Source organism: Camponotus vicinus, unplaced genomic scaffold (assembly GCF_025532165.1).
Source record: "Camponotus vicinus isolate PSW18456_S1 unplaced genomic scaffold, iyCamVici1.0 SCAF_6, whole genome shotgun sequence".
Taxonomy (NCBI): domain Eukaryota; kingdom Metazoa; phylum Arthropoda; class Insecta; order Hymenoptera; family Formicidae; genus Camponotus; species Camponotus vicinus.
In genome coordinates, this window is record NW_028141978.1 from 12,375,967 (window position 1) to 12,434,778 (window position 58,812).

Sequence of the window (58,812 nt, forward strand, 5' to 3'; positions counted from 1 at the left end):
AAACATGGTAATATATTTACGTAAATAGCTTTACATAGCTTCGAGGAAAATGAGCTTGACGTTTAAAATTTAAACAATTCAAGAGAGAAAGAAAAAAGAGAGACAGAAAGAGCGAGAGGAGCGAGCAAAACGTGCATTTTATTTATGATCGTACGTAATATTTTTAAAATATTTTTTTCAGTTTATCACGTCATAAACATAAAGAGGGAAATTCATTTAGGGGAAAATAATACGGTTTACGCGATAAGAGTCGTCGATTTACACATCAGGTGAAATGAAATAATAAACGCGCAAAATGGCAAATGCGGGTTTGCGAGCGTCCCCCTTATCATCCCCCAGAGATTTCTCGTTAAAAGATTCAACCGATCGGGGGAGAGGGAGAAAGCTAAAACGTTCGACCTGTCGGTCTACCTACCCTTCGTGTCCACCTGTCAAGACACGGCTCATCGCTCCAGCGCGGTGATAAACGGACCACCGTCGCTCTCACCCTCGACCGGCACGGAGCGAAAACAACCCCCGCTTCGCTATCCACCTGGCTCTCTTCATCCCTTCCCCATCCGGAGAGCCAATCCTCGCGGAGGGAAGCACACGGTTCTGCCGCGCGCGCGGCCGGATCGCAGTCGCAGTTCAAAATCCGAGGAGAACCGAGCTCCCATCGCCGCCGAGAGAGTCTAATTCGTAATCCTGGACCAAATAAACGGACGCCTCGGAGGATCGTGCCGGGATCTTCTGGCATGTGATCAGAAGCATGCAGGTAGGATCGATCGCGTCGCGCTCGTTTATTCCTTCATTTTTCTCCTTTTCTTTCCGAACGACGCGGTTATTACTTTAGGGGAGCTTTAGCTCCTTTCCTTGCGATTCGATCATGATTTATGGGGGATCGTGATTTATGAGAGTGCACGATGGGCGCAGATGGGCTCGATGGTTGTAAGCGCGACCGAGGGGAGTGATTTCTGACTTCTTATGTGTGATGATTTGCAATATATGTGGTGAAATTATTCCGTGATCATCTCGTTATTACGTTATAATGTTTTAAGAACGAGTGCGTAGATTGCTCTCAGTGTTATACGTAAATGAAAAGAAAAGACATTGATTATTTCTCGTATGCTTGAGAATTTATCGCGTCCATCGAAAGTCAACGAGTGCGGGAAGCATACAGGTGGGTCGGAATCCCGTTCTATGCAATCTGTACTTCATCGCGGCTGCATCGCAAATAGTTGATGTTGCTTAAAAGATATACGAACAATTTAGTTATTATTAAAGTAAATTGAATATTCTAGATACACACGTTTTATCTAGATAGCACGTTTCTCGATGAATCGCTCAACTATATATTTCATCTATCGCTCACTTTTTCGCATCTGAATGGCACGTATCTCTCAAATAAATTTGCTTCGTTATATTTTTCGTCTTTCCACTTTTACCACGCTTTTATTATATTTTCCGAAATATATTTTACGATACTCCCTTGTAGATTGAATTACATAGGGATGGTCGCTATAAAAACTTGTTGGATTCAGTTTACGAGCGACCTGCCGATCTACCGAGAAATTCGAAAAATTGACAGCGGTTAGGGGTTTATTTCGCGCAAGAAACCCTCTTTGTATTATGTCTCTATATTTTATTTATTACTTTTTATCTATTGATTTTTCTTATAATTTAACTATCTTTATAAAGTCTCTATAATTAATAAGAAAAAACAGCTACATGTAAAATTATAAAAATATTACAAAATTATGATCGAGCGGGAAAATATTAATTATATTGCTTGTTAATATTTTATAAAATATATCTGCGTTGAAGTCGGAATTAACTCTAACGCAATAAATGAGGCTTCATCTATCAAATACTATTTGCAACATGGCCGCGAGCCTCCATTGTTTGGGAGAAACATTTCCATATAATGTGTACGCATGTATAAAGTGTCGGAAACTATAATATGCAAAATATAATATGCGAAACTATAATATGCGATTCTAAGCACAAGGGTCTTTTCATTTAGTTGACGCAGGCATTGTGCCAGGAAAACGATCTCCCCGCTTTTTTTTCCTTGCCTTCATCGACCGTCTCGTGCCAAGGCTAAACAGGAAGACGAGATCTTAGTCATGGTCACGAACAAACATGTCTCTTTACGCCATCATGCGAGTCAGTGCTCTATTCCAATAATTATCGGCTGCCTTTCTAGTTGATAGTTTTATCATAATTCATTTTTAATAATCCTTTAAATTTTCTAAAAAAAAAATTTTCTTAAATTTCCTTTAATTTAAAGAAAAAAATCACATCAAGACTCATATTAAAATCTTACAGATCTCTCTTGTGTGTAAAACATTTAATCGAATAGACATCACAAAGTGAAGTATTAATAATTTATAAAATTGAAATAAATACGTTGAGATAAATGCACGCGATATCTTTCAATGAAATAAACGCTTACTTGCGAGCATATGAATTCTGTGAGGGTGTCGCAAATTATTAGTAAGGTCGGAGCGAAGATTTTAATCGCCTCGGGAATAGCGTGATGGAATAATATTTTTTTTTACTGTCGTGCGTTTCACGACTCGTAGATTAAATCATGAAAAATGCATTGCGAGATTCGCGAGACGCAGCTTCCGGATCAGACACGCGATACAATTTGCATTAACTTCGCTGGCAAGATTGTTCGACTCGAAGCGCACAGCAGTGAGTGACTTTTCACGCTTTTAGGACCGACCGTGCGAAAATATTATCTAAATGTCAAAATATTATCTAAACGTCAAAATTCACAAACTCTTCGCTACCTCGCAGGATATTCCGAGGGGATTTGCGGAACGTTCTCTCCTCTGCAGACTTCTCGACTCCCCGTCCAAATTGATCAAAGCAGAGCTGAAAGGAAGCTTTCCGAGAGTCTATATCCCGGATAGATATTACGCATTATTATTTCTCGACCATTTTTAAATTTTATTGCGGGATTTTCCGCTGATCAATTTGGAGCGCAGCCAGGCTCGCGTTTCGAGAGCTTTTATGACATATCCGAAGCTTGAACGCGATGATACGTAAAATAACTCGTTTTATTCGCATCGCGTTTCTTGTATTTGTATATCGGTCCGTTTGAGCGACGGATTGTGACGGTCCTCAGAAAAAGCCAGTGACATGCAAGTGTGGCGGAAGATTTCCAAAGAGAGAAACGAATCCCTTTTCAATTCGCTTCGATGCATTTTCCCTCGCGGTGACTTCGATGACTGTTTTCACTATCGATGGAGAGGACGTGTCTGTGAATTTTTGTCATTGCAGAAACAAATTTGTACTCTCCAAAAAAAGGGTCTTTATATTATCGATCTGATTCCGTATCGCGACATCGTATATTCCCCTCATCGTGTCCCTTAGCTTCGAAATTATTCAGCCAAGGAGAAAAAAAATGTTAAATTTTGCCGCAGATGTTGAAAGATGGAATAAGAATCAGGGAGGGAAATCTTCCCTCTCGAGCGTTTTTAATATATTTATTTAATCAGCAGCTGTTGCTTCTTTCCTTTATATCTTTGCTAATTATCGTTTCGATTTCTCGATATTTCAACTACGACCTTCCAGGTATATCGCCGACACACATCCTGCTCACGCACTATCGATTTCTGTTTCGTGTTCTTTTTGGGCCAAACCCTTCGTGCTACCTTCATTCTCTATCGAATCATTTTTTTTTATTCGACGAAAAAGCCATTCAAAAAGTGAATTATATATAGCGTTACTCGTATGATCGTTTTGCAATAAATGAATATTTTAAAATGTCCGTCCATTAGTTTCTTAGGCTCTTTCGGTCCATTTGACAAGTCTGCTTTATCGAAAAACTGGAAATAATTTGTGTCGTGAGCGAGATATTTTAAATTCTATCGTTACGCGTTGACGAATATAAATACAAAAATATGTAATATATTATAAATATTTATCAATTTCAGATAGATTTAAATTATGCATATATTTAAAAAAATCCTTTGATATAAAATTCTGTTGCTAAAAGCGCAGAAATTGTTTATATCGACATTTCCGTTCAAGTAGCGCCCATTACGGACGTTTAGAAAATTGATACGCAGGCAAAAAGTTTGCTGACATATAAAATTAGAAAGAAAGAAAAAGAGACACAAATCCGGAACGAATTCGTGACGAGTTATGCGGTTTTTTCTCTAACAACGCGCTTCCTCTCGCTCGCGCTTTATCGATCAGTTTCGCGTTGCTTCTGCGGCTTGTCGTCTTTTCCCGACACTTTTTTGTACAGCGGAGCGACCTTTGCAAGCTCGCCGCACCGGAAACCAGCGAGCCATTTATCCCCCTCCGGTTATGTCTCGTCGATGGACGCGCGGCTTCCTGCGCGATTGCGATTCTCGCACGACAACAACGACGATGACGACGACGACATTTTGAACTTTAAACCACGTATTATTATTATCCACGCTTGTCCACCATCGCAGGTTTAATAAAATCAGATCGCTCGATCGACGGATAGGGAGCCCTTGACGAATAAGCTCCGGCGCGAAAAGGCCGAAGGTGAGATACGATCAAGGGCAAAGAATAATAATCCATTGAGAAATTATGAACCAAGAAATGGATGACAGGTTACATTTTATTTTGCCAAACTCTTTTTGATGGCTTAATAATTTTTAATGTAGGAAATTGTTGAGGGATGAAACAGTGAGATAGTATCTTTAATTCTATAAGATAAAAAAAAGTTTAGTGGCTTATTAAGTTTTTATAAGTAAAATAATTATCAGATAAAAATTGTTCTATAATTTATGTAATAATTATTTATATTTTTAAAACAGATTATTCGTTATATTCTTATATTTTCATGAGATGCGAATATTTATAAGAAAAAATGACTTTTTGGATATTTAAAAGATTATATAATTTCATTGTTAATTTATATATACTCGACATAAAATATAATATAGAATTAAATGATGATATATAGATGATATATAGATTGACATCACATTATATATTAAAAGTGACTGGAATATTATTTGTGATTTAAGCGAGTGTGTGACATTTTCTCTCTTCTGAAGGCAAATCGCGCGCGCATTAGTGTGACACATTAGTTATTCTAGTCCCAAGATTCATGCACCATAATATCAATAAAAAATTAGTGCTTTATTTATGAATAGTTCATGGCCGTGCGATACATTACAAAGTTTTTATTTAGTAACTCAACAACCTAATCCATTAATCACGATCTCTCAATTTTCTAAGCAATTACGAGATTCTTCCAAGTTTACTGAGATCTCAGCTGTAATTATATATTAGTTATGTACAGTTACCGATATGACGTCAAAAGTACATTTTATGGTATTGCAAATGTGTTCGATAAGTAGACGCGAGCACGATATTTCGTGACAAACTTGTTAACAATAACGCGGAAATTCCGATTTATCACTGCTTCACAGGAGCAATTATAAAATCTGTGCTCCGTTTACGTAAGATCCGATGTGTTATTGCCAAAAATCCGTGGGAAAAAATATTTATGTGTCCATTTTAACCTTTAAATTAAAAAAGTTTTACAGGGGACCTCCTCTTATTATCTTTCTTCAACGTCATCGAAATTGAAAATAAAGTTTCCCTCAATGAAACAGCCGCGAGTATCTCATCGATTAATCTACGTATGAAACGTGACCGTGACTAAAAATATTTTATTTTTAATATTTCATATGTTAATATCCGACCGTGAAGGATCTTTTACATGTCGCTACCGCAGAAAATGTTTGTCTCGTGCCGCAGGGATATTATCAAGTTTCTAGCGGCAACATTATTTGTTATCGAAAGTCAACGAGTAACTAAAAGTTGCAAGGAGTTTTTTTACTCGTATCGCACGATACGAGTTTCGTAAAAATTCAATGAAAATACAGTTTCAAGTGCATGTGCTAGCAGGAGAAAATTTAAATCTCCTTTTATCTAGATTTGTATTCAACCTTATTCTCCAGAAATAATTAAATTACATTTCGATATAAAACTTTCGAACAAATCTGAATTTATACGAAGAGCGAGCAGAAAAGATTAAATTTCCATCGTAAGAGAGAGAGAGATTAATCATGAACTTAATATATCTCAGGGGATTAAGAATTAAACGTCGTTTAGCAGAAGCCACTGAGAGAGCTGGGTTTGTGCCTCAATACCGGGGGATCGTCAAGCAACGTCGTCGTTGCCGAAATCTGCAACGAGACGCGCGGTGGGCTTCCCCTTCTTCAAATATGGCCCAGCGACTCGCCCAAAGCCGAGGCCGATGGACAGGCCCCAGTTTTTGTGTTCCCAGACGTGCAGGAAAACGTCAACGACAGTGGCATCGAATCTATTCAGGTGCAACTTTTATATGCAAGAAGAGAAGAGAACAAGAGAGAGATATAAATAAGATAAATTTTCTCTGAATAATTTTTAATTGATCAGACGAACAATGCTGGTGTCTTTTAACGTCATGTAAGAGTCAATGAATTTTTATCGAAGAATGCAAGAGTATTTAAGGGGATGCCAGAGTCCTGTTTTACCGATAAAATGTTATATTTCATTTTTGTCCGAAATCTTTTTATTAGTTGCACAAAATAATAAATGCTCCTCCATGATTAAAGTACATACAGAAACAAAGCGGGAACCTCCTGATTTTATATTAAAAATTAAAAAAAAATTGAAAAATTGTAAAAAGGTCATCACAATATTTGTTTAATATAAAAGTTTTGCAGTTTGTATGCACAAAATAAGATAGGTTCCCGCCAGAGATTGTATGAAGGAATATAAATGAACTTTCAGAAATGAGCTTAGAAGCCTAATGAAAAAGATTTCGGTTTATTTACCGAAATTTCATTAGGCTTCTAACTTTTTTATTAGGCTTCTAAACTCATTTCTGAAAGTTCATTTATATTCCTTCGTACAATCTCTAGCGGGAACCTATCTTATTTTGTGCATACAACGCAAATATTGTTATGATTTGACCCCAGAAGCCGATAAAAAACTGTAATTTTTCAATTTTTTCTTAATTTTTAACATAAAACCAGGAGGTTTCCGCTTTATTTCTGTATGTACTTTAATCGTGGAGGAGCATTTATTATTCTGTGCAATTAATAAAATGATTTAAGACAAAAATGAAATATGACATTTTATCGGTAAAACAGAACTCCGGCATCCCCTTAAGATCCTTTCTAAAATTGATTACGCTTTTACTGAAATGAGTTTCTCTAAAAAACATTAACAAGTTAATTAGCACATTAATATTTATTAATATTTGTTAATTAAAGGCATCGCCATCACCATGCGGTGTCACCTGCAACAGCCCGGCGATGACGCCGCAGCAGTCGCGTCGCGCCAGTTTGCTACATCCGGACCACGCTCGGCTGCAGCTGCCCTATCTTCATCACAATCACCATAACGCGGGAGGATTGAAGAGTCCACCGTCGCCGGACAGGATGTCCGTGGACGAGGATCACGAAGATCGACCTGCGCCACCCAGTCCCTCCAGCTCGACCACCAGCAGTCTGCGATCAATGCCGAGCTCGGCGATCGTGTCAATGCACTCGCAGGACAGGAGACGCAGCAGCAGGTGATTCATTTTCCTTCTCATTAATTGAAAAAAATTGTTTTTTTTTTATAATATATTTGCTCTTGAAAGAATACGTAAAATTGATTTATCCAAAATGTCGGATTCATTGCCTTTTTCTTTTATTGTACCGATTGATTGTCTCGATGTAGGTTGTGCATTATTTCGCATCAATGAAGATCATGTAATTATAATTTGACTATTCGAAGGTGTTAATAATGTGCGTTTGATGAATCGAACAAAAATTTTATTCAAATAGAAGTATTTAAAAAATAATATCCTTCAAAAATTAAATTGTCATTTGAATGATTAATATTATGGAAAGCTTAAAAACAAAAACTTGAAGAGAATTTTTAGTAAAGAATGATTTCTTTGGTTCTTATATATATTTTAATAAAATATTTAAAAAATGTTATTTTAAATTTGTTGTAATAAATTTCTAACGTTTATATATATGTGTAAACAATAATAATAACAACTTCTTTAACTAAAATAATAAAATAACCGAGTGATACGAGTGAATGGCACACGCGTAGGTTGTTAATAAAATAAGAAGTAGATCAATATCGTAAAATTTTTTTGCTCTTGTAGAAAATGAGGGACACATGATATCTCTGCCGACATCCGAACTACGGCAAATGGGCAGAGTTATAGTAATATCGAGAGACACGCAATAGACATTGCCATCGTAGATAAAATTTCGAAATAGTCGCGACAAGTTTGACGTGAAAGCATCAGCGTAAAAAAAACTCGTCTTATCTTTTTTTATCTCTTGTGCTCAAAGGATCGACGCAAATATTTACTCGCGTAGAAACGACCTTATCCTTGGCCGCATGTGCGCGGCTCTAGCAAGGACCTAGAGATCTGAACGTCACAAATAATCTATCGCGCGCCAAGCCTTGGACTCGGTCTTGGCTCGTATCAAGGAACGACCTTGACATGATGTATGTACATTAATACGTACACGGGGACGTACATACGTCATTGACGTGTATCAGCGCCGGCGTTTCACATGTATTGAATTGTATTCGCATTCGTACGGATTCTTTTGACACAAATATCGAGTGCTTCTTTCTACAAGAGCCTCAAGAGAGAATCGCTTTTTTCCTTTTTTTTTTTGCACTCGAGGTCGATCGCGTTCCAATTTCGTTTTTTTTTTTGTTCGACACGATCTCTGGCAATCTCGCGAGCAACACGCAGAATTTCGCGCGAGGCCGAGACATTGGATCGCCTTGATAGAGATCCGTGTTTTGATCGAAGCGAGAATTTATATCAAAATTATTGCGCTCACTTCTAAAGTCGCGAAAGCATTTTAAAAAAACCTATTGTCTTATGTAATATAAAAATCGATTAGACTTGAGTGAATTAATGGGAACAGATAATGGAAATCAATTATAGTAATAATTACAAAGACGCGTGTAAAATACTTTCTCGGACAGAAAAAGAAAGCGATATCGAATAAAAATACTGTGTCAACGAAATATATAAACTAGCTTACGTCATATAATAATTAAATAATTAATATTATAATATAAAATATTAAAAAAATAATATATTAATTATATTAATTATATTCATAATATTCATTATATTAATAATATTAATTACCTACAAACACTTTTGCAGATACAGCATGTTCGATGCTCTGGACCTGGAATACGCCTTGTTAAGGGCCGCGGCCCGCGGATCCGTAGGTCCGTACTCCCTATCAGAGTCTCTCCACAAGCTGACCTTCACCCAGAGCTTGGCTTTTCCCGCTCTGGCGCGCGGCCTCGCCGCCAAGCAAAGCATGCCAAGTGGAAGATCGCAACAACCCACCGAGAGTGGACTGAACGCCTTCGCCAAGGTGGTGACCGCGATGGTGCTGATGCTGGTGAGCGTGCTGGTGTTCGGTGTCGTCTACAAGTTCGCCAAGACGTGAGGATGGTTGCTGGCGCCTGGTCGTTATCCTGGATCGGTGCAGGATAATAATCGTCTGGGTGTCAGCGACGCTTTTAGCGGTAACGTTTGATGAAGCCTGAGGGGAGATTTGAATCGCGACTCGTATGAGCGCGAGAGAAAAGGATTATGAAGCGTCGGAGGCTCTACATGAGACGATCCACGTTTGGGATAAACGTTCGCCAATTCTCCGATGACGAGATTGACAAATGGAACAGATGATACGACTGCGTGGCAGTCGATATCACTCTCACCCCGCGACTAGTCAGGGTGTAAAAAGATTTTATACAACGTCTTACTTTTTCTTTATATAACCAATGTGTGTATTACATATATCTAATACGAGGTTTCAGCAATGAAGACGACGCTGCCATGTGGAGGAAACGCGAGAATGGTAATGAAAATAGCGTTATTGGGAAGATAATAATAACGAGGGTCCATTGGATCGACAAAAAGTATGTTAATAAAATGGTATATGGTGTACGTGTAAGTAATTACGTTTCGTAAAGAATGTGAATAAATAACATCGGCGTCAAGAAGATTTCGATGAACGGAATGTACGTCTGTTTGCTACCAATCTAGTCTATTTCTTGAAAGAATAATATTGATTAAGAGTAATATTGTATGGGAAAATTGAAGAAAGATATACTCGTTAAAATCCCGAGTGCGCTCTTTCAATCTAAAGTATCTCGATATAACGAACTTGTGCTTTGGTCTCTATCGAACGAGAACAGCGTTGCATTCTCGCGCTGCATTGCTTTCCATCGATACTTCAAGTTACGGTAACTCGTTAAAGTATTATTCAACGAGTCGTGTCAATATCCTTCGACAAATTTCGCTGCATCATATTGATAAGCGATAACTGGGAGGGGTCTCATTGTCAATCAATAATTCCGGATCGCGACTCTGCGACGATTGTGAGGACGATTGAGCCATTCAACTGTCTGTTCTGCGCGGTATGATTCGAGGGGTGCGCTTTGTGCAATCTGGCAAGCTGGATGTTTCAACTGTGCGATTATATCGCATTTCAAGCACAGATTCATAAGCAAAATGAAACGCTATTAAACGATCGTATTTTTGAAATTAATGTAAAATTAAAATATAATAATAATTTCGCGAATTTTAATGAAATAACGGAATTTTCTCCGGTTAATTTTCCATGTAAATTTATTTTGGATAAAAACTCACCTATAATTTTTAAAAATTTTCAATTAAAAAAATATATGCATGTGTAACAAAATTTGTTCAACGTAAAGAAAAATTTTTTGACTATCGTGCCATATCTTTATAATATTATATCTTTTAATAATTTAATTGACTATTTAATTTAACACGATAAACCATCCATCGATTTTCGAACAATGTAATTACGTTGCTTTGCAGTGCCTTGTACGTGCGCAGAGTCGCCATCTCAATACGAAAGCCGCATGCGAGCGTATAATCTCGTGACTTCTTCGCGAACTTTGTGACTGTCCAAGTGCTTTATATAACTTCTCTTCGTGACAATCGGTCGGGAAGCGCTCCTTCCCGGCGAAATTAAATTATAATATGTATTAAGCGCGACTCGAGACCGTCGAGGCTTCCGATCGGAAACGAATCGCACCTTCCAATAGTGAGAAATTAATCTGCGAAAGTCGCAGCGCTTATCGTCTATGCTTTGTCTAAAACACACGTCGCGGTTTGAAACTAAATCGAAACCTAATATTGCGCGCGACATTGAATAATTTTTATAGCATAATCCGGCTGTTGATCAACGTTGAGGCTTATCGTGTATTTTTATAAAATCTCATATCGATCGTTACGTCAGTAAATAAAAATAAACTCGACTCGCTTGTTATATGCTCATTAAGTTTCCTCATTAAAAATGTTCTAAAAGGTATGACTTTTTATTTTTGCTGGATCCTCGTGTCGGTTTCGATTTCGTTTTAATCCTGCATTTTACTCGAAGTACGCTCAAAAGAAAGCATCTTTGAGTTTGTTTCCTATAACCTAGTGTTGTTCGTTTTATATACAGGGTGTATCTGAAATGATGCACTAAACTTTAGGAGCGTATTCTAGAGGTCAAAATAAGACTTTTTTTTCCTATGAACATGGGTCCGCAAATGAACCCCCTTCCGAGCTAGAGACCCCTAAAGTTTGGGGAAAAAATTAAAAATTGGCTGTATTTCAGAAAAAAAAGGTTTTGACGTTACCTATCACCCTCTCTTGAGAGATAAATAAATTTGCGTTGTGGGTGTTTGGTCAATTTCACACATTTTCGAATTTTAGCTCGGAGGGGGGTTCATTTGCGAACCTATATTCATAAGAAAAAAAGTCTTATTTTGACCTCTAGAATACGCTCCTAAAGTTTAGTGCATCATTTCAGATACACCCTGTATAATACTTTATTATACAGGGTGTCATAAAAGTGAGCATGACTTTAAAAAATTAAGGTAGATTGGCTCAAAATTAGAAGAAAAGTCTTGTACAGTTATGCAATATTCGCAATAATTAACGAGAAATAAATTAAAGAAAATCGGCCAATGCGCGTGGCTAGAAGTGCGTGGCGGTAAAGGCGGTCTCATTGTAACATAAAGGCGGCGCGCGGCGAAGCAGTGATTGGAGAGGGGAAGAGCCTTCGCCGCGCGCCTACACACTCATCGCTCCTCCCCTCCCCAATCACCGTTGGCAATCAACGCGCATTGGCCGATTTTCTTTAATTTATTTCTCGTTAATTATTGCGAATATTGCATAACTGTACAAGACTTTTCTTTTAATTTTGTGCCAATCTACCTTAATTTTTTAAAGTCATGCTCACTTTCATGACACCCTGTATATACATGCATACAACAACTATACATATACATTGTACATATTTATGATCGTTACTTAGAGATTCGGAGGCGTACCTCTTTGTTATTTCGATGTTGTGCTCCGTACGAAAAAGCAACGAAATTTCTAAAGTTAATCCGAGACGCGTCATCGCATAGAGCGAAAGTGCCGCGTTCTATCTTTTTTTAATTATCGTACGGTACAATATATACATATATATATATATATATATATATATATATATATATAACACTAATGTTGTTGCACTACGATGCATGAAGAAAAAAATTTCTTTCTTTATCTTTGTGTGATTATGCGCGATTATGAACGATTCAGAACGAATGACGATGATATTTTGTCGCGATTCAAAGTTAAAACTTGACCTTTCACCTCATACTTCACAATTGTACGAAATGTATATTGCCGCAAATCTTGCGATCAAAATGAAATCATGGAAGGAATGGTATTTCTTCAACGATGGAATTTATATCGATGAGAAATTTAATTTTCACTTTCTCTACATTTTTAATCCGCAGTTTCTTGGACCTTTGAGCGGCGCGAAAAAGTATAATGCAACAAAAGTAAAATCCTACAACATTTTTAAATATTACCGAAAGCTGAAAATTAATAAAACTGTTCCTTTCACCTGCAGTATTTTACGCGTTTCGTAGCAGCTCGAAACAAGCGTAGAATTTTTCGAGAGTGAAAAAAAGAGAGACGGAAATGTGAAAAGGGCAGCTGAAAAGACCTGACCTAAATTACACTGCAGTCTCCATTGTTATCACGTCGTCGACCCGCAAAACGATAATAAAGCTAAATAGAAATGAGAATCAAATTTTTTATGTTTCTCAAGGTTTATCTTCTCTTTCTCGCTGTATTTGAACAAAGACTGTATAGTTGATAAGAAAAAAAAAATTAAACATATGTGAAGTGTGTAAATTAAATTGATTACACTAGAAGGGTATTCGCGAATTTTCGGCGGTATACGTTTTTATTATGGTACTTACAGTATTCTGTTGGGAGACTCTCTCAGACTAGCCTGTCGAGAGTATCAGCTGGTGCGCCGTGGAAAATAAGTCGATGCAATGTAAAATTGTTGCGCGTTGAATTTTAGTCGTGCCAATACACGAATTCGTGATCTCTCGTATCAGAGCGTTTCCCCGATTCTCTCTGTATAATTCCCCCTCTCGCCCCCGTCTATGCTAAATATAATGCTTGTAAACGTTGTAATTACCACCACTTGATTGTTCCATTTCGCGATAAATTACTTTTCTTTCTTCCCAGCAGAACGCAAAAGAAGAAACAATAAAAGGACTGGAAAATTACTAGTTTGCATTCTTCTCAATCTTACTCATAATTTAATCTTACCTTCTCTTTGTTCTTGGAATTTAATCTCTAGTGGCATAGTGTATTAATAACATTGTAATTATAAACAATTGGAAATTACAAAGGGGTTCGATTTAGGCGACGTAACCGCAGATAGTCAACGAGGCTTCTTCTTCCATCAATCTCATTTTACTTTCACAAATTTCACAGAATTTCTAATTTGAAAATTATTTACAAAGATGTTTAATGTTTAACACTAACACTCGCTATTCCTGTCTTTGATTGATATAATCTTAGACGCGTTTAAGAGATGGACTTGATTCTCTGTCGCGAAACAGCCGAATGTTAAAGGTTGTTTCAAAGTCCTGTTTCAAAATGCCGATAGAAAATTCTTCAGGTTTATTCATAGCCAGAATCTAAAAAGATTCGAGTTCGCAGGAAGATTATCTTGATTGTTATTTCATTTTTTTTCTCATGCTAAATTACTTGCGACTTCCACAACCAGCGCTTATTAGGCCAAACCTTTTGATGCTTAAGCTCATTTTATTTTTATACTATTTTCTGACAAAATGCCATTATCATGTCGATGATTTTAGTCTAAAATAAACTAGTTCCAAATTTCCAAGCCTATCTAAAGCCTCTCAGTAGTAACAATCGAGAGCTCTCCTTAAATGTCCCGCGCAAATGTAATTTGCAAAGGACAAATAATAATGATCCTTTGGATCTCTGTGAATAAATTTTGAAAGCGTGACGTGAGCGCTTCTTTGAAAAAAAAAATACAATTATCTTATAGATGCCATTTATTATCTCGAGTGGAGTTTCTCGCGTAATTTTACATACTACCTGTCTGTTGTTCTAGAAAGTTAACAGTCTTTATGACAGGTGTTTTTATTTCCCTCAAATTTTTCGAGCTCATCACATTTAAAGTGTGCTAACATATCAACAGTGATATATTCTCCTTATACGATTATACACGATTATATGCGAATTGTTTTGCACATTTCACATTTTCTGTTTCGCCATCCGCTCATTCGATAATCTCGCAAAAGAGAGATAAGTCAAAAAAAATTAATAGAAACTTAAATCTGTAAGATAGAATCTACTTTTTCTTGATGTCAGAGATGTCAATTTAAAAACGTTTAGATATATTTTTCTCTCTTTTTCTATTTACAATGCAATTATTATTTCTGCATTTCTTTCAATTTGAATTAAGAAAAATAAAAAAATGTTTTTGAAACGTGATCTTCAATCTCGAAAATTAGGTATTCAAAATGAGTTTCTATCAATTTCTCCTGATCTACTTTTTACAAGTGGCACATGTCGATCGTATTTTTTCCGATTCCTCGCGTATCGATCGATCCTTCGGAGACATAGTACATGCAATACACAGGGTGTCCCATTTTAAATAATACGCTCAAATATCTCCGAAACGGTGCGTTAAATAAAAAAATGTTTCAAACAAAAGTTGTATGGTTTGAAGGGGGCCATCAAAAGGTGGCAATGATTTGACCTTGAAGAGTCGTTTGAAGGTCACGTGAAGGTCACCGTCAATTTCTTAAATGGAACCCCCTATTTTTTATTATATATTCTTGTAGCTTATCTCGAGGGCTTTCCAAAACACTATAATAAAGTATTTCTTCATTGAGCACTTTTCGAGTTACGAGGCTTGAAATAATTTCTTAATTTTACATAAACTATAAAATATCTAGTAAAATATTCATTTTTCGATTATCTTATCTTAATAATTTTATGTACAAAATAATGAGAGGAATCAATTGATATAAAGAAAAAACATAGTTGTTTTTTAGAAAAAATATGTAATTTGCAATTAACAATTACATATTTTTTCTTCGAAACAACTATGTGTTTTCTTTACACCAATTGATTCCTCTCATTATTTTGTACATAAAAGTATTAAGGTAAGATAATCGAAAAATGAATATTTTACTAGATATTATATGGTTTATGTAAAATTAAGAAATTATTTCAAGCCTCATAACTCGAAAAGTGCTCAATGAAGAAATACTTTATTATAGTGTTTTGTAAAGCTCTAGAGATAAGCTATAAGACTAAGTAATAAAAAATAGGGGGTCCATTTAAAAAATTGAAAGTGACCTTCACGTAACCTTCAAACGACTCTCCAAGGTCAAATCATTGCCACCATCTGATGGTCCCCTTCAAGCCATACAACTTTTGTTTGAAACATTTTTTTATTTAACGCACCGTTTCGGAGATATTTGAGCGTATTATTTAAAATGGGACACCCTGTATGTATATACGCGAAAGAGAGAGTTCGTTTATTGCTATCTTACAAGAGATACTCTCCGATCTACGTACACATGTGTATGTGACAGGATGTATCTGTCAATGGATACGTGTGCATGCTTTCGTGTACGCGTGATAATATGGGCGAGAAATCGGCTGGAAATGGAAGTACGCAATTCCATGAAAGGATTTGGAAGTAAATCGCTTCTCTCTTTCTCTTTCATTGAACAAAGAGATCTATTTTTGACTTTTGCTTAGTTTCTCTTGCGCTTAGGCCGATACCTACTTGTTTTTTTTCTTTTTTTTTCATTCAGTCTCTCGTCGTTCTCTCTCTCTCTCTCTCTCTCTCTCTCTCTCTCTCTCTCTCTCACTCTCACTCTGTCTTTCTCTCGCACATCCCTCTCGTTACATCCAACGCAGTATTGCACGAGCACGTTGTAACTTATTCGAATTGTCATATGAGAATCTGATCTCAAGAGTGATTATATAAAGTACTCTTGAACACGCAGGGAAAGATTTTCATATTTGCATCGTGACTTGTGCCGTCGTACATAACGAAAGTGTTAGTAAAAAGTTTCCTTTAAGCTTCCTCGTGTACGTATCCGAGTAATCTTAGTTTGGTGATAAACTCTCTCGGCGACTGTAGAAAAATAAATTGCTACTGCATCGGTGATTTCGTGTTTCCTTTCTTTATGTTCACTTTCTTCTCCCTTTTTCTATACGGCACACGTTTATTTAGTCCCTAGGGATGTGTATTTGTTGCTTTCGTTTCCTCTTTATTAAGTTATATATTTATTGTGTATGTCTCTGATTTGTTGAATACTTCCGTTCGATACTTTGTTCCGTCAAATGGTTTCCTCATATCGTCCGCGTCGCTCGCCATCGATTGTCACTCTCGAAAGCACGATCGAGGCGTGAAAATCGACGCGATTTGTAAATCGGACATGAAACTTGACGAAGAGTTATTTCGAGATGAGAGCTTTTTTTTTTATTTATTATCTGTACTAATTTTTTTTAATTATTATCTGTATAATAAAGATTCTAGATTAGTGAAAGTCCTGATATTGTGACAAAATCCGCGCAAGGGGTTCTTTTTTGTGTCGGTATAATTTGAAGAAAGAAATTGGATCTGCAAGATTTACGACACATGAAGAGATTACTTTTCTACGTTATCCTTCTTGGTGCTTCATCCGACAAATACATCTGCTATTATATTATATCTTTTTCTCCACCTACGCGTCTGTTGCTATTTACACGGCGATACATCAAAATATCGTTTCATTCGGCCTGTAGTATGTCTCTAAAACCTACTACTCTTTAGTTTTGTTCAAATATACCCTGTACGCGAGTTCGATACACTCCCGCCATTCGTGGGATGCACACACGTACGCATGACCTCCTCTTGTACGCGTGCGTGCGAACGTTATGATAACGAGTAATCAATGCGACTATAATTTCTCCCTTCACATTAATCGATGGATGATATGGTGACGTACGATAATACTCGAAGACAGCTGCAAAGGATCTAAACGTCGATCTTGTCCGATCGGAGCCTTCTCGTCCTTCCTCTGCGTGCAATCTCTTCCTTATGAGAGACACGAGGATGCTAATATTTAGAGAGTTCTCTACGACAATACATTTAACTCGCCGAATATTCGTCGAGAAAATTTCGTTCGGTGTATAGAAATGTCGTCTAAGTTACAACTCGCTGGCTTCTCGTCTCTTTTCTTGCTTTTTCGACGAATGAAAGCAAATTGGACGTTAGGTGTTTTTTCAACAAACATCCAATCTCTGATACATTTCGAAGAAAGATGTAATGGGACTTTTTTTTTCCATGGAGATTTGCAACGATTCCTCATTTGAGTTAGAGCCTTCATTACATTTATTGATAGATTATCGGATGAGTGGGTTCAACGGGCAAATCGCTGTCCAGGTCCAGAAAAACGCCATCCTTGGAGATGAGGTAGTGCGTCAAGAGCTGTCCCTTGCCCTTGACGAATACAAGACCACGCTGTTCGAATCCGAAACCAAATGGTTCTAGTATCCTTCGCGTCTCGTCAGTAACCTGCAAAGTTTTTTTCAATTTTTACATTTCATGAAATAATATTCATGTTCAAAGATTATTTTCAAAGACAAAAATTAAAAACAAAAATATATTTAATTATATTAATCGTTGATTTATTTCTGATCTCTATGATACCTGAATACAGCCGACTTTTCCCGTGCTCTCCATCCTCGACGCGACATTGACGGTGTTGCCCCAAATGTCGTAGTGGGGCTTTCGCGCCCCGATGACACCGGCGGTTACCGGCCCGTGATTGATGCCCATTTTTAGAACGAAATGATTGAAGCTCTGCTCGTTGATACTTGACAGAGCCTTTTTAAGCTCTAGAGCAAACTCCACGAGGGTGACGAGATGACTCCACCGGGGACCGTTCTCCGATTGCGTCGATTCCGTTATCCCCGAGGCGGCCATGTAGGTCGAGCCTATCGTCTTGATCTTGATGATGTTTCTGAATTTTTTCTGATCAAGAATCTAACAGGAATATTGAAACAAAAAAATTTAAATATTTATTGAAATCAAATCAATCAATCTGTGAAAATTGTTAAATATACGCTCGCAAAAACGCGAATTTTTTCCTTTATAAAATAAATTTTAATAAATTGTATTAAATATTTAAAGCGCTGGATCGATTCATTTTGTCGAGAAGAAGAGTATCGCGTAGCTTTGCGAGATAAACGGATGTGAACTTACGGCGTCGAAATCAGAGATGACCTCATTCAGAAACCTGAGGCACTCGAGGCCTTGATTGTTGATGCTCTCTTCGCTGTAGAAGTCCGCGAAATTCGGCATGCTGGCGAACAACACGCCCACCTCGGCGTAGCTCTGACTGTAGAGATCGTCGTAGTGTCTCGCGTGCGACAGGAAATAGGCGGCCACATGAGGCGGCAGGATGTTATATATCAGCGCGCCATTTCTCCGCTTCATGTCAGCTGCCCGTTCTCTCTGCGCGATTACTTCTCGTCCCCGCAGATATAGCATTCTTCGCGCCTTCTCAGCCTAATAGAGACAAATTCGTCTATCAACGAAATTGTTACTCGAAATTTTTCGCGCGATTTTTTTGAATGAGGTTTTGACCGAAATTCATTCATTTTAATCTTAACAGGCAAATATTTTGAAAAATATGCGAGATACGAAAAAATGTTTCAGACAAAAGTTATATGGTTTCAAAGGAGACATAAGATGGTGTCATTAATTTGACCATAAATAGTTACTTGAAGGTCACGTGAAGGTCACCCTCAATTTTTTAAATTGAACTGCCTATTTTTTATTACATATTCTTGTAGCTTATCTCGAGAGCTTTCCAAAACACTATAATTAAGTTAGTTTTTATGAAGTACTTTCCGAGTTATGAGGCGTGAAATCGTTTCTTAATTTTACATAAACCGTAAAATATCTTGTAAAATATTCATTTTTCGATTATCTTACCTTAATACTTTTATGTACAAAATAATGAGAGGAATTAATTGGTGTAAAGAAAACACATAGTTGTTTCGAAAAAAAAATATGTAATTTGCAATTAACAATTACATATTTTTTCTTAAAAATAACTATGTGTTTTCTTTACACCAATTGATTCCTCTCATTATTCCATTTAAAAAATTGAGGGTGACCTTCACGTGACCTTTAAGTAACTATTTAAGGTCAAATTAATGACACCATCTTATGTCTCCTTTAAAACCATATAACTTTTGTCTGAAATATTTTTTCGTATCTCGCATATTTTTCAAAATATTTGCCTGTTAAGATTAAAATGAATCACCCTGTATTTTTATACAACTAAAATTATAGAAAGATTGATAATAACAAAAATATGTAATCTTTATCTTTACTATCCTACTAATATTCTCTGGTTTCGTGGACTTGTATTTCCGTGACGATGGAGAGGAGATGTCTCGTTAAAACGAAAATTCGAGGTGAAATTGCTTTTGCCTCTCTCGGTGATTTGAAGGACGTGGGATAGAGTGTTATTCAACGTGTATCATGAAAAGCACACTCGAAAATGACAAATTATCCGAGGTCCAATTTCTCGATTGAACCCAGGCGTTGTCACTGCTGTCCGCAAACAGATTATATTTCTATTCCGCACCCGATATTCATTGCCGAGTTATTTCGGAAAATCGTAATAAATCATTCGTCTCATTTTATCGGATGCAAAATAAAGTGATCGCAATAACGTGAGAAATAAGAATAATTTTATCTCTTATAAGAATAATTTTGAAAATAATAAAGCTATATACATACGTACATAATTTTTAAAAATACAACATTGCTGCCAATTTATGCGAATAATGATATTTCGCAAACTATTCGATCCGCTTTTGATATCTGATCCTTCAACGCTTGGCTCTCGCGAATTGGACCATCGACACGATTTTATAAACCCGGGAGAATTGATTGTTCTTTTATCGACATGCCTGTCGATGTCGTCGAAGAAAGGGATCATTTTTGCGAGCCGTTACATTTACCGCGTACTGTAAGGGATGAAAAGTCGATTTACGCGAATGTAAAGCGACCGTATCTATCCATTAAAAGTCGCAGCAGTCGACACAGTCGCGTCGAATTTTTTCAAAAACTCGAAGATTTACGTCGTCATTTGAAAAATCGCGTACTAGATATTAATCCATTATGATTCCAACATATCGCTACTAACGTAAAATAAATGCTACGAAAAAAATATCCAAGATCTTTTTACACTGAGAAAAATCGTTTGATTGTACCAACAAGACGTATCTAGTAGAAGGCATTTTGGTTAAACAAAGAATTTCTAGTTATCACGATAAGACTCGATTTCTTATAACTAGAACGTTTAATAGATTTTACTACAAGGATTTGGTTAGTATTTTCTAGTTGGATCTATAAAATTTCTTGTTATATTAATTAAACATAGACACAGTGATGCTATTTTTGTTGTAAGTTTAGTATTATTACCAAGAAAATTTGGTAAATTTAAGGGGACGCCGGAGTCTTGTTTTACCGATAAAATGTCATATTTCATTTTTGTCCAAAATCATTTTATTAATTGCACAGAATAATAAATGCTCCTCCACGATTAAAGAACATACAGAAACAAAGCGGGAACCTCCTGATTTTATGTTAAAAATTAAGAAAAAATTGAAAAATTACAGTTTTTTATCGACTTCTGGGGGGGTCAAATCGTAACAATATTTGCTTTGTATGTACAAAATAAGATAGGTTCCCACTAGAGATTGTATGAAGGAATATAAATAAATTTTTAGAAATGAGTTTAGAAACATAATGAAAAAGATTTCGATAAATAAACCGAAATCTTTTTCATTAGGCTTCTAAACTCATTTCTAAAAATTCATTTATATTCCTTCATACAATCTCTAGCGGGAACCCATCTTATTTTGTGCATACAAACTGCAAAACTTTTATATTAAGCAAATATTGTTATGACGTTTTTACGATTTTCCAATTTTTTTTAATTTTTAATATCAGGAGTTTCCCGCTTTGTTTCTGTATGCACTTTAATCGTGGAGGAGCATTTATTATTTTGTGCAACTAATAAAAAGATTTCGGACAAAAATGAAATGTAACATTTCATCGGTAAAACAAGACTCCGACATCCCCTTAACAGAAAGAAATTAATCATACTCATCTGGTAATTCCTAAAGGAATTCGTCCATTTTCCAATAGACATACTGGTTGAATCTACTAGATTTCTAATTAATGCAACCAGATTTTTTTCTCAGTGTAGGAAAAACACTTTACTTACGTATCTCGCCACGATGATTAGCGCGGTCGCGACGATGAACAAGGTGGCTGCCAACGAATATTTCAGCGGGAAGGGCACCGGTAGCCCAAAAGAATTCGATGCCATGTCCTCCCTGTCGAGGCTCGATGCAAGGAACAGAATGTTGATGCAGGACTGCGCGCCGGCAAGGAAATACATCAGGCACGCCTTGGTCAGGTAACAGAGGTACGTCGGCATCGAGATGGCGATGAGCGCGAGGACACCGATGTACGAATAATACGAGGGATACGGACATCGCGAGGATCGCCAGTTTACAATTAGCGAAGTATTCTTTGACGGCTCGATGTCGTCGATGATAGCACAGTTGGTCTACAAACAGCAAGATTAATGTACAACTGTTCGCAAGATTTGCATTAGAAATTAAAACGGCCTTTTTGGAAATATTAAAGTATAAATAATAATAAAATATTTTTTCGTATTTCAAATATTTCGTTTCAGACTTTTGGGCAGAAATGTGTGATGCCAGAATTACAGTTATGTTATATTAAATTAATTAAATACAAATAGTTGTTAAAATTAATCTATTCCTAGATGTCTCAAAAATAGAAATATTTCTTATATAATATTTAAAGTAGAATATAATGCAGAATATTATGATCCTTTTTCAGTCTTTATTTCAAGAAAAAAAAATATCATATTTTACTGGAAAACTATTATATTATGCGAAAGAAAAATATTATACTACAAATATTTTTCTTAAATATTAAAAAATAAAAATATGAGGGACATAAAAGATAAAAGAATATTATATATTTGTTATCTTATTCTTATATATCTTATTAGTAGTTTATTTAGCGTCAAAATATAATGTTGAAAGTTACAATATTGCTGCAAATGACTACATGTATCATTAAATTTCTGTTAATAAATTTCTCGTGGAGTCAAGTTGCAGCAACAAGTATCGATTAAGAGACCAGTTGAATTCTTACCATGTCCAATAACAGAAATATTATAAGGGAGAAAGTCATTAGGAGGGCGAGAGTGCTTCTGAACCACGTCGCCCTGACGGCGCTGGCCAGACAAGTGGCCCCAGCGAGCACGATGCCGAAAAGGGCGACTACGCCAGCACCACCCCAGGTGAACGGTCCCCAGGGCTGCAGCCTCCAGGCCGGGGCTGCGCACATCGTCACCAAAGGCCCGCCGAGGAGCGACAGCGGCGAGAAGGCCTCCAACGTTTCGTGAAACGCCGTCTCCACTCCCGGATCCTTGAACCGTAGGGTCAACCAGGAGACGTGACCTTTCAGGTCGGTAGCACCACCTACGAGTGTTCGTGCGCTGACGTCACGTTTAGGCTTGAGCCGTTAATGGGACGACCGGATGTCCGGTGATTAGCCACTACGGATTATCATCCGGTCGATCCCCGCCGTCGAGATTAATCTCTCGCTCCAACTTACACCCGAAAAATTTGATTTGATGAAAATGGATTTAGAAAAATTCTCTTTCTTTTCAAGATGAAATTATTTTCCACAGATATAAAAGTTTTTTCTCACGCAATTTTTCAAATACGTTTGAATGATTTGTTCGTCATCAATGTTTGTCGCGTAGTTAAATGTTAGTCGAGATGAGTGACACTCGCTCGAACGTCGATTGTTGTCAGCGTCCGCTTCGATAATTGTAGCACTTGGTGAACGCATGCGTGGATTTTTAAGCCTCTTACCGAGAAGCAACGTATTGCGATTTAATCTTTTAATTCCTTAAAATTCTTTTAATTCTGTCGAATTTTTTTAAAGCGTCGCGCATGTGTCTAACTGAAAGTGTAACCGGGGCTAATTTTTACCTCTACTGTCGAGCTTTTTTCTTAGACGTTGCTGAAATTCCTCGGAATCCTCTTTACTATTGTCTCCGTTGTCTTGCGCGTTCTCCATTATCCTTTGCGAATTCTCCGCGTCCGCCAACGAGGCGAGGCTCTTCGTTACCGCTGGCTTAAATGGCTTCAAGGCTTTCACTATAAAGTAAGTGACAAGGCCGGCCTTTTGGAGTGCCTCTTCCCGATCCTCCCCGTGCGCCGGTTCGACCTCGAATTCCCCGTTTAGGAAGCTCAACGTCGCGTTCGAGATATGCACCCTCCTTCAAGCATTTATTTATTTACGTTTTCGATATGTAAGCGCGACCTCGATACAACAGATGAAAAAATAGAAGCTAATATATCACCTCCAAATATAACGTTTCAAACTGTTTCCATTGAAACGAAACGCACTTGACGTTGATTAAGAATTTAGATTTTCCAATTCTCTCTAACTTTTCGAATGCAATAATGCGTTCAGAAATTTAACGGTTCTTACCCAGCCCTTCCGCTGCTCTCCATCTTGTTCGCCAGCTCGACGTCCTTGCTGTAAACGTCAAACTGCCACTGTCTCTGACCGAGAACCCCGGCGAGCACCGCGCCCGTATGAATTCCCACCCTCATATCGACAGAACTGTTCGTTATCTGTTGAACATACTTGATGGCCTCCACCATGGATAGACCCATGTATACGCAAAGGACTGCGTGGTCCGGCTTTTCGACGGGCGCACCACTTATACAGTAGTAACAGTCCCCCAGGATCTTGATACGCATTTGCTCGTATCTACGAACAAGATTTCATACACGTGCTGTACAATTGCTTGTCATACGAACATTTTCATTAACCCTTTCATACCTCCGGGACATACTGGGTGTTAAAAAAGTCTGGACACGGTCGAATATCTCGATAAGGTAGAGTTTTACTAGAAAGTGTTTCAGACAAAAGTTGTATGGCTTCGAGGGGGACATAACATGGTGCCATTAGTTTGATCTTGAAGAGTCACCTGAAGGTCACGTGAAGGTCACGTCCAACATTTTAAATGGGACACCCTATATGCTTTTACATATTCTTATAGCTTATCTCGAGGGCTTTCCAAAACACTATAATCAAGTTAGTTTTCATTAAGTACTTTCCAAGTTATGAGGCTTGAAATAATTTCTTAATTTTACATAAACTGTAAAATATCTTGTAAAATATTCATTTTTCGATTATCTTACCTTCATACTTTTATGTACAAAATAATGAGAGGAATCAATTGGTGTAAAGAAAACACATAGTTGTTTTGAAGAAAAAATATGTAATTTGCAATTAACAATTCCATATTTTTTCTTAAAAACAACTGTATGTTTTCTTTACACCAATAGATTCCTCTCATTATTTTGTACATAAAAGTATTAAGGTAAGATAATCGAAAAATGAATATTTTACAAGATATTTTACGGTTTATGTAAAATTAAGAAATGATTTCAAGCCTTATAACTCAAAAAGTACTTGAGGGAAAAATATTTTATTACAGTGTTTTGGAAAGCCCTCGAGATAAGCTACAAGAATATGCAATAAAAAATAGAGGGTTCCATTTAAGAAATTGAAAGTGACCTTCATGTGACCTTCAAATAACTCTTCAAAGTCAAATCAATGATACCATGTTATGTCCCCCTCGAAGCCATATAACTTTTGTCTGAAACACTTTCTAGTAAAACTCTTCGTTATCGAGATATTCGACCGTGTCCAGACTTTTTTAACACCCAGTATATGTCCCACCTACGAAAAAAATCATAACTTTTAAACAAATAATCCTATCGACTTTTACCTTGGCTTGTTTTAAAGAAGAAGGTTCAAGCTACATGTAAAAAAATCGCGCACTTTGAAATGTAATGTTTACAATAAAATATAATTATCTAAACTTTGCGAAAAATCAAACTTTTAGAGAATGAAGATTAATCGCATATTAATTGAAAAATCATAAAATTTATGCACTAATGATAAACTTAAAGTTTCATTTAAATGTGATTACAACTTTATTATGATAAATATTATAATAATTTATATGTGTAATTAAAGTAAGACGATGCGTGCGACGGACATCCAAGTTTCGCGGCAGATGCGCGGCTTGCAAAAAATAATGTATAACAACGCTATGAGTCGAACGTGTGTGTGTGTATATTCAGGAAAAAACATAATATATATTTAAAAATAAATCAAAATAAAATCAATACTCATATTTTAAATATATTGATATTTAAGCTTTCATTGTCGCCATCTTGAATCTGCCATTTTGAATTTAAATTTTGATGGTAAATTTGGAATCAGCACCCCCAAAAACCTATAAAACTGTCTTTATACGAAACACATCTCTTTTGGAAAAGCCGGAGGTACGAAAGGGTTAATTTGTAGAGAGAAAAAGTATTTTTCAGCTCGAAAAATGCGCTCGATGCGAACAGCAAAAATGGTAAACGCGACGTTGGACGTATAGCATGAACTGCAAAGTGTATTTGACGGCGACGGAAAACGTTCCCGGGGATATCGATTGCCGGTGTGTCCTCGAAGGACTTCCCCCTGCGACAGGATTTACGTAGTAGTCGGCTTAGTCGACGAAAGAACCAGCAGGGAATTCGCCCGGAATGGAATCAATCGTCGTCGCGTTGATCGCGTGCAATTTTCGTTTTCCCCGGGCGGAAATAGAACGCGCGAGCTACGGAATTCTCTCATTTTACCGAGTCATTTTACGATTAGCATTCGATGGCACGCGAAGCCTCGCTTATTATGTATACATTGGGTAATAGAATCATAAAGAATTTCCTTGCAACGCGCAACATGATAGACGTCGCGGTGTGTTTCTTTTTTTAAATATATATTAGTTACCCTTCAATTTCGCTAATGATATCATATGATTCAATTTCTCCCTTAGTAAATAATTAAAAAATTAATTACTAGCGGAATATAGTTTTCCGATAGAGATCTACTACCTACGACAACAGCGTTTCTCAACTCGTGTGCGTGATACACTTTCCTCCTAAAAATCGATAAGCATTGAGGTAAAAGACGTAAGAAAGTAATAAAAGTGAGAAATTAAATTTAATATTATTAAACATACGTTTTATTCTCGACCTAACGTTAAAGATAAATTGTCTATTAATAATATCGTTTTTAATGAAAGTTCTAAAAATAAATACCGTTCACTCAGCTGATCGAATCGCGCGAACAGCTCGTTGAGTATCTTGACGAGCTCGCTGGCGCTGTAGGTCGACGAGATCGCGGTGAAGCCGACTATGTCAGCGTAAAGTATCGACACGTTCTCGTGCCTGGACATGTAGATCTTCTTGAATTGCGTGTCGAGGGACGCGCCGAGATCCTGCCGCATCTTGACCGCGACATGCTCGGGAAGAACGCTTAGCAGCAGCCGTTCCTGCTCCGTGCTCTGCTCCTCGATCATAAGCTGGACCTCCAGACTCTGTCTGGTCTCCAGAAACGCCCGGCGTTGCTGGAACTCCGCCAGACAGTAGCTGCAAGCGCCCAAAATAGCGGCGCCGGCAAAGAGTGTCACCGTCAGGATCTACAGGACGTTTTTTAAAGCTGATTTACGAGTGTATCTGGCTATGCAAGGACGAACTGATCGCGAGAACCGGCGGCGAGTTAGGTTAGGTTAAGTTAGGTTAGGTTAGGCGCTTTTTTTTATTAACGCTTAATTACAAATACAGCGCGTGTCGCGATCTACGTAAAAAATTTATCTCTTTTTTTTTAAACGCTTGTATTTAAATGACGGATCGTAAGAAAGGAAATTCATGAAACAGCACGCGAAAGGCTTGCGAAATCAAAAACTAATATTATCAGAGCGTTTTTCTGTGCATATAAATAACGCACTTAATATTGTAATATCAGAGAAATTAAAAATAGAATGGAGATAAGAGAGAGTCGCAGTTATCTGCGAAACGAGAATAGAGAGCAGCTTCTCACAACGTTGTTTCCATCAATAGCAAACACAGGCGATATCTCGATATCGCAAGGTCACTTTTCCGGATGCCATTCCACCGGATGGTCGGACGGTCCTCTATTCCCAGAGAAAAAGCATCGAGCGTCGCGTATCGAAAGGCAACCTCGCGCATCGTTGCCCATCGCCATTCTTTCACACTCTCGCTCTTTCGCTCTTTTACACCATTTCGCTCTCATTACATCGCGCCTCTATCTCCGTCGCGCTCTCTATTTTAAACTACCATTGACCAAACTCTACTCGAGTGTTACTAACGACGAGAGCCACGTGCTTGCGCGTCTACTTCTAGCTTTCGCTTTCACACGATACCCGCTGCCAAAAGTTTCGCACGTCCCGGTCGATGCACCTGTACTGTTTACTATATCAATGCTACGCTAGATCAGTCACGAGCCAATTATCCGTTAAAATTTCCTGATAAAGACGAAGTTGTTCGGTATTTTGTGCTTCAATCGTGTCCGAAATACGTTAAAAATCATTTTTATTCCGTACTAGATTCTCATAAGCGAATGATGAAAGTAAAGAAAACGCGATATCTCGCGTAAGATAATCTCGGCGAATTTTGAAGCCTCTTAACCCTTTCGTACCTCCGGGACATATATGTCCACCTACGAAAAAAATCATAACTTTTAAACAAATAATCCTATCGACTTTTACCTCGGCTTGTTTTAAAGAAGAAGGTTCAAGCTACATGTAAAAAAATCGCGCACTTTGAAATGTAATGTTTACAATAAAATATAATTATCTAAACTTTACGAAAAATCAAACTTTTAGAGAATGAAGCTTAACCGTATATTAATCGAAAAATCATAGAATTTATGCGCTAATTATAAACTTAAAGTTTTATTTAAATGTGATTACAACTTTGTTATGATAAATATTATAATATTTTGCATGTGCAATCAAAGTAAGACGACGCGTGCGACGAGCATCCAAGTCTCGCGGCAGATGCGCCGCTTGCAAAAAAAAGTGTACAATAACACTACGAATCGAACATGTGTGTGTATATTCAGGAAAAAATATAATATATATTTTAAGAAATAAAATCTAAGCTCATATTTTAAATATATTGATATTTAAGCTTTTCATAGTCGCCATCTTGAATCTGCCATTTTGAATTTGAATTTTGATGGTAAATTTGGAATCAGCACCCCCAAAAACCTATAAAACTGTCTTCATATAAAACATATCTCTTTTGGGAAAGCTGGAGGTACGAAAGGGTTAAATCCCAATGCAGACTCTTCATGTAACTCGATAATAGTGCTATTCTCTTCGCGATTAAATAGAAATTGCAAGGGAAATATTTAGCGAGATGTAGAAAATGAAGCAATCACCTCGACAAGTCTCTCGACTTGAAACATCTTTCTTTCGTTCAACTTACGTCACGTGCATTTGAAACCGCAACTCTGTAAGGCCGAGGTCATATTGAATACGTTACTCGCAGAACAAAGACATTACGAACTTTGCTGACGATACACTGCGATGCTATTATCGCTGCAGCAATGATATTACATTGCTTACCAGAATCGATAAGACAAGTCTATACATGGTGAGCATAGCGTTGTACGTATTATTTTATGGATTATTAATAATTTCACAATTTTTTGCAGTAAAAAATAATATACACAATTAATTAATATAAATTAATATAAATCTCTAATAAATAAATTAATAATTTCACAATTTTTTGCATTAAATAATAATGTACACAATTAATTAATATAAATTAATATAAATCTCTAATAAATAAATTAATATAAATATATATAAAAACAATATATATTAATATATAAATATAATATAAATTAATGCCGATAGCGAGACAGTTTTTTCGCTTACTTAATAATAAAATAAATATTTTATAAATAAGTTACGCGATTAACACATAAAAAGAATAAATAATCAATAACTTTTTCTCTTGGTAATTTTATTTTTACTTCAAAAATGACTAAGCAGATAAATTAAATTACCGTGATTCACTGGATGACTGGATGATTGGATGCCAACAAAAATCACGAAAAAGAATTCATTTAGCACGTCCTTGATCTCGGCGCGATGCATATATTGATGCAATAACTCGCATCACCGTCAATGTACAAAAGTGTCTAGGATCAAGAATTATGACCAGAAATAGCACATAATTTGCAATTAATAGTTTCTATCTAAATATGTCGATCGCATAGTCTACTCGTTTTACAAACCTGTCTCATCTTAATAAAACAAATCCACCGCGACATTTACATATGTATATTTAATTTTTTCTTTTATGCATATCGATTTTATGTATGTCTTGAATGGTTTTTTAAGAAGACGGAACGATTTTACATCGCGATTTTATCTCGTCTAGCTTTTTACCGATCTTCGATTTTTCCTCGTGAAGGAGAATTTTTGTAAAAAAATGCGACATCAAATGTGTCCAACGGTTTCTCTTTTTTTTTCCCAACTGTATATTATCACGTATTCGCGTAAAAGTAGCGGCGATACGCCTCGTTGAACGTGGATCGATGTTGGTGTACGCGTCGTCGGTCCTCGGTTGGCAATGAATTAGTTTGTCGATGTCGGCGTCGGCGACATCATTGTTTCCATCCTCCGCGTGCATCGCGTTTCATCCCTTGAATGCAATTAATACGGGCGCTATTCGTCGCTTTGATTTTTCACTTCGTCACGCGCGATTGTACTCGCGTCACTTCAAAACGCTCCCGTATCTCGCGAAGAGAGCGCGCCGATTTTATTGTCCTACCGAGTCGAGTTTATTGTCTCTTCCACTATCGTGTCATCTCTATTTTTTCGTGACAGCTATCAATACGCCGCGGTATCTGCACTCTAAACACACCGTTTTTAGGCCTGATTAAAGAGACGTGACTCATTAAATATAGAATGTAACGTATACGAGTATTTAAGTTATTTTTAATAATCCTATAAAGGGGTGCTATAAATGGAAGAGGGAGTCATGTGATGAATTACGTTAGTTTTCGCAGAACTAGCTCTCGCATTGATTAGAATGATGAGTGCGTTCCTCGAGATGCGTTGAAGAATCAAAAAAAAGCTCGTCTCCATCAACGGTGTTTGAACTTTGACGCCATCGCCGCGCGATTCTCTCGAGCACTATCTTGAAGAGGAAGAGAGGGATGGCTCTCAATTCAGTTGCAACCCTCTCTTAACGATCCGCCAACCCGGAGAATTCAATCGCGGGATTTCCGACCGACGGATGTGCGAGACAAGATATTTACGCGGTTACCTACCAGAACGTCGATGGGCTGTGTCTTGAGGTCCTCCAATGTCGCGCTAGAGAGACCGATCACGGCGAAGAAGTAGATGAGAACGCTGCTGAGCGCGAGCAACGTGCAACGGCAGAGCTTGAGAGGCAGGCAGGCGAACAGTAAGTATAGCAACAGCAACATCCACCCTAGGCTGTCCCTCGGCGTGACCTTGGTGGACTTGAGGAACAGCTGTGCGGGCAGGTGGACGATCCACATCTGTCCGACTATACACGGTACCACCGACCAGAGCGAGTTCCTCGCTTTGGTGCCGCGCTCGGCCCATATCAGCAGACCGACGTTAAGGCTGAGGAACACGGCGGTGACGTTGCGTGCCAGCAGCTCGTTACCCGGCATCGATACCGCGTAGACGCCGTACAGGATCGCCGACATCAGGAAACACGTGAGGCCGCCGCGACGCTGCTGCAGGGACGAGGCGCGGTATAGCTTCTCGAGTCGGGCGCTACTGAAGCTGGTCTTGAGCAGATTCGACGGTCTGCCGCAGTTCAAGTAGGACTCCTCGTTCGTCGTTTCCTGTCGCCGCGACATGGCGTCGATGTTACAATCCTCGTCGTCGTCTTCCGTTAAAGCGTGTGTCGCGCAACCACAGCACATTTTGCACCTCCACTCGGCCACTCTCTTCTCTATAGAAACGATCGACCGATCGCGGCACAATCACCCTCGCCACCGTCTTCCGCACGCATATCTCGTTGACGTTCCCGGGAGAACCGTCCAGACTTGCCAAGATCCCCGAGTAATCCCTCGCCGATCTTGAAGTCTCGTCTCAAGCGACTCGCAGGTCAGGAAACGCGCGAAAACGCGGAATCCGCGTTCAGGATCCCCGAGCTTGCCGATGCAGATGTTATCCGGAGGTTGCGACACGCGTACACCCCGAGTATTCGCGCACTCTCGCGTACACACGCACACACACATACACGCGTACACGCGCGCGCGCGCGCGCGCGTCTGTCGATCGCCGGACGAGCTTCTCTCGGGATGCAGCACCCGCACCCGCGCGTAGGGTGCTCCAGCCAGCCGGGTTGCTACTACCGGCGAACAGCTACTACCTCTTCTGCACGGCCTACCTCCTCCACGATCGCGTATATACATCGTCGCCGATATATTCCTCGCCACCCTCCCTGGCACCGCACTCACCCCCGTCTATTTATCTCCGTCTGTCGCGCCGGTTTCGTCACCGTGCTCTCCTTCTCCCCGTAGCCGCCACGTCCAGGGCGTGCGCCCTGCGATCCTGAGGCCGCCACACGACCCTCCAACCCGGGTCGATATCAACCACCACAAACCCCAGCAGTTGACGCCAGGCTCTACCTGTGCGCCTCCTTCTACCGTGCGCGGTCCTATCGTACGTATATCGAGGACCTAATCTGCGCCCCGCGCGCACGAACTCACCTTCCGTAGATTTCATCCCGAGTTCGTCCCGGAGTGGATCGGACTTTTATTTTAGAACGGGCGAACGTAATCGGCTCGCGGGAATCCCGCGGGCACGTTGACTATATATATATGCAGGGTGAGTCGCTAGAAATTGGCATTTCTAATCAATCCTGAGATAGGTGTTTTATAGAAAGATGTTTCAGATAAAAGCTGCTTGACGTCGAGAGAGATATTCTAATTAGCATCATTTTATTTTAGCCGCTTTACAAATTTCGAGGTCATTTTTATTATATTTGTTTAAGAATAGAATTATGTATTTTTTTAATTAAGAGAATCGATTCTTCTCAATATTTTAGATAAAAATATTATATATATATATATAAGGTATAATAATAAAAAAAAATCAATAGTTTGCAAGATATTTTTTTATAATTTATTTTATCATATAGTGATGTAAGATATGTAATATCTCGTAAAGCATTCGCTCTTTTACTAAAATATATGTTAAATTTTTAATAAACAAAATAATGAGTAGCATCGACTAGGAACTTATTTTCATTTTACAGATACAGCTTTATATCTGTAAGATGTAGACATATCCTCTTTTAAAAAAATTCAGTTGTATATTTTTATATCAAATAACTTATTTCATTTACTCCTTGTGTACTAAAATTTGTGGTATTAAAATAAATCATTGTGAAAAATAAATCTTTTAGAAGATATTGCACATTTTACGTTATAATATGTTAAAATAAATTATCAAATTCTATAAATTAGCTCTGTTATGATATATATATATATATATATATATATATATATATATATACTGCTGTAATATTTATATAAATAAAATGATAAATTGTTGTATATAAAAAGCATATATTTTTGTTAGGAAAAAAAAACAGAAAAGATTATTTCAAAATATTAAAATCATCTGGATTAAGATCGAACTAATCAGTCTTCCTCGAAATTAAACAATTTTCTGAAATATTTTTCTGCAAAATAAATGTCTTAGAATTCAAGAATATGGCAATTTTTGATGACTCACTCTGTACATATATATATAAAACTACCCTCTTGGCTAAGAGAGAAATTTCTCAGGCAATCAAGTCATGAATAATAAAGGTTATAACGATCAGTGAATATGAGGTTAAAGAGAGAAGAGATAAAGCAATTAGTAATTGAAAATGTTTTCAAATATTGATTCTAATTACATGGAATGTATCAAAACTCGCGCACATTCTCCTAATCACAGATATCGCAAAGCCACACTCATGAGTTTTAGATTATAAGCGTTTGTCTTCTATTTTCTTAAAATTTTTTGATTCATAACTCTTAGTCAATTATACGCATTAAGACAAGCCCCTTTAACTTACTCTATGTGCAGTTTATTCTTCGTATCTAATTACGTCCCCGTTATCGCGGAATACCTCGTTTAGCTCCTCTTTTTTCATTATGAAGCAATTTTATTCCTTAGCAATATTCCAGGAACATTAAGTCAATCTTCGTCGACGATTAAATCACATCTGTTTCGCAGAATTATCTCTAATCTCCGTTAGTTTACGATCGCGAATATTATCGGGACTTGACTCACTCGCGAAATTCAACAAGCTATATATAAATAAGTTATCTGTTATGATATCTGCGTGATTAATTCTTACGATGTTGATGTATCTCAAGAGAAAAAGATTATATGAGCTATTACACGCTCATTATTTATTTTCAATAAACCGACGTGTTTTTATCTTTTATTTCCTCGTCATTTCGCTTTCCTTATTCAAATTCATTAATTTCTGCATATTTCTTGCATTTGTTTAATTCTTGCATACGATAAACCGAATAGTTGCCGCACTATTTTTATTTCTTAGCCATATTATCGCGAGTTACTTTTGTTATTTTTTTTTAAATAAGAAACGCAAGTAATCCGATCGAGTTACGGTATGTGACTCTTTTAGTTATACGTGTCACGATCTCGCTACAAGAGAGATGAATTCAACACATTTGAACCTGAATTAATCGAGCATCGCGACGTGCATTAAATTTAAACTCGGGCAACAAAGCAGGATGAGATCGTTTCCCGATAATCGATCGATTGATAAATTGCGAGAAGGAAATCAACCTACATCGGTGGAGTGACTCGGCATAGGGGCACAGAAAAGCAGCGAATTTATCAGATGAAATCGTGCAGGGAAACACAACGATTCCTATCTCGCAAACTCGCCATTAGCTGTATGCTATTAGGTGTGGTAAGGCACACGATAATTGCGATTGCAACGAGTTGCGATCGTGCGCGAAAATTTAAGCAACGTAATCTATAACTTAATCCAGATGATTGTAGCGGAATATTTATTCTTGAAAAACTTAGATCTACCAACATATATAATATCGAATACAAATAACATAAAAAAATCGACTTAAAATTAATCGATAAACTAAAACTAAAATTTCTCGGACATGCTGTATATATCCCAATTGGTACAAATTGAGAGGGACAGTAGCAAAAAAGCAAGCGTTAATAATAAAAATGTGCGAATAACTGTTGTAGCGTGAAAGATATGTAAAATAATGCGATTTCAATGTTTGAAAGCCCTATTCTCTAAAAGTGAATCAGTGAAAATATCACTAATTTAAACAGTAAAATAAGATTTCACTGAGAATCAGTGAGTATTTTATTGATCTTCAGTGGAAACGCTTATTTTTTTGTTATTTTATCTTATATCTCACTGATTATGGTCAGTTAAAATAAAATTTCACTGTAAAATAAAATTTCACTGTAAAACCAGTAATCGCTAGTTCGTTCGTTACCGCTACGATCGCTATCTCTCTCGTATTTAATTTTAGTCATAAGAATTATATAAAGTTTGCAAAGAGCGACATTTAAAATTAGAAGTATTACTTCGATTTAATTTTTGATACAATCTCAAGAGAGGCTTCAGATATTAAATCGATCTTTATAAGTCGGACAAATAAATATCTGGCGACTTAATGAAAATTATTCGTTCGTTATCTATTTAAAATAACAAGTTCAATATGCATGTAATATATAAATAAAATAAAATTTTTAATATAATAAATATTTAGTAAATATAAATAAAATTTTTAAGTTTATATGAAACAGATAGAGAGATGAATTGTAGTTTAATATTACTGACAATAACGAAAGAAATATTACTAATATTGAGAAATATTACTGATTGAAACAGTCAAAATTATTAACTAATTCTTTCAATAAAATATCACTGATTTACAGTGCTGTACTTATAACTGTTGTAATCAGTGACTATTTACTGTTTTTCAGTGATAATACACTGATTCACTTTTAGAGAGTAGAGTTCTGGTTTTACTTTTGGCCGAAGGACTCGAGGATCTCGTTCGTGACGACGTATCCCATCTTGCTCATTTGATCGACAATTTTCGGATCCCTGATTAATGCTTCGATCCACTTGTAGTAAGGCAGCTCGTTTCTCACACCGCCGTAAATCTTCGGTAGATATTCGGGCGAGACATGCTTGTGAAGACTCTTGTAGTCACCGCCGTGGAAGAATATTCTATTCCGCATGTTTGTGTCGAGCAGCGGTTTGAAGACCGTGAAGATAGTGTCAAAAATCCACGATTGATGGATAATGTGCAACTCGTGTATCTTTATGGGAAACGCAGTCACCATCAGAGATAGCATCATAGTTGCCACCTGGAGAAAACGAATTATCTCATGTTACGTCATCAATACATATATACAGGATATCCCATTTTAAATAATACGCTCAAATATTGTTAATATAATAATTATAATAATAATTAATATAATTGTTAATTGCAAATTACATATTTTTTCTTAAAAATAACTATGTGTTTTCTTTACATCAATTGATTCCTCTCATTATTTTGTACATAAAAGTATTAAGGTAAGATAATCGAAAAATGAATATTTTACAAGATATTTTACGGTTTATGTAAAATTAAGAAATTATTTCAAGCCTTATAACTCAAAAAATACTTGAGGGAAAAATATTTTATTGTAGTGTTTTGGAAAGCCCTCGAGATAAGCTACAAGAATATGTAATAAAAAATAGGGAGTTCCATTTAAGAAATTGACGGTGACCTTCACGTGACCTTCAAATGACTCTCCATGGTCAAATCATTGCCACCATCTGATGGCCCCCTTCAAGCCATACAACTTTTGTTTGAAATATTTTTTTATTTAATCACCGTTTCGGAGATATTTGAGCGTATTATTTAAAATGGGACACCCTGTATATTAGTTTCTCTTTCGTCTCTCGATTGCAATTAATTTGCCAATCAAATCCACGCACGAGTATGATATAAACAAATTATAGGCAATGAGAAAAAATATTACGATGAGATTACCTGAGGAGTCACGGTCCACGCGTGTGCCATAGTGATGTCCTTGAGGTCAAAGATAACGATACCGCCCAGAATCTGCGCTCTAGGCTCGAGGAGGCCCAGCTCGAGTACGCAGGTCGTAGCCTTGAAGAGCTCTTCGACGGGATATTTACTCGGTTTCCAATTGCCTATCCGGTAGATTAGCAGACGTCTACCGCACTGAATCCTGTATGGTGGTACGATGATCACGTTGTCGTCGCCAATGTACCTCATTTCCGTCGGGTTTAGCTGTTGATGGATCTCTGGATGTTTCTCTTTGAAGTTATAGTAATTCACTATCTATCGAAAGAAATCAGTCTCTCATTCATTTTATAAGTTGAAATCGCGTAAGCAAAACGTACTCTCTAAAAGTGAATCAGTGTATTATCACTGTAATCAATGCTGTACTTATAACTGCTTGTGATCAGTGAGTATTTACTGTTTTTCAATTATAATACATTGATTCAGTCTAGTGAAAGTGGTATATATACTACTTTCACTAGACTGAATCAATGTATTATCATTGAAAAACAGTCAATACTCACTGATCACAAGCAGTTATAAGTACAGCACTGATTACAGTGATAATACACTGATTCACTTTTAGAGAGTAAATGTTCGTAAATGCTGTTTATTATGTACAGCGTTGAGATAAATTGAGACAAATGTCATTATAAGTCCTCGATTGTCGATGAATAATATTGTTAATTTATTATTCATCAATTGCTCTTAAATTTAATAGCCTGTTTGTCTTCTTATGCATATGCAGGAATTTATGGTTAAATTGTCTTATGCAGGAATTTACGACGAACCGTCTTAAAGACGGCTTTTAATAGACGGTGATCTAACGGTTTAATGAAATTCGGTTTAATGAAATATTCTAGCTTTATTATTTCTATTTATTAATTTTGCTAGAAAATCGCAATTAAAACTATTCGATGGTAATTAGGAGCAATTAATGTCTCGATTACTCTGTTGAAAGGCAATTTAAATTTCACATTGTTTTTCTTTTATTATTCAATCTCTCTTTAAAATGCTAGTGCACTATGCTAACACTCGTATTCGACTTTTTACCAAAATAAATTAGTTTGCCTTGACATAATTATGCAACGGGTAGTTTACTTCGTGTTCACGTTTTATTCACTGAAGTATTTTTAATATCATTTATTGATATCTACAAATTACAGCCATTCCTTAAATTTTAATAAATATGATTGATTTTCGAAAAAATAGCAATTATTTTATCTTATGAATAAAAAAATTTTGAATAACATGATGAAATGATATGAGTTATCGTTATATTATCCGACGTCAAATCATGTTAGATAATTCATTGATATCATTATTATTGAGAATATATGATGAAATATTCTAATTTTATCCTTTTTCTCATTTTTGCTAAAAAGTTATGATTATTTCAAAATTATTCGATAGTAATTAGGATCAATTGATGTCTCGATTACTCGGTTAAAAGGCGATTCTTTTATTATCCAATTTCTCCTCAAAATGTCAGAAAGTTGTCGATTTTTCACAAAAGTATAGCAGTTTTCCTTGGCATAATTGTGCAACAGACAATTTACTTCGTGTTCACGTTCTATTCTATTAAAGTACTTTTAATATTAATTATCGATATATTCATATAGTGTTACAGCCATTTACATTCCTTGAATAAATATATTATTTTTATTAAACATGACGTGAAATTACATTCGTTAATAAATTCGTTGACATCGGTGTATCGCAAGTTGTATAAAATAAGTTAAAGATAATAAAATATAATAAATATCATAAAAGTGATAAAAAAAATAATAAAAAGAAATTTAAAAAGAAGACAGCATTTTGACATTTGCTGCAATTAAAACATTATACTTATATAAATATAAATATAAATTTATACTTATATAAATATATAAGTATACATTTATTTTTTTAATAATAACAAAAAACAAATTTGCAGATGAAAATTATGGCTGCGATTATGTTGCGTCAATTGGCGATTATAGTATTGCGCAAGTAATCATGCATAAAAATGAGAAAAATATTTTTTACTTTTTCAGTATATACCTGATTCTACTAATAATTCTAAAAAAATGCAATTAGTTAAATAAAAAATTAGACATTATGGAAAATTGAAATCTTTTAAGCGTTCAGATGATATAAATATTTATTATCTGCGCTGTAAATTTTCTAAATAATATAAAATTTAATACATTTATATACAGTGATATTTTTTACTTATACAAGAGTCTCTGTAATTAGATTTATAACTTGCAAACAAATTTCACATTATGTGTCAATAGGTGATTCATAATAAAGAAACATTTCTAAGTTGTTGTAAGTTTGTTATAATTTCCAGGAATATAGTTTAATTATGACAAATTATATACATGAAAAAACAAGATTAATTCTGTCTCATGATGTTTTCTCAGAAAGCGTTATCAATAAATGTCAGATAAATTGTTCTCTTATATCTCTCTCGAGCAATCTTTTTAATTTTATATAATACTATATAATTCTATATATAATATTGAATCCGATGAGATTATGTATATATGTAATACTATTATAAGAAAAAGAGAGAGAGAGAGAGAGATGTATAGGTAGATACATATAGACAAAATTTAGAAATATAATGTAAAGAACAAAGAATTTTACAATAATTTCTATTTTTTTAAATTTACCTTTAAATAAAATATATATAATTATATATAATTATATATAAATATATAATATATATTATATATACTTATACATAATTATATATGTATATTTATATATATAACTTAAAGAAAATTTTGTTTTTATTATTTTTATTTTGTGTATTTTTTTAATTTCGTATATAAAAGTTTTGATATATAATTTTTAATAAACTTTTCAAAATGTAATTATTGTTTTATATATAATTATTTAACAACATTCATAATAATATATTTGACAATAGATGATCAATAAAACTTATTTTTAAGGCTTTGCATTTGTATTTATTCTGTATGTATATATAATCAAGCTTTAGATTTTATAATTATGCGTTATATAATCTTTAATTATAATTATGCTGATATATGATCTTCGATTAAATTGAAAAATAATTTTTTAATCTTTCGTGTATGTAAATTGTGTATATAATATGTTAATCATGTATTTAAAATGTTAATAATGTATTTAATGTATTTAATACGTTAATATGTTTCGTGCATTTAATATATTAATCCATATTATATAATATAAGGTAGCTAATCAATAATTAATTCTGGAAAAGAAGTAGAAATACATCACAGATTTAAATTGCCAGAGTTAAAAAATTGATTATAAAATTGCTCTCATGTAATTTATATTATAAATTTCCATTATAAAATTTATTATTGTTCTTGTTGCAAAATCACAATTGTAAGTATTTATAACTGTTTCTTTCTTTTTTATATAGAATCTTTTAAATGGAAATTTAAAGTATCATTAAAATTTCTTTATCTTTTTGTTTTCTCTTTTCTCTTGATTGACATTCCTATTCTTATACGAGATAATCTCTCATCTACTGACTCTCATCTAAAAACATGTCGATGACAGCATAAATTTAATAATGGAAGCAACTTTTTTTCTCTTTAATTGGTTTAAGTGAGCTACCTATTCACTTTTCTATTTCATGATCCTCATCTCGTTAATTGTTCGTTATAAATGTCAGTATCAGTGTCAGTATCAATATCTACATTTACAACTCACCAGCCTGTGCGCTTTTTTTAGATTAAAGTTTCTGGCGCGAAGAAATCTGATGAGAAAATCATCATCCATCCTATGCGGCAGACACTCGCCTCTTTCTGCCAAAGAATATATATATATTACAAATTAAATCCTAAACAATAAAAATACAGTCTGACAAAATTTTTATCTTATTGCAAGATTATAAATTTGTCAAATTCAAAAGAGAGAAGTTTATTTTAATTTAAAGATATCTTTAAAAAAAATCATTTTTTGATTCTATTATTATAATAATAAACTATATTTAACAAACTATGTTTAAAGAAAATATTGTCACAAACATATAGATTTTATAGCGAGTAAAAATTTTTGGAAAATTATAGCAATTTAGGGATGTATGAAAAATTTTGATATTTTTACTTGGAACATTATATGGAAGCTAGACTCTCAAAAATACTACTTATTATATTGTAAGACATTTATATTATAGAAAATGTTAAAAATAATTTCAATAAAAGCATGACAAATGTAGAAGAACTAAACTTTTACGAAAATTATGTTTAGATATTTTTTATTTATTCATATAGTTTCATTATGCATATATTTTAAACACACACAGAGATATGTACACAGAGATATGTATTTTTAAAAAAATCATATTAACATTATGCAAACTTTTTTTATAGCTCGTCATAAATTCCAATAAATTAAGACAGGAGTAAAAGGCATTTACGAGCAGACACGAGTTATTAGGTGTGTTAATACAATTTAATATAATTCAATAATATTTGTGAACGTTTCGGTTCTTCCTTTGAACCATCTTCAACACAATAATATTTTATATTGCCAGATAACGGTTCTTTTGTCCTTCTTTTTACTGTACTTGACCGTTCTTATAACATTGTATGGACCGAACTATAATAGATGTAACTTTTAGAATTTTTTAATTTTCTCTATTGTGTTGAAGATGGTTCAAAGGAAGAACCGAAACGTTCACAAATATTATTGAATTATATTAAATTGTATTAACACACCTAATAACTCGTGTCTGCTCGTAAATGCCTTTTACTCCTGTCTTAATTATGCAAACTATTCAAATTTTTTCGAATACTTTTATAACGATTTTACTTCTGTTTATATTTTGAATTTGATTTCTTAGAATATATATGAAATAAAGATTAAAATAATTATTTCAGTTTGCAAAACATTAAAAATCATCCAGAAATATTATTTTTATGTCGAAATGTCCCTAAATTACTCCATATTCTCTTCTTCAGACAGCTTATTTAAAAACTATCAACTGATAGCATCAACACATCTTTTCCACTTAACCAATCATTCATATCTCAGACTAATATTGCAATTTGAATTACCGTAGATCATGTCGCGTAATTCCTGCAGTGTCTGACACTTGACCTCATCGGTCTCCCCGAGCACTCTTCTAGCATATTCCATGACTTCCGGCGGGATGCTGAAATCCAAACTTATCTGCTCGTCGTCTTGTAACAGCTGATCATCCTTGAGCTCGGGCATCTCGTCCGCACCCTTGTGAAATTCTAGCTTCTCCTTGACATCAGCCTCTTGTTCGAGAGTCCCCTGATCCCTTGAATCTTTCTCCGATTTGTCCTGATGCTTTATCGGGATCCTTTCCGGCTCGACACTGTTGCTGATCGTTTGGCTGTCCTGCGGCATGATAACACACGAAGCGATGGCCTACTAGTATTTCATGCGAGATTTGCAAGATCGTCTCTTGATCGAGATCGTTGCGGCGCGTCAAGAGCGAAATCACGCGCGCATTCAATCGTGGATCGTACTGTCACTTGCGCAGCTACCGCTGTTGAACTTGCCTCTGCCAGCTTTGCTAAATAACTTCCCTCTATATTTATACATGTGCGCACAAATTACACATATGGACACGTGTACGTATATATATTTCTTGCGCGCGATCCGCGTAAGACGAATGGTAATCGACAGATCTGCTCGCGCACGACTTAAATTCCGAAAGTATTTTTATTTTTTATGGCTACGAGAGAGGGACTTCCTTGTCCTTGAAGATCTAAACGCGGTTACAATAGCGCGAACTTTGAGGGACTTAGTGATTTAAGCCGGGCCTGGTCAGATCTATGGCAGCGACGAAATATAATTCAAAAAGAAGTAACTTAATCAAATAATATTAAGAAGAGGATAAATAATCAAAAAATGCATGTATAAGTAAAGAAAAATTTTGTATGAGGAAAAAATAATGAGTAAATATATCGAAGGTTTTGTTATTAACACGTATTACATAATGTATAACTGATAAATTCGCGTTCGGAAAATATTTTAGATTTGCAGAGCTGACATTAAATGAAATGTATATGCGTAGTTTGAAAAATGTTCAGTTATACTTCTTATTAGTATACTTTTAACAAACAAACGTTGAAATATCTCGTAACGACATTAAAATGAATTATGACACGACTATTGTATCGTTGATAAAGTATTTTTCTTCAACGTATTTATCAAGAGAAGTGAGGAATTCATTAATTGTTATATCAATTTCATGTAAAATTTAATTAATATACATATATATGTTATCTTGAAATAATATTTATCTGACAGATTTGTAAATATCTTAAAGTGTATCATAAGAGATAATTTTTTTCGTAAGATATCAAAATGATATGATAATTATATGAACTTTCGCGAGGGTTATTATGCGCAATAATAATTATCCGTCAATATTTACAATATTAACATCCGGTTTGCTGTTGCAGTAAAATATATTTACACTTTGATGACTAATTTTTCCGAGACTGCAAAATATACACACACATGCGGTCGAAATTTATATTTCTGGAATACGTTTTTCCTAGTTAGTATCAGAAGACACAACAATGTCAAGCGTCAAATGTATTTTTAAATATAATATAAAAATGAAACAGCCAGACCAATCATAGGACGCCTCGTGTTGTAAATATTTAGATTGTAGATTCTTAATAATGACTGGATGGATTGAATTTTTGCAGTGCTGATTTGATCGATGTACTTATTATTAGAAAAGTACTATAATTTATATTTTTTTTCTCAACACGCGTTTGTAAAAAAAAAAAGGAACACATATTATGCAACGAACGAGTTTGATTTGCTGTTTACCGTCCAAGACATGCTATATTTCAGCGTCACGCAATTTCTTCTTGCTCTCTTGACAGACAATACGACGACTCTACTTATATGTTCATTTAGGTAAAACTAAATAACGCGCGGACTTAACGAGAGGACTTGAACATTTCTTTGCACTTCGAGAAAAGCTTCTTCCGATCAAGTGGGATGAATAGACGACACATTCAGTTACCATAAACACACATAGATAGAAGAGATAGAGATTTAAAGGAGCGGAAGCGCACGCTATCAGAACTGTATCATCAAAACACTCGAGGAAGACTCGTGATCGTCGATCAACATCAAATGGAGCACGACTGGTTCCGAGAGATACGTTTGTGGATTTAACTTTTCCTCCGCAGACGGGATACACACTGGTGAAGGGTATAGATGTAATTTTCCACGAATACGACACTGTATTTGCGCGCTGGTCCCGATCACAGCGATGACGCAACTGGCGCACAGTTCACCAAGGTGGTACGCTACGGTTCTCCTCTTACTTTATGCTTCACCGTCGAAAACCTTTACGCGAATGTGCTAGGTAGTTGTACGTCTTGCACGGTTATTAGTGCGTCTTCTCGCTTGTCCGAGGTCGAGCGTGGGCCGCCATTGCCATCAGGCCCTCTTACAAAGCGGCCGAGATACGATCACTAGTCGCTGCTCGCAAGTAATTAAAAAAAGAAAAATATTTTCCTTAACCAGCGGATATATTTTTTTAAGCTAGCTTTCATGAATTTTCCTTCGCTTGATTCTATGTCGTTTAACAGTTTTATTCAACAGTTTATTATATAATACATTAGTTTACTTTTGCGCTCGACAGATATGAGTGGTGATTTATCTAATGATAGATCATCTTATAAATGTATCTTCTCGGGGCGGATATTTTAATGAGAGGATTGGAAAATTGTTTCTTTAATAGTTCGATGCAAAATATTCCGTGCTAAAATTTGCAATCTTATGCGAAAAATAAAATGATAAGGGATATTGAGATTAATACGCCATTTTAATTGATAACGATATTTCTAATGCGAACAAGGTTAAATAGAAAAACTAGATTAGCATATAAATGTATATAAATTATTTTACATTCATGGAGAGAGAAAGTTTCAACCGATATTAATGCTGTTACTTGAGATTCATCAGATAGAATTTAAATTATGACATTTTCTCGAGGTTTATATCAACCACTTAATTCTTTTCAAAAGTTACAACGTGAGTTTTCACTTATTTTTAAAGAATCTATGAAGTAAGATTATTGAAAGCGTATGACACATGATATTTTGCGAGCATATGTACATACATATGTGTGTGTGTGTGTGTGTATGTGTGTGCGTGTGTCTGTGCGCGCATGCAAACTTCTAATGTATCTTTAAGAAATTATTTAGCATGTACTCATTACGTATGACACATACGTAGATAGTTATTTGTGATGACATCACGCTATTATTATATACTTATTGGTAGATAACACTATATACAGGGTGACCCATTTTAACTTAGGCAGCCAAATAACTCGAAAAATAAGCAAGATAGAGAAAAATGTTTTAGACAAAAGTTGTATGGTTTCGAGGGGGCCATAAGATGGTATCATTGGTTTGACCTTGAAGAGTCATTTGAAGGTCACGTGAAGGTCACTTCAATTTTTTTAAATGGAACATCCTATATATTTTTGTACATTCTTGTAGCTCATCTCGAGAGCTTTCCAAAACACTATAATTAAGTACATTTTCGTTAAGTACTTTTTGAGTTATGAGGCTTGAAATAATTTCTTAATTTTACATAAACCGTAAAATATCTTGTAAAATATTCATTTTTCGATTACCTTACCTTAATAGTTTTATGTACAAAATAATGAGAGGAATCAATTGGTGTAAAGAAAACACATAGTTGTTTCGAAGAAAAAATATGTAATTTGCAATTAACAATTCCATATTTTTTCTTAAAAACAACTATGTGTTTTCTTTACACCAATTGATTCCTCTCATTATTTTGTACATAAAAGTATTAAGGTAAGATAATCGAAAAATGAATATTTTACAAGATATTTTACGGTTTATGTAAAATTAAGAAATTATTTCAAGCATCATAACTCAAAAAGTACTTAACGGAAAGGTACTTAATTATAGTGTTTTGGAAAGCTCTCGAAATAAGCTACAAGAATGTACAAAAATATATAGGGTATTCCATTTAAAAAAATTGAAGTGACCTTCACGTGACCTTCAAATGACTCTTCAAGGTCAAACCAATGATACCATCTTATGGCCCCCTCGAAACCATACAACTTTTGTCTAAAACATTTTTCTCTATCTTGCTTATTTTTCGAGTTATTTGGCTGCCTAAGTTAAAATGGGTCACCCTGTATAATATATAATATATATATATGCAAAAGTGTATAGAGTGTCCCATTTAAAAAATTGGAGGTGATCCTTCACATCACCTTCAAACGACTTTTCAAGGTAAAACCAATGACACCATCTTATGGTCCCCTTAAAACCATACAACTTTTGTTTAAAACATTTTCGCCGAAACCGCCATGGTTTCGAGATATTCGAATATTACATATTTTTTCTTAAAAACAACTATGTTTTTTCTTTACACCAATTGATTCCTCTCATTATTTTGTACATAAAAGTATTAAGGTGAGATCGAAAAATGAATATTTTACTAGATATTTTATGGTTTATGTAAAATTAAGAAATTATTTCAAGCATCATAACTCAAAAAGTACTTAACGGAAAGGTACTTAATTATAGTGTTTTGGAAAGCTCTCGAAATAAGCTACAAGAATGTACAAAAATATATAGGGTATTCCATTTAAAAAAATTGAAGTGACCTTCACGTGACCTTCAAATGACTCTTCAAGGTCAAACCAATGATACCATCTTATGGCCCCCTCGAAACCATACAACTTTTGTCTAAAACATTTTTCTCTATCTTGCTTATTTTTCGAGTTATTTGGCTGCCTAAGTTAAAATGGGTCACCCTGTATAATATATAATATATATATATGCAAAAGTGTATAGAGTGTCCCATTTAAAAAATTGGAGGTGATCCTTCACATCACCTTCAAACGACTTTTCAAGGTAAAACCAATGACACCATCTTATGGTCCCCTTAAAACCATACAACTTTTGTTTAAAACATTTTCGCCGAAACCGCCATGGTTTCGAGATATTCGAATATTACATATTTTTTCTTAAAAACAACTATGTTTTTTCTTTACACCAATTGATTCCTCTCATTATTTTGTACATAAAAGTATTAAGGTGAGATCGAAAAATGAATATTTTACTAGATATTTTATGGTTTATGTAAAATTAAGAAATTATTTCAAGCCTCATAACTCGAAAAGTACTCAATGAAGAAATACTTTATTATAGTGTTTTGTAAAGCTCTCGAGATAAGCTACAAGAATAAATGATATAAAATAGGGGGTTCCATTTAAAAAATTGAAGGTGACCTTCACGTGACCTTCAAACGACTTTTCAAGGTAAAACCAATGACACCATCTTATGGCCCCCTTAAAACCATACAACTTTTGTTTAAAACATTTTCACCGAAACCGCCATGGTTTCGAAATATTCGAGTGTGAAGGTTAAAATGGGACCCTGTATATATATATATAAAATAGGAATAAATTTATCGGAAATTATCGCAAAAAGATGACAGATGATGCGATGCGTAGTAGAATAACAAGTACGTGAGTCATTAGTTTAACATTGAGAGACGGAAGGAAAGAGGGAAAAGAATGAGAAGACGGTACGAAATCGCCGCGGGCTTTTCGTTCCGTGAATATAGAAGGACGGACAATTTTCGATCTAATTTTGCGATATACATTGCATCTGGAGAATTATACTATAGAGGCGTGTTGCGAAATATGTCATGGTCATCCTGTTGCACATCCACAGGCCGACGTTTTCACTAACGACTACGTTTTACGGAACGATAACGCCGGCTCGCACGCACGCAAGCACGCACGCACGCACGCACGCACGCATGCACGCATGCACGCACGCACGCATGCCCAGCGTCATTGCATCTATACAGAAACGCGCGGACAAAGGTCCTATTCTTCATTGGACGGATCAATAAATCGATTGACGTGCGATTATCAACGAAGGGATTCTGTGCGTAAAATAAAAGAGAGATTTATATATATAACTCTTCGAAGACGGAGGACTGTGTCATGATCCCGAGATAATTCGCGATGAAATAATCTATCTAAATCTCGAGGAAAATTATACGAATATTCGCACGAATCCATGTGAACATGTGTCATTATAGCGCGCGTGATCGAGCATGAAAATTCATATCGAGTCTGTCGACACGTAACGATGTCTGTGTGATGTAATCTAATTGTAAGTATATATGAGAGTATGCTTTCTCCGTCGTTTATGATGATATTACATCATAAGTATGTCAGCGCAACGATAATATACTTCTCTTGTATTCAGGATGCATACGTGTTGTTTGTTCATCGTAATTTTCCGAAATTGTTTGATTTCACTTTCGTCTAGTCCGCACGTTTATTGTATGCACTTCGCGAAACATCGAGGAATGCACACTGCAACGGGCCAAAAGTGAAACCGTAACAATGTTGCAACGCGACGTCTAATTGTGAGAAATATCATGTTAGCAGATATATATCTTCCTGTTGTAGAAAGTTTTATTTGTTTCGTTCAAGCCGGCATCAATTTCCTATAATAAATTTTTACATAAAATACATAAAAATACCGCTTGTTGCATTGTTGCAACATACATAGTATTATTATATTAAATTTATTAAATTTATTATATTAAATATATTATATTAAATTAATTATTTATTATCTTGGAACATTTCTCCAGGGAATTTCAATTGTGATAAAACTGTGATAAGAAAAAACATCCAGCTAAGAAAAGATGCAATGGAGATTTCTGGGGTCCATATATACACAGAAAAAAAACATTCTTGTTTTGAAAATATATTTAATTTTAACATGGAAATCTTGAAATGAGATTATATTGCGTTAATTAAAGAAAAATATAATTGCTTGAATAATTGCTTGAATATGAAGCCATTTTATATAGTTCAATCAAGAAAAATATATTCTTATGATTTAAGATTTAATTTTCTTGAATGGAAAAGAAACAATGTTAGATAAAAAATAACATTTTCAAATCAAAGATTATAATTTTCTTAAAGTAGAATTAAATAATTATATATTGTTGAGATGACAATTACAGTATTAAAATAAGACTATAATATTGTTGAAATTTAAAATTATTAAATTCTTCTAAGAAGATTATAAATTGTTGCGTATATATGAAACAATGAACGCGTTAATTTAAGGGGATGCCGGAGTCCTGTTTTACCGATAAAATGTTATATTTCAATTTTGTCCGAAATCTTTTTATTAGTTGCACAAAATAATAAATGCTCTTCCACAATTAAAGTACATACAGAAACAAAGCGGGAACCTCTTGATTTTATATTAAAAATTTAAAAAAATTGGAAAATCGTAAAAACGTCATAACAATATTTGCTTAATATAAAAGTTTTGCAGTTTGTATGCACAAAATAAGATGGGTTCCCGCTAGAGATTGTATGAAGGAATATAAATGAACTTTTAGAAATGAGTTTAGAAGCCTAATGAAAAAGATTTCGGTAAATAAACCGAAATGCATACAAAGCAAATATTGTTACGATTTGACCCCAGAAACCGATAAAAAACTGTAATTTTTCAATTTTTTCTTAATTTTTAACATAAAATCAGGAGGTTCCCGCTTTGTTTCTGTATGTATTTCGGACAAAAATGAAATATGACATTTTATCGGTAAAACAGGACTCCGGCATTCCCTTAAGTATATAAGTTTTGATTAAACACTTATTTTTTTCCTGTGTATACAGGATGATCCACAGGCTACCCCATTTGTTCTACAAAGTGATTCACAACGAATTTTGAGCATCGTGAGAAAATCTCATCGCTATTCTTAATAGTTTTCGAGAAAATAGCTTGTAATATTTTACGTGGATTATCTCGTATGAAGATCGGCTCTTACTTTTGTGGGAAAGACTGCAATCTCTTAGGGTTTTGGTTTTTGCAAAGCATGATAAATCGTTCTGTAAATGAGTTCTCCTTTTTTTTTACGAATCACGCTGACTCATCCGTGATGTAACAAGTGCTTTGCATCAATCTTCATCTTCTGCGGAGATGATAATCGAAAAAAATTCACTCTTCTCTCTTGTTTCTAATCGCGAAAACTTGTCGGGAGTACGTGTACGCGATCGTCGAGATAGCAACGCCTGTCGATATGCAACTGTATATAGGTTCGTGTAATGAGAACTACATGTTACGGCTTTACGTGGGAATTTTCGCTAGAATTATTTATTGCAAATATCCGGCTTTCTACTTACCAATTAATATCTTTTTATCATTAGCAGCATATCAAAGAAAGAGAAATTTCTGATAATATCTTAAAATATCTTGTATAAATAAGGCATTGCTCCTATTTATAAGGTAACGGGCTACTATGATACTACTATTGATTAGCCTTCTCATCTTACAATAAAACAACCATTATTCCGATGAAAATCATTAGAAAGTTATTTTCATATAAATATATCAATATACACACATTCCGCGTATGTATTAAATATTTTATACCGTTTCTATTTCTGGCAATTGCGCATTTTGACATCTCAAGTTAAAACATTGCAGCATTATATTAACATCGTCGAAATTTTTTTAATTTCGTAAGCCGTAAAATTTAAAATCGACGAAGGATTCTCGATCAGAGATTGATACAATCACGAAAAAAACTCATTATATAGAAGATGAAACTCATTATATGAGTTGCATCTTTTTGTATGCAGCATTAATAACTTCTACATAATTTATTTGTTCGTAAATTTTTTTTTTATTATTAACATATACAATCAGCTGATCGTACATCAAGAGTTTTTGATTCTTCTTCCTTGGAAGATTATTTAATACTCTACTATTTCTATTAAATGTTTAGGGAGTCAAATATATGTGCACAATTAGTTTTATATTTTATGTTTATGTAAATTAGTGATTTCACTTGATTATGTATACATATAAATTGTACTCAAAATATGCGTAAATCGTCTAAACGCACTGTGCGATTATCTCTTTGTTTATCTATTTGTTTTTCTAGGAAGCGAGATTTTTACTAGCTCTCGTGAATTTATATTGCTTCAATTTCAATTTATGTGAAACAAACATTATCATGTTATTTTTTTTTAAATATTGATATTTATTTGGACAATTATATAACACAAAAGTAAAATAATTAATTACTCTATCCTTGATAATTAATTCTGTTATGCGCTTATATTGCCAACAAGTAATTAATCAATTATAAATTATAATAAGTAACTTGAGACACACATAATCTTAATAATTATATATGTATTTTTACGCATTAAACGACTCAATTCTACTGCTAATTTTTTCTTTCATGATGTTTTTTATCGCTCTTCAGTGACGTTAAATAAAAACGTATAATGCAACAAAAAAAAATGATTATCACAATTTCATGGCCTTCAAAGCCTAATTTTATTATTCTTTTTTTTTTCGTTGAATCAGGTAAGATTTAAACGTGACAGCGTGATAAATATTACACGAATATGCATGTCTTTAGCCGATTCTTTGAATCTCGTATTTAACTTTCGATGACGAGACAACTGAAAATATGCGAATTATAAATACTCATCGTGGCAAATATCGATATCGGACATCATGTCATTTCATATAATTACAGTATTACAGTAATATATCCATTTATAAACAGAAGACACACCAAATCGAAACCTACAGAAAAAAAAGAAATTTCCACCATTTCTCAAGATAAATTCACACGGTTCTTAATGAATACTTGATGAATAGAATTTGAGAAATTGATCGGACTCTTTGATCCGAAATATTAGCAATTGCGATTCACGCTGATCGTAAAGGACGATCTCGCCGTTTCTTGATCCGCGAAATTTATTTCAACGGTGACTCACCGGAGAAAAGAGAGCCTGCTGGGAACGCACCAGATGAGGATCTCTCTTGCTCGTGATCTTTGCGGGACAGCGATCCTGTGGGCACTGATTGGTGAATCGGTAAGCAGCTACTCGAGTACTATTCGACCTCTTCCGCATTTGCGATTCCGATAGCGAGAAAGTTGTACGACCGCCGCGTATAATCGCCTTTCCATCGAGACCCGATGGAAGGGTCGTCGTTTACTACGCTCGTGAACTCTGAAACCCACTAGTTTTCCTCGAGGGTTTAGATTTATCTCACGTTCAGACTGTTAAATCATCGGCGATCCGCGTAGCGATTCCGGATTACTATATCATTTTGCGTGCCGCTAATTAGATTAACCCCTTCACAGTCCAGCGAAAAGAAACTTTCCGTGCCAAAAGTGTGTTGAAGAAAAAAGTTTTTAAAATTGCATGAATACGTCAGCATAAATATTATTGAGGTCGCCGAATCTGAATCTAAAGCCAGAATTACAAAATTCAAAATGGTGAATCCAATATGGCGGATCAAAATTCAAAATAATTTTGGATTTCAATAAAAATGTGTATCATTTTTGGGGTTGCAAAATCCAAACCTAATATCAGATTTTCCAAATTGAAAATGGCAAATCCAATATGGCGGACCAGAGTTCGAACAAATAGTTGACATACATAAAAGTTGTATATTTCTCTCTTCAATTATTTTTAAATCCCGCTCTCTGCCAAACCAAGAGTCACGAATCGAGGATGTGGCGGTTATTGACTCCGTTTTTTTATTTTTTTTATTTTTTGAAAACTGGTATACATTTCCACTTCTGTGCAAACAGCTTGATTTGATAATTCATGACTCTGGATTCAGATAGCGGGATTTATAAGTAATTGAAGAAAAAAGTGTACATCTTTTATGTATGGCAACTATTTGTTCTGGTCCGCCATATTAAATTTGCAATTTTTAATTTGGAAAATCTGATATTAGATTCGAATTCGGCGACCCCAAAAACGATAAGAAACCCATTTTTATTCAAACCCAAAATTATTTTGAATTTTGATCCGCCATTTTGAAGTTCGAAATTCTGATTTCAGATTCGAATTCAGCGACCTCAGAAACCTTAAAATACTCAAGGACAATCAAATCATAACAGTAATAACATGTTTTTTTCAAGATGCCCCTATAGGGGCCATGAAGCAAAAGTGGCATGAATTTTTTTGGCCCCTATAGGGGTCCCTGACAGTGAAGGGGTTAAAGGCATATTGCTGGATACGCCAAGTAACCAGTTTGCCATAAAATATTATTTATTTATTTATTTATTATAAATATTAATTTTTATTTATTATTCACATACGTGCTATACAGATGAAAAAAGAAACTGATGCGAAAGAGAGGAAAGAGGGAGAAAATAACTCACCCTCTCGTGTACAAACTCGATTGATAAATACATAATTACACTTATTATTAAACCAAAGTTTGTAATTGGGCATTAATAAATAACTATTAACTAAAAGGAGGATAAAGCTGATCAGTAGTCTTCGTAACTTCGATCACATAATTAATGTGCAACGGATATATTTAGCAATAAGTATCGCCGTTGATATTAAGCACAAGCGACTTCATTGTGAAACGAGGCTATTTCATTAATTTCCGTTGTAATTAATGCGCGTGTGTGTATGAAGGTGTAATACAATCAGTAAATGAGATATTAATTCACGATGTGAGATGTGATGGTGCAATCTTCGTAAATCAAATTAATCAATGCATATCGGCTTATCGATTACATTCGAGATATTGGGTTTTACGGAAATGACTATTATTTTAAGAAATTAATAATTAGCGTAATAATACAGCGTAATTAAATATACGTAATAATAATTAACGTATCCTTTCACGAGCCCTTAATTTGTGATAATCCTAAATTGATTTGGTGAAAATAATAGGTCTGTTGACCTTTAATAGATTCTGGTGCAACATTTTAATGGAAAAAGTGATATAAATAAGTGCCAAGCATTTTTCCACTTCTTCGTTTGAAAAAGAAAAGAGATTACTCCGACTCGTCATATTGTTAATCTGATGTAAATCAGAGGAAAAAATAATCAAATCTCATTCGACAACAGCATTTGTGTTGCTCCATGTAGTTGTAATTCTCATCTAATGGATAAAAATACAAAAGAGAAGATTACAATGCTTGCTACAAACCACTATGTTAAGAGGAAAAAATACATGTGGTTGAATCGGTCGGACCGCACATCTAGAGACCTACGGCATGATTGATAATAAACTGCATCGTCATACTTCCATTTCGCACCTTGCAAAAATCATCGATCGTTTCGTCATGTACCGTATCACCTAGGATGTTCGTAAATAATAAACAACGCGAGCGATAACATATGTCGTGGATTTAATGGCAAAGTTATTGTAAGAGCAACATGCAAAAATGCAAACATTTTTTGTATTATGATTGAAACTTGCTCTCATTTTTTTTTTTTATTACTAAGAATTATTTCTGTTTTATTAAAATAGTAATTAATCTACAGCAAATATTTAATGAAGAAGATTTTATCTACATAAATTATTATTCATTATTATTCTGCAACATTTTATAATTATACATTTCTAGAGAAGATAAAATTTAAGATAAAATTTATTGTAATAAAAAAGTCATAAAGTCTTTTAGACTTAAAGAGATATTTAAATAAAATATTTATAGAATTTCAAATAGATTCTCTTTTTCTTTCTCTGTGTGACGATGTAAATCCGCGCTATAAAATACGCAGTGTGTTGTTAAGAAGAAATCACTGGCTCTTCGTGATAAAAATTGCGTTTATATTATTTGAATCTTTGTGGCTCACTTTTAATCGTAAATAATCTGTGCATCGAAAGTTGAATCATCATTGAATGATTTGATAATCGAGAATGTTATTAATTCGACATACACTACATTATTTCATGAAAATTCAATAGACCTGACGTATCATTGATATTGCGCAGTCATCGATTGTTTTATTTTCTATTTTATGATAATATGTATTATTGAATTGATAATCGTGACTCCAACAATTGACAATGACGGTGCAGTCTGACGATGGAATTATCCGCGATGACCGCATCGGGTTATATACCTCGATCACAGTCCGAATGTGAATTCACTGTTGAACTTGTTTTATTCGCCGTCTATGCTTTTTATGTGATTTTTCGATGCGCTTTTATCCCGCAAAAATCTCCTGGATTACAACAGGTAAATTAAATGCATAGCGAGAGGTAATTTATCTGTTGCATGAAGACGTGTAACCGCGTCAAGGATGAACAAACCTCTGTCAAAGTTAACTGGTTGAATTTACAATATTCGTATAATGAGTAAAACTCATATTTAGTACCGTAGTTTTCTCCTCATCATAAACTCACATGAACAAGAAAATATTTATGAAAGCTGATTTATATATCATATTGAAGCAGCATTTATACATCTTATTGGCGAGCATCATAAAATGCCTTTGCTTTGGCCAAGTTATAATTATGAATTAGCTGCTCTCGCGACAGAAAATTGTTTCTTCTTCATTTTAATTACACAATGAAATTCCAATGATTTTAGTGTACCATCGAGATTCTGATCTCGTTTCCGGTTATACGTGCTTATTTTCCATTGTGCCAGGCTAGAAAGTCTCGCAGCAACAGCGTCTTGAGAATGAAATCTCTTATTACGGAAATTGCCGTATTACGAGATGATTATGAGAGACGCAAAGAATTAAGAGATGTGGAGAATCCGCGAAATTATAGCTGTCACGCGGATGCATACTTGCTACCCGCGGGTTAGCTTAATGAGGAATAACATAATGAAGGAGTTTCACAACAGAGCGCACATTGTTGAGAATTCATAAAGATAGCGCTATCAGAGAGACGAATATGGATTTGAATTATAAAATGAGGAGATATTTATGGAATTTCGCTATTTATAAAGATGCCTTATATTGCATTACTTTGTAATAGCAATAAATACTGCTTTAATCAAATCAAAATCAATTTTTTTTTCTTCAAAAATGTGAACATTATTATCGCTTTGTTTTTGAAAAATTCTTTTTTTCATCTTTTCAACTTTTTATCACATATATATATATATATATATATATATATATATATATATATACAGGGTGTTTCAATGCTTAAAGTATAAGGGCTGATCCCGTAATAACTGTACCAAAGGCGATTCTTATTACGTATGCCATAATTGTGATTCGGAATAGATACCAATCTCTTTTGTATAAATAGTTATCATACAATTTTTACACTATTATTTAGAATTAAGCTATTATTTAGACTTAAAAAAGTACAAAACTGGTGTGTTATTAAGTATAATTATTTTATGATATTACTTATAATTATTTTGCTTAACAAAGATTATTTCTTTTAAGCTTTTAAAGATGATAAAAATAAATATTTATTTTATTTTTTATTTTAATATAATATAATACAAATTTATAATAAAAGTTATCTTGCTTAATAAAAGATTATAATAAAAGTTGCCTTAAATTGAAAAAAAGGCATATTTATTTTACTTTCCCGAAAATAAGAACTGTTACTTTCATCCCCAGACTATGTTACTTTCGTCCCCGACCCCCAGGACAAAAGTAACAATCAACGTACTTGCGAAAAGCTATAATACCTCTTTAAATATTTATCATTTGAGATTGAAACATAGGTATAATAATAGAGCAATAAATGGAGTTTTTTAACATATAATCTTTTTTTTTTTATATCTCTAACGATAATTAATTAGTGACCTATAATACAAAAAATGTTACTTTTGTCCCCGGTCTCCCCTATATACAGGGTGTCCGATTCCTGAGTGACCAAACGAAAAGTAGTGGTAGATTGGATCAAATTGAGAAGAAAAGTTCTCTACTATTTTGCAAAATTCACAATAATTATTAAGAAATAAGCAAAAATGTTTCGGCGCATGAGAAGCGGTAGATCGCTCGCAGTGTCCGATTAATGAGTGATCAAACGAAAAGTGGTGGTAGATTGGGTCAAACTGGAAAGACAAGTCCTCTATCATTTTGCAAAATTCGCAATAATTATTAAGTTATAAGCAAAAATGTCTCAGCGTATGAGAAGCGATCTGTCTACCGCTTTTTATACTCTGAGACATTTTTGCCTATAACTTAATAATTATTGCGAATTTTGCAATATGATAGAAAACTTTTCTTTTCAGTTTGACCCAATCTATCACCACTTTTCGTTTGATCACTTAATAATCACACACTACAAGCGGTTTACCGCTTCTCATGTACCGAGACATTTTTGCTTATTTTTTAATAATTATTGCGAATTTTGCAAAATGGTAGAGGACTTTTCTTCTCAGTTTGACCCAATCTACTACTACTTTTCGTTTGGTCACTCAGGAATCGGACACCCTGTATATATGTGTCTTATATAATTTTATTCGAAAAAACATATCTCATATTCTTGACGAAATTAATATACGTAAAATGTTATCCATTAAAATTTTCACGTGACTTTTGATGTCATACTGAAAGCCGTCTAGCAGTGACTAGACATTGCACATATACATGTATGACCGTTTAAAGCGCTTATGTAATTCCTATGCGTTGAACTTTTACTAAATGATGGAAAGACCATTGGGTAGCCATACTCGGAGAAAGGGAAATCGTCGCTCGGGAGATTAGAAATAAATTGATTTCAAGTCGGAAGCACACAGTCTCGGAAAGGCGCCGTGTACAAAGTACACACTGTCGGGGAATCGTGAAAGATCGCGAATACACATGTACACACATAGACGCGTAGACATGCATGTGTACAGGCAAACAAAACCTTATCTTTCTTCGTTATATAAGCAGTAACGTGAGAGTAAGTAGACTTGCATTCGATTATTCGGCCATTGACTGTTGTATGTAAATATAAAGCTTATAATAATGCAGAGGCCTTGTCTATATGTCGACCATAAGCAAGTCTGTTTCAAGAGGATCAACAGAGAGGTGAATATTCTGTCTCAATTGTAAAATCTCCATTCCATGAATCTATTCCTATTCCAATAAAACGGACCCATGTTACATATGTCTTGCAAGTTACACTAATAATATATTAAAAATTTAATCAATAATATATTAATATGTTAAACAATTCGACTTTCCACATTTATACATATCTCATTTTCATCTTAATTATCAGTTTTATCATTATTATATTTTTTCTTTAATTATACGAAAAATTTAAATTAATTAAAAATTTAAATTAAAAGTTTAAATAGAGAGATGTTGTATTTAAGAAACTTTTACAAAGAAATAAAATGAAAACAAGATGCCGTATCACGTATAGTTACGGATATATTCTCACAATTGAAACAGAAGAATATATCTATTTCTTCTCCTTTTATTCACCAGAACCCCTCCATTATTATAATCTCTATGCATATACACATCGGATCAATGGATTAATGTGAGAAAGTTTATACGTAATTTCCTTTACGTATTAATAAAATTCAAGTTTATATGTATTTATGTATATATACATATATATGTGTATATATATATGTGTATATATATATATATATATATATATATATATATATATATATATATATATATATAGACACACACACACACACACACATATATATTATATATATTTTTGTAAAAGAAAGTTATTTGCATTTATTTTTAATACTGATTGAAATATGTAGAGAGAAAATTAGACTCATTTAATTATCGCTACCACTGTGTCGCATCAATTGCGTTATAAATATTAATTGGATGCACGTATATCGACGATAGATAACTAATATAAACTAATGCAGAAGCAGAGTTAACAACCACGCATCGTGTGTGTGTATATATATATATATATATATATATATATATATATATATATATATTCATATGCACACATTCTCGCATTATATTAGAAGCATTTATTTTTCGAGATTCCTGATGCAGGGAATGGATTTCATTAGATTTCGCTTATGCGTTGTTAACTCTGCTTCTGCATTAGTTTATATTAGTTACTATCGTCGATATACGTGCATCCAATTAATATTTATAACGCAATTGATGCGACACAGTGGTAGCGATAATTAAATGAGTCTAATTTTCTCTCTACATATTTCAATCAGTATTAAAAATAAATGCAAATAACTTTCTTTTACAAAAATATATATAATATATATGTGTGTGTGTGTGTACACACACACACACACACACACACACACACACACATATATATATATATATATTATATATATTTTTGTATAATGTTTTTGTATTTTGTGTTTGTGTAATATTTTTGTGTAATGTTTTTGTATTTTGTGTAATAAAAAATAGGGGGTTCCATTTAAAAAATTAAAGGTAACCTTCATGTGACATTTTTGCTTATTACTTAATAATTATTGCGAATTTTGCAAAATGGTAGAGGACTTTTCTTCTTAGTTTGACCCAATCTATCATCACT

General features: G+C 34.7%; 3 protein-coding genes across 7 annotated transcripts; 1 reads left to right on the plus strand and 2 right to left on the minus strand.

Annotated features, from left to right (window-relative positions):
* The first annotated feature begins 556 nt into the window (after window positions 1–556).
* On the plus strand, window positions 557–11,910 carry LOC145972963 (uncharacterized). 2 transcript variants are annotated; one of them, XM_083102010.1, is made up of 4 exons: window positions 557–754; window positions 6,097–6,315; window positions 7,245–7,546; window positions 9,170–11,910. In XM_083102010.1, exons 1-4 carry the CDS (start codon window positions 749–751, stop codon window positions 9,462–9,464), a joined length of 822 nt encoding a protein of 273 aa, XP_082958136.1. In that variant the 5' UTR covers window positions 557–748; the 3' UTR covers window positions 9,465–11,910. The 2 variants fall into 2 exon arrangements, with proteins under 2 accessions (XP_082958136.1, XP_082958137.1); XM_083102011.1 differs by having other exon boundaries at window positions 559–754; window positions 6,100–6,315.
* A 3,607-nt stretch (window positions 11,911–15,517) lies between these two features.
* On the minus strand, window positions 15,518–32,929 carry Ac3 (adenylate cyclase 3). The gene is made up of 9 exons (XM_083103152.1): window positions 30,735–32,929; window positions 26,681–27,060; window positions 24,006–24,290; window positions 23,501–23,790; window positions 22,653–22,981; window positions 21,685–22,032; window positions 18,639–18,944; window positions 18,084–18,419; window positions 15,518–17,948 (listed from the first exon to the last, which is right to left on the minus strand). The coding sequence occupies exons 1-9, from the start codon at window positions 31,362–31,364 to the stop codon at window positions 17,766–17,768; spliced, it is 3,087 nt and encodes a 1,028-aa protein (XP_082959278.1). The 5' UTR covers window positions 31,365–32,929; the 3' UTR covers window positions 15,518–17,765.
* Window positions 32,930–33,048: 119 nt separating this feature from the next.
* On the minus strand, window positions 33,049–44,219 carry LOC145973636 (alpha-tocopherol transfer protein). Of its 4 annotated transcripts, none has more exons than XM_083103153.1 (5): window positions 43,346–44,219; window positions 41,584–41,893; window positions 40,235–40,329; window positions 36,503–36,817; window positions 33,049–35,825 (listed from the first exon to the last, which is right to left on the minus strand). In XM_083103153.1, the coding sequence occupies exons 1-5, from the start codon at window positions 43,355–43,357 to the stop codon at window positions 35,478–35,480; spliced, it is 1,080 nt and encodes a 359-aa protein (XP_082959279.1). In that variant the 5' UTR covers window positions 43,358–44,219; the 3' UTR covers window positions 33,049–35,477. The 4 variants fall into 4 exon arrangements, with proteins under 4 accessions (XP_082959279.1, XP_082959282.1, XP_082959281.1 ...); XM_083103156.1 differs by having other exon boundaries at window positions 41,584–42,079; window positions 43,346–44,208; XM_083103155.1 differs by having other exon boundaries at window positions 41,584–42,086; window positions 43,346–44,208.
* Window positions 44,220–58,812: the final 14,593 nt, after the last annotated feature.

What these genes read in the sequence shown, in the direction of transcription:
- LOC145972963 (XM_083102010.1), top strand. An exon ending in GTGGCATCGAATCTATTCAG is followed by an intron (nt 6,316 to 7,244) that starts GTGCAACTTTTA and finishes TGTTAATTAAAG; the next exon opens with GCATCGCCATCACCATGCGG. An exon ending in GACAGGAGACGCAGCAGCAG is followed by an intron (nt 7,547 to 9,169) that starts GTGATTCATTTT and finishes ACACTTTTGCAG; the next exon opens with ATACAGCATGTTCGATGCTC.
- Ac3 (XM_083103152.1), bottom strand. Translation starts at nt 31,364, where the DNA reads ATGTGCTGTGGTTGCGCGACACACGCTTTAACGGAAGACGACGACGAG. An exon ending in TTCGATCAGCTGAGTGAACG is followed by an intron (nt 24,291 to 26,680) that starts GTATTTATTTTT and finishes TCTTGTTCGTAG; the next exon opens with ATACGAGCAAATGCGTATCA. An exon ending in AAAAAAGCTCGACAGTAGAG is followed by an intron (nt 22,982 to 23,500) that starts GTAAAAATTAGC and finishes GAACACTCGTAG; the next exon opens with GTGGTGCTACCGACCTGAAA.
- LOC145973636 (XM_083103153.1), bottom strand. An exon ending in ATTACGCGACATGATCTACG is followed by an intron (nt 40,330 to 41,583) that starts GTAATTCAAATT and finishes ATTCTTTGGCAG; the next exon opens with AAAGAGGCGAGTGTCTGCCG. An exon ending in CGTGGACCGTGACTCCTCAG is followed by an intron (nt 35,826 to 36,502) that starts GTAATCTCATCG and finishes CGTTTTCTCCAG; the next exon opens with GTGGCAACTATGATGCTATC.